Here is a 69,799-nt window from a genome sequence, read left to right as displayed (position 1 = left end):
CCAAGTTTGTCTGTGACTAATCATTTGACATAGGCGGACACCTCCAGACCCTAAGGTGTGAAAGTGCTGGCTTATGCCCTGTCCATATCTCATATGGAGTCTTAATTGCAAACTTACTTGGAAACCTATTTAACAGATAACAGACCGATTCGAGTACATATCCCCAGAAGAATATCGACAAGCTGAAAAAACCCATCATGGATCGGACCATATCTAACAGAGTCCAATTTCTCCTTTCAGACACACCATTATGCTGTGGTGTTCCTGGAGGAGTCCATTGGGAGAGAATCCTATTCTCTTCTAGATATGTGAGAAACTCACTAGAAAGATATTCTCCTCCTCGATCAGATCGAAGAGTTTTAATACTCTTCTCAGTTTGTTTTTCTACTTCACTTCAGAATTGTTTGAACATTTTAAATGAATCTGACTTATGTTTCATCAGATAGACATATCCATATCTGGATAGATCATCCGTGAAAGTTATGAAGTAGAAATATCCACCTCTAGCACTTGTGCTCATGGGCCTGCATACATTAGTATGTACTAGGCCTAAGAGCTCAATAGATCTCTCACCTTTTTCAATAAAAGGTGACTTGGTCATTTTACTAAGAAGACAGGACTCACAGGTTGGAAGTGATTCACAATCACTGACTTCGAGGATTTCCTCTTGAGTCAACCTGTTTATTCTGTTCTTGTTTATATGACCTAGCCTACAGTGCCATAAGTAGATATCTGACACACTATCTAATCTAGGGTGCTTGACAGTAGAATAGACTCTTATCGGGCTTGATCTTTCTGGTCTGGCCCTACACTGATGTCCCAGCCTGAACTTGCACCTTCTTCACTTTTTTCTTCTTGTTCTTCTTCCTTTCTCAAAGGATCGAGAACCAGAAGATGAACCTCCCACTAAGTTCATCGACTCCTTGTGGAGTTGGTGATCCTTTTCAAAGTTCTGAAGCAACCCCAATAACCCGTGGTAGTTTACTTCAGGCTTTGTCATTCTATAATGAGTGAGGAATGGGAGATAAGACTTGGGCAGCGAGTTCAGTATTGCATCTTTCCTAAGCTGCTCATGCAAGAAAAAGTCGAGCTTGCTCAATCGTTCCATCAGTTCGATCATGTACAATACATGATCAGTGACAGAGGCACCATCTGTATTTTGGCATTGAAGATGGCACAACTAATCTTGTACCTCTCCACGTCATCGGGTGTGCCAAAGGTATCCTCCAACACTTGAAGCATATCCTTTGATTGAGCCATCTCGAATATGTGATCGAACTCGTCGCTCATGGCAGCCAGCATGATATAGCGCACCGTGGTTCGATCACTGAGCCACTTCTGGTAAATATCTCTGACTGTTCCACGTGCATTGATAGTTGGCTCCTTAGGTGCAGGATCCATTATCACATATAAGATCTGTTCATGCTCCAAAACTATCTTCAACTTTCGGTACCAGCTACCGAAGTTGGGTCCCACCCACTTATCATTATCCAACAATGATCAGAGTGATAGAGAAGTGGCCATATCTGCACAAAAAAAATCATAATCTAATTAGTAATTGATTCATTAAACCTAAAGAATTAGACTTTAATCAAAAGGTTTCTTCCACTATTTTATTCGAATTGGTAGTCTCTACCTCCAATTTGAAAAATTATCCTAATTCCTTAGTGGGTACTAGAATCCACTTAGACTGCACACAAGCCCAACTTTGGTTGGCCAACCCATGTACATCTAAGGGTAGGTTCATAACCAATTATTTCTCTAAACAGTTTTTAGTAATTTTAATTTTGCCCCAGAAACCTAATCAGTAGGCTTTGGCCTCCACTGTAAGGATCCGGTTAGGTCCAACCATTAACATGACCATACTTGGTGCATCTAACCAATGAATGATTAAGCCCAACTTTGGTTGGCTCACCTAACCATCATTAGAGAGACACTTCCAAGTCGTCATATGATGAGTGGTAATTCCATTAGTCAACAAGCACCAGGCCTTTGGGTCTGCAATAATTATTGAGTTAATGGACTCATTATCAAATACCTTAATGGGAGGCTATGACTCAGTTATCTCCATAATTTTATCATTTTAAGGACCTACAAATTTTAGAAGATTTAAATGATTTAGAGGATGAGATCAGATGAACCAGCTTATCATGATCCTCCCACTGGCTTCACCAAGTCAGCTTAAGGGAGACCATTAAAAGGGCTGGTCTAGGAGCACCTAAATCAGTCACATTGATTTACCTGACTGACATGGGTCAGCTCGAATAGTCAAGTGATCCGATCAAAACATAATTTCACTAAGAGGTCAGGTAAGTTCTATCAGTAGGAGGGTCAGCCAAAGCTTGCCTTAGACATCATCAAAAATGGCCAGGTATGCGGGCTCCCAATTAAAAACTACTGATCTGATTTATCTTAGACACCAACTGATTTAATTAGTTTCGATTAGATCAACCTAACAGTTCATGCTAGACCGCTTAGTCAAGAATCAAGTCCATTAGGTTCTCGTTAAAGACATGGACTTGACCAACTACAACTATTGTAATTGATTTAGATAATCTTTGACCTAATCTAAGACAACAATTGATTAGATTTAGTCAATTCTCTAATTAAGTCCATCTTTAATCTAACCATAGGTCTAACCCAATTAATGGATCTAATTTCCACTAGCCCATTAACCCAATGTGTTATGGTTTGTGTTTAGATTCTTCAATTCACAATCCTAGAACCTAATCAAACAACTTCTTAATTCTTAATTAAATTTTGGGCTGAGGGTTGGATTTGACTTTTTGAAAATAATTTTTATATTTATAAAATAATTTTACAATATGGTTCTACCAACCATATTGCATGTTTGATTCATAATCAAGATATAAGTGAAATAAACATGAAACTACTTTAAATCTAATCTAAACAGGTTCATGTAATTGAAATAATTTTAATTTTAAATAATTTTTTGTACAAAAATTATTAACAAAGAGATTTTATTTTAGATTTAAATATCTTTTAAATCTAATAAATCATAAATTTAATCTAGATCATATCTAACAAATTTATGATTAAAGATAGATCTACACGAACTAGGACAACCTTTGCACTGTAAGGATAAACCTTACAGCAGGACAACCTTGCAGTTCATGATTGATCTAAAATTTTAATTTTAAATTTAATAATTAGATTATAAATTAAATCTAATCTAAGAGATAATCTAAGCATGTATAAATAATCATGTAATAAACAACCTAGGCTCTGATACCAATTGTAGGAACCGGATCTAGGTTTTCAGGGTTAGATTTTGAAACCTTTTCAAGATCAGACAGTGGAAGACTAAAATAAATCAAAATTTATTTTTTAAAATTAGAGAATATCTAGATCTAAGATTCTATTACATGATTATTAATAGCATTAAATCAAAAATTAAAATATATAGAGCATGAACTATATGTTGATTATATCAACATGTTTCTATACTACATCTAATGTATGTATTAAACAATATATCAGATCTATTACCTTGCAAGTTAGACATTCTAACCTCGCTGATCCGGACTTGAGGATGATGTTGCAAACTGCATATGCATCCATCTTTAGGAGTTGTCCACACGAGCCCACGAATCTCGACCAGAAGTCCTACTTCAGAAAATCAGCACAGTATGCTAGTACTGCGCTAATCCTTCTTCGATGGTTTATCAGGTGCCTCCTTCTTCTTAATTTGAGCTCTTTCGAAAATGAGAAGTAGGAGGAGGAGTTTTAAATCTGAGACGCTCTCAGAAAACTCAAGATGGAGGAAGGAAAAGATGAAACTAACAACCCTAGAAGAAGACCCTCTTCTTCTTCTCTTTTCTCTCTCCTAGACATCCTATCTTGTGTCTATTATATCTCCACGACCCAAATATCTTTCTCTCCAATTTTTGGATGTCCCAAAGATCTCTCAAATCTCTATCTTCTTCAAAAATTTTATGAAGAAACTCATTTTATAGAGAGAGATATGATAGAGTCCTTGTCTAGGTCAAATACCTAGTCAAGGCTTATCCAAACATGGCAAGATAAGGGGTGCCCAATTCTTGGGCACCTCCTCCTTATTTTTGTGCTTGGACCACCAGCAAAGGGTGCACAATGTGTGCCCTAAAAGTCATGAAAATCTTAAAAAAAATCTGGATAAATTCAGTGTAAAAAGAAAGAATTTTGGATTTCTAAAACTCTATCTCATAGAATTTGAAATCCAAACTTATTTCTACTTTGATTTAATCCACAATCACTTTCTATGTATGAAAGAAGAGAGAAAACCTTTTGGATGTGGGAAAGACCTGAGAGATGGCTTTTGTCGCACAAAATAAGAGGAGATTGGCATAGAATAAGAGAGAGGGCGTGGGGGGGCTTATGTGGTGCAAGGTGGAATCCTAGTCTTACTAGGATTCTATCTTATGACTTGTTTTAATTTGGTTTCTCAAACCAAATCAAACCAAAATTAGATCAACCCAATTAAAATAAGTCTTAACCCAATTAAGAATCTAATTTAATCAGATTAAATTAGATTTAAATTTAATTTAATTTTTTAATCAAATTAGAAATTAGGTTGATCCAAGTCCTAATTGAACTAGGACTAGTTTTTTTCTTGCACTTAGCTTATCCAATAAACCAATTGGACTAGATCCAATCAAGCTCAAACTAAATCTAATTAAATCATATTCAATTAGACTTAATCTTAACTCATTGGCTTAATCAAATAAAATCAATTAGCAATCGAATTGCTAATCGATCCTCCTGCAACATTTGCACTAGTTTAAATATTAATCGTATTGATCATTTAACCCTAAAACGATTATTAATCATTGATCAACCATCCGATCGAATCATGAACTCTAATGTATGTGACCTCATAGGTTCGAATCTAAGTCGCTAGCACAGAAATAAATTTCTGTACCAATCGAAGTGACCATCTAGCAATAGTACCCGACGACCGGATAGGTCGAATGTGTAGAACAACATCCTTAGAACCCATGCGGATATAGTTTTCATATAGTTCATCTCCTTGATCAAAATGATCATAGGACACCTCAGAGTTCAACTGTCAACTCTGATCAGGTTGTCCACATTGTATTTTAAAATATCAAATCCATCTGATGGATTACCCTAGCCAAGGTTTTGCTAAATTGAAATACAGTGACTTATTTTTCTCCAACTCTTAGAGTGGTCAATCCCATCTCGATCACACTCTGACATCGTAAGTACTTGACTATGCCCAGAAAGCTTCCATCACTGAATTAAAATTAACTAATCCAGTACCAAAGCACAGTGAGTTGCTTGCAAGTCACTGAGGTGATCTCAGGTCTAAGGATACTTATACCTATATCCCATTAGAGACATTCTCGACAGCAGAATGCTTTGGAGTTGGTCACGTTCAATGATGATATACCCTTACATCTCACCTGTATGCTATACCAGTGTCTCCACACTCCTTGGTTAAGAGGACAACCAACCCATATGGCCTACAGCGACTATGCTCTATAGAAGCTATCGTCCTTATTAACACCTATCATTTGGTCGTAAACAGTTTTAAGACTAATCGATAAATCCTCTCTTTATCAATCTAAAAGTCCTAAGGACTTTATCATAACAACGGAGTTCATTAGAAGATGAAAGCTTATGATGAAAATACCAAATATATTTTATTTATTAACAAATCAATTACCATACTTGGTTGCTCAATCGTCAACAGCTTGATGATTGACTTTTGAGACATATTTTTTAACATTAAAATATCTAAGAGATCGAAGAATATTTTTAGATTAACCATCCGGAGGGATCTGCAAGAAGCTAGCACTTCGAGCGGATCTTCGTTCAACGAACCTCCGATTTTATTGCAGCCTCGTGTGGATTACCTGTAGAGGTCGGATACGTGTGCAGCTCCAAAGACAACAAAAAAAATCAACCGCAGAGTTCTCGACCCACACTAAGGTAAGAGATCTGATCTCTTCTCTTATCTAGATGTGATCTAGGTTTTAGATCTAAAACTATTTTAGATCTAGGATATTGATTTGATCAATACCAAAGCTTTTATTTTTTGATTTATAAATGTAATATGACATGTTGTAGGTCCTAATTGTAGGATTTAGTAATCTGATTACATGCATTTGTATATTAAATTATTTAATTTACATATTTGCTGCGTTATATTTCAAAATTATTTTGAAATTCATGCATGAAATTCTGCACTTTTTCTAACACGTGCTACCATGGGGTGTCATCCACAATAACATAAAGCCCAAAAGATAATTTGTATGAGAGATTATATAATAATGAGCATGATACAAAATTTATTTCCATTTATTAAGCAAATAGGTGTAGGTACAGAGCATCTAAAATAAATCTTCCAAGCTAGAATCTCATTATTTCATAGTCATAAACTATTTATTAACATGCTATTTATTTTATAACTTATTATCTTGAACTTGCTTAACATATCTCTTCCCACTCCTAGTTGTCTCATTCATTAGAAAAAAAATAAAGAGGGAGATGAGCTACAAAGCTCAGTAAGTAACTATACACGATCTTACTAGATCATACATAAATTTTACATTATTTGATGCATCATTTAGAAGATAACTTTTACTATAAAATAAAGCATTGCTTAGTCAGAATAAGATGACAAACTATACTATAACAATCCAATCATGTATGCATCGATCATGCAGGTCGAAAATGAATTCAAAGAGCAATATAAAAACAATCATAGTCATCAAACACTTGTCATTTGACATATCATCTTTTTAATAATGCTCACAGATTTCTCATGATATGATTACTATAACCTATGATAGGGCTATTTTCATGATTGACAAGATTTCATGGCTCATTTTCATTACCAATATTAACCCACTGGTAGAGGATCATTTTTGTTAGATGCTAGCTCCAAGATATCAATTAACCCTAATAAGGGTGATCATAGCTATTCGAGAGCTAGTGATCTTATTTGTTAAATCACATTTCTTGAAGTTAAATTTCTTAAAACATAATTTCTTAAGTCATACATAAATAAAATATTAAATAAATTTATAGATTTTGTAATTCATAAATAATCTTTATAAATAAGGCTAACATAAATTTATTTAGAGCAATTCAACTATTTTCACAAAATTCATATTTTATAATTGGATCTCATATATATCCCTTTCATAGCAAAATATACCTTTTGCAATTTATGAGTTATTCACACATGAGTATCCCTGAGATAATTCTATAAAAACATAAATTATTTGACATTCATATGCTTGATCACAAATTTTCTAGAAAATACAAACCAATAATGCCAATAAAATTTAAATATATGCTTCTTCTTTTTATCAAAATTGACTAGTAATTGCAAAATCAATAAACTTCATGTTAAGAACACTTGCCTCGATTTGTCCGAATATCACTAGGTTAAGTAAGCAAATCAGCTGTATCTATCTAAAATCATTTTTAAAGATAAATTAATTTGTATGCACTATATAAAAATCTAATTATGAAATAAAAAGTTCTAGGGGATCCAAAATAGATTTGATTTGGTTTGATATCCAAATCAGAAAAAAGAGAAGGCAAAGACCGATCTAAGCAGTCTCCATAGCACTAGTCCAGGATCCCCAATCAGATCCACCTGGATGCTGGTCTAGGATCCTCAATCGGATCCACTCGGTGGATATACAGAAGAATAAGATGCTCAGGATCCTCAATCAGATCCACCTAGTGGATACACAAAGAAGAATAAGATTCTTAAACAAGGAGGGAAAGATCAACTAGTGAATGAGATTTTTTTCTCCCTCTTTTTTTATCATTTTTATTTTCTCTTTCTTTTTTTTTTCTTTTCTATTGATGAAATAGGGGCATGAGAATGCCCCTTCAAGAAATAGGGGAGGGGGGAAGGGTGTGATGGCTTAGTGGTGGTCGCATCCGATGAGGGTGTTGGTCATGGAAGCTCGACAATGAGAAAATGACCACCAAAAGAGATGTCAAAGGATGAAGAAAAGAAAAGGGCATTTGAAAGGTTTCGTGGCTTTTTTCTTGATGATCCATTGCCGAATTCCGACCATTACATGTGGAGTTAATTGAGAAGTGGTAGAATAAGGGAGGAAATAAGAGACCTTATCTTAGCTTCGATGAGCAAGGCAACCACAAATCTAACAGCCAAAAGTAGAGCATAGCGAACCTGAGCAAAGAAGTGGAGAATCTCCTTCCCATCATGATGGTAGCAAATTGTTCCACAACCAAAAATTGCTCGCAGGGCGGTGGGTTGGGAGGAGAAAATCATGCAGTGGTCCATGGGGTCGTCACTCGATTTTCCTTCCCTCTCTTCTCCATCTTCATCGTAATCGAGCATTCCTTCTTTGCCTAATCAAAAATAGCCAGGAGGGGAGAAGGAAATCGCAATGGTCCATGGGACCATCGCTCGACTTTCGCCTCTTTTTTTTTTTCCTATTTGATTAGTCATAACGAATATAATGGGTTGTAATAATGGATTGTAACAATAGATTGTAATATAATAGATTATATTATATATTTATAATATATAATAAGATTAATTTATTATTATATTATATTTATAAGATAATAATATAATATGATATGATATAAGATGTAATTATAAGATTTTTTTGTGGGTATTTTGATCATTAAAAAAATTTATTTACATCAAAATAATTTTTCAATGTTAGTTAGAAAGCACTTTTAGAGAAAAACTTCAAAATAGAGTATTTTCCAAATAAATCTTTTTAGCTTTATACAAAATCGAAACAACTTTCTAATATTTTACTAAACACTATTATACCATCGAAAAATATTTTTGGAGTCAAAAAATGCTTTCTGGTATTCTAAAAATTTTGCCAACTAGGGCCGAAGATGCTCTTGCTTGTTTTATCTCTCATATTTCTCTCTTCTTTCTATCTAAGCCGACTTAGGTATCCCAATTCAATGTCCTATCTTCCTGTTCTATATATTCGAGTTGACCAGAAAAAGATCTTAAACTATCCTAGTGCCTCAACAGTCTGTCGAACCAATCATCCGATCAATAATTTCTTTTCTTATTATTTAATTTTATTAAATTTATCAAATAAAAATTAATTATATTTTTAATAATTTAAAATAGGACTAGTAGATTCATTTAGTGAACTTTAATATTCTGTTTGATGCAAAAGATGGATGGAAGAAGGATGAGTGGAGAGAGAGGATAGATAGATCTTTCATCCATCCTTTCATATATTTGATGAAACATGAGAAGATTGATAGAAATATTTTTTTCTTCTATTTGGTGTAGGAGGAATGAAAGAAAGCATGGATGACATTTATATAACATTTTTACTAGACTACGTTTTGATAAAAATATTACTATTATCAATTTATAATATTTATTTATATAAACAATAAGTAATATATAAATTTATATCATTACAATCTATAATTATATAAAAAATTATATAAATATTTAATTTAATTTAATAAAAAATTTATAAATTAAATATTAATTAATTAATTATATAAATAGATAATTAATTAATAATTTAATTAAAATAGTTAATTAATATTATACAAATAATTAATTAAAAATAGTAAATAAAAATAGAGAAATAGAAGATAATTCTAATTATTTTAATTATAATTATCAAAATTATGTATTAAAATTAAAATAATTTATAATAAAATTTAATAGTATATGATTAATAGTATATATAAAAATATATATAAATAATATGAATGAAAATATGAAAAAATATTATATTTTTATTAAAAAATTAATGAAGAATAATTTTATCAATTCAAAAATCTATCCATCAATGACCATCCATCTTTCTTTGTATCCTTCCAATTTGAAAGGATGCAAATTGATGAACTAGGATGAATAGACAATCCCTCCTTTTTCATCCATCATTTTTATAATTTTTTAAATTAAATAATAAATAAAGACCATCCATCTTTCCAACCTTATCCATCCAACCTCTTATGATCCCAATCACATACAAGATAACGGTCTAAAGCAAATAAGGTAGGTAGATCTTACATTCTTACTCCTTGGTAATTTTTGTACTGCATTGAGATCTTATATTTCTTGTTAATATTTAAATTATCATTTTTTTATGAATTATTATTAATAAAATCATAAGGATCACTATATATGATATAAAAATTATGTTTTATTAAGAATAATTGTTTCATAAATGTTTTTAATGAAAAAGGCAGGTTTGCGAAGCATGAATCTTTTCATGCCATTTAGTATTTTTCCATCTACTAATATATATATTTTAAAAAAAGATAAAAATATTTTTAAGGCTTGCAGAATGCTATGAACCCTCTAGAATTAGGGAAGATCAACATCCAAGCTAGCATCTATATGAAACACAATCTTGCAAGCAGGTATAAAATTGACAATACAGAATATAAACTCTATCGATTATAAATGCAAACCCTATCACAAATATAAAGTGACTATAATACGAATATCTATGAGCAATATTTTAAATTATAATATAAATATATGACAAAAAATAATTTATATATTTATTTATAATCATATTTATAAAATATTTATGATTTATACATGCATGACTATAAAATACATAATTTTATAATATTTATTATTTTTTTAAATGATTCATTGTTGATACAAAAAATTTATGGTTAATTATGTAAGATAATGAAATTTCGTATTGGACAGAACCATCCAATACACCACGTGCAGTACCATACCGATATGCTATTGGTATGCCAAACCACCACGTACTCACATAAGTATTCCATGCTATACTGCATACCGATATTACAGTAAAATTTCATCAATATGAGATTCGATACCAAAACAGCGAACCTTAGATAAGATACTATAAATTTTACTCACCAAACTATAGCTTACATCTCTTTATTTTTCTTTTTTCTTTTCAGATGAATAAATTTAAGAATGAAAAATAATCTAAATTTGAAATCCATGAATACAAGCTTAATGATTTTGTAGAAAAATTTTAATTGTTTTGATTGATTGTGAATTTATAATTAGCAAGATTATAAATTTGAAATTATAAATTTTGATATTTAAATTTAGATTTAATCACTTTATATCAATATTTATTTAATTATTTCAAGGACAATGAATTTGGATCCTTATGTGATGAATTTATATACAAATTATGAATGTTAGCTTCGTATTATTGCAAACGATTCTCTTAATAGCATGATCATGTTATGTCTTAATTTTGGAGCATCACAAAGAGTGCATGACTTCCTTCTTAAATTAGAGCACAACACTCATTAACACATTAAATATCAGGAAATTGAAAGAGTGAAAAAAGAGGCAGCAACATCTTAAAATTTTGATCAGAAACCTGATCAGAAAAACTGAACACCACACATGATTTTATGAGCTGGCCGTGCCTTATCACCAACAAAAGCACCTTTCCGAAGAAAAGCAGAGCTACATGTAGACAAAATAAAGTTTAAAGTTCCGCTTTGTCCATTCAATTCTGCAGCAAAACCTGGGAAAGTACATACAACAGAAAACAATTCAATTCCCAATGATGACTTATTTCAAAGTTTTCAGTTGATGATAGCCCACTTCTCTATCAATTCCAATGGACACTTTTGACAGCATGGAAACATGAAATGCTGATCCCAAGGAACTGAAGATGGCCGGGCTACTTGCAGCCTGGGATCATGAGCGAAGAAAGGGTTCCCAAGGAAACCTGCATCATCCAAGCTATACAGACCCTGACCATATATTACATCTGACAAAACAAAAAGACAACACGTCTGACAATTCTGTATGGAGAAAATGAGGAAACAGCTGAATAACCCAGTTGTTCATTGTCAAACTCGAACCATCTGCACAAATTTGCAAACATAAGAAGGTTCAGTTTTCAAAATTATAAATTCCAAATTGGTTGTCTAAATTTTTTGAAAAAGTCACTTATGCAGCATGGTGGACTTAGGATGCGAAATTAGTAACACAAAAACTCTTGCAAAAGACTGACTTGACACCTTAACGGTCCATTGGTTGTTGCGGGTCCAAACTTCGACTAGTTTATAGGGAATTCAGTACATGATTATTGTATATGTGTTCATGTTTCTGGCAGCTTCAGATGCACTGCCTTTGAAAGAGGAATGCCCCTTTTAACCTATCCTATTTAACCAAGCTACTGTCTATCGCATGGTGTGGTGAAGTCAAACAAGTATGGAAGTAATATGTCAGAGAATATATATGCTCCATACAATATCTTCCACAAGTATGAGGCATTATAACAATATGCTTATAAAATGCGGATTTAAAAATTAAAAAAGGTACCAAACCTCTTGTCTCATAATTGATGAAAATGAGTGCCTTGGAATTTCCCTTGTCATCTTGAATACTGGCCATTGATAAGATCATTAACACTAGATCTTCATTTCACTACACTACGGGTACTATACTACCATCCAAATGCATGATCTGCCTTCAACTTCCTCAAAGTGCTCAGAAGTGAGTGATGATGATAATGAAAATATACAGCATCCTCAAACCACATTACAAGAAACTCTGTCCTGACCATCTGATCAAGATGCATTGACTTTATGACTTCCACTCAACTACATTGGAGGATACCAAGTCAAGTTCTCATGCAGAGTGGACTCTTGGACTGCCTTCTGCTAAATGCAGGCACGAGACCATAAGAGGTCAATATGATTTCCATTCACCTATATGTAGAGTAACCTTTGCATATTTGTAGTATCATGAGTAAAATGATGGATCAAATCACAGCATAGACAGCTTCAATATATAACACTAATCGGTTTCTACTCTACCAAAAAATCATTTCGCAGTATGAACCCAAAAGAAGTACATGAATGAGCTTTTGTGACTTCTTGATGGATTGCGAATTAAACTACTGATGAGGTCCTGTGGTCCATAGTATATATCACCGAGTTTGCAGGTTTTAAACTCTAATATCTGAAAGTTCCATGGATGCTGCATTATGATTGACCATTGATCCATCCAATATTTGAAGCCTGAGAAGTGCAACCATAAATCCTTTCATTGACTTCAGGTGGATCATCAATCAGACTAGTAGCAATGGTAACACAGCTCTGCACACCGGCACAACGTCCTTCATAAGTTAGAATATAGACCATATTGACATGAGGTTATAATCACTATTCTATGATCTAGTGATGGAATCATTTGAAATGTTAAATCCAAATAATCCTCATGAGTTTACTTCTGTGGACCTCATTCCGTTCATCAACTTCACCTGCAATGAATGGTTGTCTGTCAGACTCTGCTTATTAGCTGATCCCAGATTGTAATGGACAAAGTTGATTGACCTCTGAGTCATTAGTAACCATTGAATGACCTTAAATTTGAATGCAAAAGATTTCCATGAATCTTTGTGGATTATATTCATCAAAATACTAATCATATAGCCAACAACGGTTCAACAAGTCCATCCTTCAGCATAATCCCAAATTTATGAAATCTCAGGCTTCACAAATCTGAGCTCTGAAAGGACTCCTGTTAACAAAAAAATTTAGGATAAACCATAACGATAACCATCCAGCCTTATCCCAATTATTCAAGGTCAGCTTTATGAATCCTCATTTGCTAGACATTGCTAACCACTAACGTTATTTCAAGGTTTTCTATATCTTTTTCAGAACCTCCATTAATGTTCATTAGGGTGTTTGGATGCTGCATAGCCAACGACCCCCTGAATAGTTTTAGTCATGTGTATCCACCTGGTAACCAGCTCCCATTGTTGATGGGTTTAAGTCGTGGAAAAGTGAAAAAGAATGGGAGAGAGAGCTTTAGGTAGTTAGCTTTATTTCACCTTCCCCCCTAAAATAAAGTTACACAGGTTAAGTACCTTTCTGATCCTTCAACCAAACAAAGTCATCCACCACTTGTTGGGCACTATTTGGCTGGTTCAACAAATAACATCCCCTTGCCCACCAGTTAACCAGCATCCAACATATCCTAGATCTTCCCTCCTTTTCCTGAATCCTATACCACAGGCTATTAGAGAAGCCCCTATGGATCTTCATCGTACATGTCTATACTATCACAATCCAAGTTTCCATCACTTTGTACTTATTTTGCTGAACTCCTATAGCTCCTCTAATGGTTGTCAAAGGTGGGCCTAAGAAACAAGGCACAACAAGGCACCACCTTAGTGCCTGGCCTGCCCTGAGGCGAGGCCGCTTCACCTAGGTCCGGAAAGTGTTGTCTGTGCTTTTAAGTGAAGCCCATGCATAAAAAAAGCATGTCTGTTATTTTTGATCTCGGTCATCCATCTTTTTGATATGATTAGGATTGCGATGCTTGATTGGCCAAAAAAGAGAAGGGTCAATCAACTAAAGCATCAAAATACTGGCTGCAAAACCAAAATATGTTTCTGTGTAGAGAGAGAAATAGACACGAAAGCATTACCATTTTAGCTGCATTTCGGTTTTTCAGCGTCAACATAGCTGCCTCAGCAAAAGCTTTTGCTGCTTCTGCATCAGCTTCTGCAGCCTCTGCCTCTCTGGCTGCTTCTTCAGCTTCTTTAATGGCCGCCTCTGCCTCCGAAACTGCCTTAGCAGCAACAGCTGCAGCCTCCTCTGCAGTCATATTTCTCATGCGTGCCAATTCAGCATCGACTTGAGCTTTTGTGAGGATCTTGATATCATCCCTTTCTAGCTTGGAAGGCCCCATTTTCCTTCCCTCAAGAAGCAATGTCTTTGAGTTTCTTCTTTCTGAAAAAGGTGAAATCGGTGCTATCCTATACTTGCGTTTCACCTGCATTGGTAATAACAAGACTGCTGAAGATTCTTTTTTTGTTTTCATAGGAAAGCTATTAGTACAACCATAATGTTCTCTTTCCACCACACCACCTAAATATCTGGTTACCATTATTAGCAAGTCAATGGGAACTCTCCCGTTCACCCACTCACTATAGCAAAATTTAAACCAAACTGCAGCTTCATCGGCCTCTCTAAATAAGTCCATCAAATATTTCAAGCTGACCTATGCAGCATAAGGATAATTAATGAAATAAACATGAAATATAGCACAATCTTTTTCCTTAAATATAACTGGACTGAAGGGAAGAGATGGTGACCATCTTTCCTTTGTCTGATTAAATGGAAGATCATGATAATGCTGCAGGTAAAAAGCTTTTTAATTTGCCAACAACCAGTCTGAAACAACTATAATAGGGTATAATACTAAGTCTATACAATACCAGATGAGTATCTATATCAATTCTACCAAAGCTTAGACAGCTTGAGATGAGCCAATAATAAGTCAATTTCAAGGCACGATACTTCCATTATTATTGAGAAAATGAACCAATCCAAAGCCCCAGAATTAGAGCTCCATACTGTTGCAATGTATCTTACAATGTTTGCCATGATTCAATCTACTTTTTGCATTTTTCATGAGAAGGTAGATTACCTTGATCAATTTTCTGCTCACAGTCAATGCCTTCAGTTTTGCAGACAACAACTGTTTGAAATCTGGAGGAAGCCAGTATTGTTCCTGCATGTATCAGATTTATTGATAAAACCATGAACCATGACCAGAGGAAAAGGAAAACAAAAGAAAAGTTCCATTGGCAACACCTCCATTTTAGTAAAAGGATTCCCATAATCTGACTCAAATGCAAGATTACTTGCTCTGAACTATGAAAAGATGATAAATTTTCTTAATAATTATTATGCGTAAATACATCATAGCATGCCATTGTTCCATCTAAGATTTTAAATCCCATAGGACAGGACTGTCCCATTTGTCCCATGGAACCGGATGCATCGCCTAAGGGTGTGCACGGGTCGGTTCGGATCAAATTGAGCTCAATCTTTAAACCAGACTGACTTAAATCGGTTTTCTAAAATCGAAACCAAAACCGAACCATCAACATGGAAAAACCAGTTCAAACCAACCCAAAAAAATCAGTTTGGTTCAGTTCAGCTCGGTTCATGGGATTGTGGGCTATTAGGCTTTTGCCAAATGGGCAACTTATGAAATGGGTTAAATGGATTGCTATCCATGCTGGCAGCTTATAGAATGGGTTAGACGGGCTAGATGTCTTAAATGGGTTAAATGGGCAATTTAGGGCCTATTTGGATTCATGGACCCAAAATTTTATAGGACTCATGGTTTAGGCCTATACAATTAGAAAAAATGAGCTTAGGTTAGGCCTATATTCAGAAATACCTAGGAGCCTGTGGAGTGGGCCAGCCCAAATCCCATAATATATAAAAAAAATGACCTATTAGATATTTCTGAATACAAGCCTAACCCAAGCTCATTATTCATAATTGTATAGGTCTAAACCATGAATCCTATGCGATTTGGGCCCACGAATCCAAACGTGCCCTTACTAGGGATACGAACAGTGATCTCGTGTGGTGGACTAGTAGAGCCAGAACAAGTAGAGCCAGAGTGGGAAGAGAAGGGTCCAAGGGAAGGCACAAGCCAGAGCTGGAGCAGGAGGAGAGGAGAGCCACAAATCAAAGATGAAGCATGAGGAAAGGGGAAGAACAAACACAATGGGGAATTTGGGGATGTGTACACACACACACACACACACACACACACATATATATATATATATATATGTACATTCATATGTGTGTGTGTGTGTGTGTGTGTGTGTGTATGTGTGTGTGTGTGCATTCATATGTGTGTGTGTGTATATATATATATATATATATGTACATACATGTATGTACATATATATAGATATATATATATATATATATATATATATATATAATGTATGTATGTATGTAATGTACGTATGCATGTATGTATGTAATGTATGTATGTATGTAATGTAATGTATGTATGTATGTAATGTGTGTATGTATGTATGTAATGTATGTAATGTATGTATGTATGTATGTATGTATGTACGTATGTATGTATGATAGATAAATAGATACATACATACATAGATACATACATACATACATATACACACACACACACATATGTATGCATATATATGTATGTATGTATGTATGTATATATGTATATACGTTTATATATGTATCTATATGTATATGTAAATGTATATGTATGGATATATGCATATGTATGGATGCATGTATATCTACACACACACATATATATCTATATATATACATATATATGGGGGTTGGTTTGATTTAAATCAGTTTTTTTTAAAAAACTTAAATCGAAACTACACTGAATCTAAAAAAATCCGACCAAAACCAAACCAAAATTAGCATGTCGAATTTGTTTTGGGGTTTGACCGTATCCCTACACTAGGGATAGGGGATGTCTCAAGGCATGCCGATGGGGATGCTGAGACGATAGTAGGATGGCCCTATCCTAATCAAGATTTTAAATCCTATGAGACGAAGGTGTCTCGCTATCTCCATGGAACATGACGTCTCGCTGTCTCGTCCCGTCCCAACAGCTGTCCCGATCATGCATTCCATTAGATATCCTTCTTTTCTCTCCCCTTCTTCTTTCATTTCATTTCTTTTTCTTTTCTTTCATTTCTTTATTTTTTTTATCTTTCTTTCTTTTCTTTTCTTTTTGTTTCACTTTCTTATCCCTTCCTTTCTTTTTTCCTTTTTCTTATTCTTTCTCTTTCCTTTCTTCTTTCTTTTCTTTCTTTTCTTCTTCATTTTTCTTCTTTTTCTTCTTTCCTTTCACTTTTTTCTTTCTTCATCTTCCTTTCTTTCCTCTCTCTTTTTTCTTCTCTCCCTATGTGGATGGATTTCAGAGTTCCGACCCCATCTCCGTCTCCGTCCCCGTCCAATTTTCTCATAGAAACAGGATGGGATGGCCAGGATGCCCCCCGTCCCGTCAAGACGTAAAATCTTGATCCTAATGCATAGGATGGTACCCCATTCTGGTGTCCTACGGAATGTCCCGTCAGGACTTGAATCCTTAGTTCCATCCAAGCTAGGCCCTGCTTGAACTCACACATGCACGTGTCCCATAAAGTGAACATGCTAAAGCTAAGCACATCATTTTTTTCTATGTGGGATCATGCTCGAACTTACACAATTGCACATGTCCCATGAAGTGAACATGCTAAAAGCTAAGCAAATCATTTTTGCTCGACCCCATCCCTTTCTTTTCTTTCTCACAGAAATAAATAGGAGAAACTATTTGTTCTCCATTAAAAGAGATGTACAATGTTGATGCTTTCCATGCACATTGCTTTATTTTAGGAAAATCAAAGCTGGAAATTCAAATTAAGCATGTGGATGCATGCTCATTGAACGTAACCTCTGTTCAGATAATACATCAGGTATTACAAAATTGAAGAAAAGAGGGAAATGATTTCCAAAACAAGTTTTCCAAAGGCTGACAAAATGGGGGATTAAAGTACATAAAAACTCAAAATCAAGCCACCATGTAAGGCAGTATGGCACATCTATACAGTGATCATATGCACAAACCATATAGCCATTATAGATAATTGAAAACATTAGAAAGTGTTTATATTTTCTTAGCAATGATCAAACAAATCAAATGAGTATCTGAAGTTAGCTTCTAATGTCAACAGTAACAGAATAAATAACTATAACAGAATATTTTGCCGCCACTCATCCAGGGAACTGCAGTTAAACAATAAAAAAATATTGACAATAACATTCTTCTAAGCAAAATAAACAAAAATAGCTCGGCCAAAGGTTGGAAATGTACCTCTATAAACATGGCAATAGCCGTCTTGTTAGACCCAGTGGGCTCCTTTAAATTAGTAATAGCTTCCATTATAAGATCATCCAGCCTATACATAGGAGAGAAATCAAACAAAACAACTAGAAATTAATAGCGATCAACAATAGGCCCACAAAGTGGCAAAAAAACCAAGTCAGACGAAAATTCAACATAGAATAAACAGCCTAGGTATTGAAAAAATTGGCTAAGCTAAAGAAAGATGTCTAGATAATTATAGGAATGCATTATGTGAAAGACTCTAACTAATTATACCTAAAACAATAGCATGGTATCACAGTTGTTGTCATTATGTGGAACAGAGAAATTTGTTGAAAAAGAGGAGACTAAAGACGTTTGATATCATTATAGTGTTGCAAACTTGTGCCTTTCTGTTTTGCTACCCCTGCATCCCTAATTATGAGATGGAGCTATTTGCAGCTCTTACTCATTCTCTTCTTGTACTACAAGCTAATAAATAATTGTACAAATAGTATTGCAAAAAGGGACCAAAATCCTACTTTACTATGATGCAAGCAACATGTGTGCAGTAAATGCCACCACCACTAGTGACATCTCTTATCAATCAAATTTGATCAGGTTATTCTGCCTTCAACAATGTTTTAACAACTGCTGCAAGAAACAAAAGGAGCCATTTAGCATCTAGGCCCTATAGAGATGCCCTATGATCAAAGCAGCCAAATAAAAATATAATTTCAAAAAGATTTAGAAAAAAAAACATAACAGAAGTATGTAAAAAATAGTTAACAGCCAAAAAATAGAACATGGAATATTGGATTTGACGGACTAAATCAACCAAAAACTGTCAGCTTGGCAGCATTTCAATACTAATTCACACACAGATCTCATCCTCCTCCATAATCAAACATGAAGCAAACACTACAAAGCAAACCATGTAAACCTAATCAAAGTTATCTATTCATCTAATATGATGCCACCTTTAAACTTTCACCATTTGTGCCCATGAAGAGCTGCAATGAGATTAACATAGTTCAATCGAACATCTGATAATTTCTTACAACTATTGGTAAGCTGTATGTTGGACATCAGGTTATAAGGCAAAACCCCATATATCAACTCAATTTTGAAGACCAACACCAACATTGCTAAGCCAAAGAATTGCCAAAATATTCTGCTTTGAAATTGGTTTCTTTTACATTATTTGCTACATTAAGGAGATTGTATTGATAAACGACTAGAAATACAACTCACCTTTCTAGAAATCAAAATTACAAAATTCCAATACATACATTTGCACTTCCTCCAAATAGTCATAAAAATTCCATTCCTAAACAAAGAAAAAAAGAGTTATCTAAATAAATGAAAATCTGCTCCCACATCGAAACAATATTTGTGCTATCTAATATTCATTACACCTTAAGATTAGTGATTGCTAAAATAAAAAAATTAATTAATTATGACAGAAACAAAAGAGACTTCTAAAGCATCCAAGTCAGAGGCCATCTGCATCGCAGAGTTATTGGAAAGCATTGCAAGATTACTACATATTTCTATTGCATCAAATCAAGAACAATGCACTCCTGAAAGTTAAATAGCAGAAAAAGCATCAAATTTAAGCTATTTAATTTTGAACTTAACCTCCTTATTAATACTATATTCAATAATATAAAAAAATGAATTACAAAAGGAGAAAAATTTCTTTCAGGCAGTCAAAAGATCAGCTAAAATTGTTCTCCACCAAATGGGTTGCACAAAAAATTCCAATGTCATAAGAAATGCCCTAAAAAAGAGAATGTTGTCGGTCCTAGTTAAGTAGGCATAGTTTCTACCTCAATGATCCCTCAGCAAATGCCAATAATATTTGAATCTCTACCTATCTTATGAAAACAAGCCCCGATGCTTCTCCAATTTCAGTAATCTATTTCCACAGTGAAGTCAATGCTCAATAACACACATAATGGCCAAGGGACAGTTAGCTAGCAGTCCTTCAACAAGTATTAAAAAACAAAAAAAGAAGAAGAAGACAAGGAGTAACTCTATCAGAGTTCCTCCAAGAGAGTTAAAAGGAGAAGAAGGCGCAGTTCTTTCAGAGTTCCTCTCAGAAAGTTAAAACTAGGAGGACATTTACATTCATGGAAGAGTACGTGAATATAATAATGAGAAGAAGAAGGAGAAGCAGCCTCTCAGATGGTTCGAATTAGGAAAACATTTATTCTCATAGTAAAGGCCCATCATTAACATAATAATCAGAGTTCCTTTCAGAAACTTTCTAGGACAACATTTATTTTGATGGAAAAGATACATGGTCAATATTATAACATTTTAGTAGAAATCACTCACCATGAATTCAAGCATCAAATTTAATTCTGTCATGTTGGAAAACATCATGACTGGAAAGTCATCATGTTTGTCAGATGTCTCCAAGAGACAATGAAAAGTCATTATTTAGCATAAGCATTACACAAGAAGGCTTCCATTCCTTATGACCTATGAGACTGCTAATGCGACCTATAAGATAACTGCCTAAGACATCGCCAATTTTATATGCAATTGATAAACCTGACAAAAACTTGAACGTTAGACCCTCTTTTCTCAGGAATAAAGTTATCCTAGGAAAGTCAAAAAGAAAAAATAACTTGGAGAGAAAATGGAGTAATTGAGGAATTCACCAAATATCCAGAACTTAACCCAGCTTTGGAGGACTGCATGAGTATAAAGATTTTTTTTTTTGGGGGGGGGGAGGGGACTCAGAACTGCCCCTTCAACTCCCCATTCGGGGATGAGATTTTGGTGTTTGGAAAGAAAAAATAGAATAAATAGAAAAAGATGGCTTTGTTCCACTTTATTCAACTTTCTCCCACAACCAACGAGGGCCTTAGCAATGAAAGGACTGTCACAATATTTTTAATGTTTGCGAAAAATATCTTGATTTCTGTTTATGCAAATGCATTCATTGTAATTGAAGAAGTTCAACAGCATGCATAGTATCACTGTTTATCAAAAATCAAGCCTTGTTGCAACTATCTAGGTCAAGTGGTCAACCTTGTAGATCCTTGACCACTGATCATATCTAATGCTCATCCTTCCTGCTAAGGGTCATATTGGGATTACCACAAACCCTTCCGTATCCTTTCTCACAGCTTTCATCCATTTTAACTTAGTATTTTAGACTCCTCATTCTTGACCATTCAACACAGATTTAAGCATCTCTCTTACAAGATTGTTTTTAAATTTTGATCCAGATGGCTATGCTGTCTCAATGAGTTTATTGTTCCTTTGCCATCAATTTGCGCAACTTATTCCTCTAGCTATTCTTCATAGTATAACCAATATCCATCATCACATTCTTGATTCCACTGCACTCGTCTAATTTGCTTGGACATTCTTCACCGCCCAACATAAAATTTGTCATTTTTGCAATTTTTCATCACATCACCAAAGCATGTCTCAGACAAAAACAGCATGTTTCAGATAAAAACATCCTAAAAGCACCATGTCAGGTTACCCACCCAGCTCTCATTCTAGTACCCAAGTTTACATCAATTTCCTTATTTCGGTATCATAGATCTAAAAAGTAACAAAATTCTTCAGACTAGCATTGTCTTTGACTTACCAGGATCACCTCAGCTATCGACACTCGACAGTGAGTTAGACCAATTCAAGCAACATCGATGAGCATAAGATTCAAGACAAGCAACACTTAATCGTATTTTAGAAGACTAGGCAAGGTGCAATATTCAATACTTCTAAGGGCATAAGCTACATGTACAAGTCTCTATTTCCATGTTCCGAGTGTCCAAACAACAAGCTTGATTGGTCAGATTTCAATGCTTGGAGCTCCATTGAACCACAGGTTGAATTCACTGGCTATGTCAAACAATGTTCACCTATAGAGTTTGATCAGTTTGTATCTTACTGACTGAAAGTTTTACACTCCAAAAGGCAGAATGAACATAGATGATGCCATCTTGATGGACCTTTGTTCAATTTCCCTCAAACAATAATTTAGTGTAACCAAAGCAATCCCTTTGACCTATACAGCATCCAGAATATAAGGGCCAAAGCTCATTTGCACGGAATAAGGGGAATAATAACCTTATTTGGACAATTTCAGAGGTTTCACAAAAGCAAGAATTCATACTAATTTCTTCAGACAAGTTCATTGTTCTGTCTCTCCAAGCTGATATATATATATATATATATATATATATATATTATTATTATTTTTTTTTCAAGAGCGAACTGAAGGAAGAAATTCCTTTATAATGCTTGCTTGGCAAGAGAGACAAATGGCATTACTTCCTAAAATCTTAATGGTTCACCTTTGTGAGCCAAGACTCATGAGAAATGGAAGTCATCGGAAATTTTTTCGTTGCACCTCTCATCAAGAGGATGTATAGCTGGTCAAGTTGCAAAATTGTCAATACACGTATTACAAAATGCCGTCTGCCTCTCCAACCAAATAATTCAAGGCCATCAGCTTCAATTGAGGCCTTATTTTCATTTTTAATTCAACATCCATTGCAACTACATTCCATATGCTTGAACTTATACAATTGGTTTTTACGACCTTGTCCAAAAAAATAAGAAAGAACCTCTTTACAGACTTGAAAGATAACTGGCGAAAAATAGAAAATTCCATGTATGCAGTGCTTCTATACAATAAAGAAGTGTGTTTATGAATAAGGGTCAAGATCTTAAAAAGAGAATCAAAGATAGAGAAGAGGACAAGTGAGGAATGGAAGTCAGGATTGGTAGTTTAGATTTCTATGTTGTGTAGATGTGTTAAATCATGTGCACCTAATATGTATTCACATTGTATCCATAGTATCTAATAAATAATAACTCCTCTGTCCTTCTAATGTTTAAATCTAACTTTCATATAAATAATTCTTATTGAAATGTCTAATGTTTATGTTATATGATGCCTATAAAAATGATACGTATCGTTTATATCTCACCTGAGGTCTTGACCAAGCATACATGTGAAGCAGACAAATGACCTTGCACACACATGCATATTTACAAGCACATACACATGCACATTCTTGCACATGCTCCCTTTTAATATATCATCCAATACAACATATTGATTGTTAGTCCAAACTGGTCATCCACAAAAATCACCATGATATTGGATTATAAAGTATTTGATGATACAGTCTATCAACACTTCACCTTGATCAACATCTACACTGCACTAAAAGGAGAGAGTTCTATTTCAGAAATATTCCACAGAAATCCTGCCTGTCAATTTTCACTCCCAAAATACACCATCACAGTTCAGGACTGCCAATTTCTGTTATATATAATCCCCACCCCCCCCACCCCTCTTTAAAAACAAAAACAAAAACAAGAAAAAGAAAAACACATACTCACCTCATCTCTCCATGAATCTAATCAAATCTATATCTAGAAGTCTTTCCAAATTTTTTTCCTAAGAAAACTGGACCTAAATTGTTTGAGTTATCAAGTAGTCTCTTTAACACAGAATCTCTTTCATATGTCTTAACCAATTAGGCAACCAACTTATTTCTTTCCTGAAGAACCAGAATCTAAAGGACCCCCATTCAAAATCTGTCCCTCATGCACCTCTTTCTCAATGAGATTCTCTCTCAATAGGCTTTCTTCAAAATGTTAACATCTTCCTTCCCTAACAAAACTGGACTTCATTTTTTTCATTTTAATGCAACTCTATCCCTCTTTATTTCTCAATTATTGTGCCACCATCCTTCCATCTCGCATCCCTTCTTTCATGTTTTTGCCCTCTTCATTCTCTTGCTCTCTTAGAAGAGAAGAAAGGTATGTAAATCAAAGTATGAGTCTATTCAACGATCCAGATAAATAAGAAATAAATAAATGATAATGAAAACATTAGCCAATGGCATCCTACGAAGAATGGATATGGATACCAGATATGGATATGACAGGATACGATTATGTTAATATGGGAGGTCTGAAACAAACAAGATATTATACATCTAGGATATGATAATAAAATATTTGTTTACATATTGCTTAAAAAATTCAACAATAACAACAAAAATTTCAATAAATGACATAATAATAACACAACCAGCAAACATTTAAAAGTTAGCAGACACAGATGAATCAATCTAATATTCTGTTCTACCGGGATGCATTCACAGCTGCAAGCCATCAACAGAATAAAAAAAGATGCAAGAACAATAAAAAAAATGCAGCAAAATACAAAACTTAACAAGAGCAAAGTTTGAAAAAATGAACAATCAAGCAGCAAATTAAACACAGCAAAATAAGAACCAATTAAAAGCAAATCAACACGCAAGCAATATGATACAGATTCTGTTGTTCTAAAATTAAATGCAATACGAAAAAAATGAATGCTACATTTTCCTCTCAATCAGCAAACCATCCACTCCTCTTCCCCTCTCTCTCAATTGGGATTTAAGGCAGAAAATAGGGCATGTGAGAAAACGGTTGCCATCCCATACTTAGTTTAAGTTACTGGACTCGGATGCAAATCCAGGTTCAAAACCCACATGAACCAAACCCAATAACCCACCACTAACTCTAAAAGTATCCTAGAAGTATCGCAGGAGTATCGGAGAAGTATGTGGACATTCCTAGAAGTATCTGAGCACATGTATTAGGCTGTATCAGACTTGTATCCATATCTGATATGTAACTAGATACTGCCATAACACCTCTTTCAAAGTATCGGTGCTTCCCTAGATAGCATAACAACCATCGATCCAATTTTCTCCCCAGATTCTATGTTTTAATTGTATATTTGTTTTTCTATTATATTTATTTCATGTTTCTATATTTGTTCTCTTTGACAATGGAACTTTTGTTCTATTCTCACTTTATTTTATATTTTTCTAATCTTCCCTACTCACCCTTTTGTATCTCACAAGCCAGCCAATCACTAGCTACTAGATGAATGTAAGGTCAGTTTTCATCTATTTACTTACATCTCTCATGATTAATATTCTCTTTCCTTCCATGACAATCTCATACAATGCACCTCACATCTCTCTTTCCTTGGATACATGAGTGACACTTCTCTTCCCCTTTCAAACTTGACCATGCACCGCGATTTAAGTGCTCTCAAATGTGCTGACATGGCAATACATAAGTGATTTATCTACATCCTTCAAATCGTTGGTTGCTGCATCAGCATGTGATGGATTGTGTAAAAGATATTATGCATGCATATATGCTAGGGAGCATGTAAAAGATACTACGCAGAGACCTCAAATGATAATTTTCAATCTCCCTCCTGCCTTTAAGTGTTGTCATGGTTGGTTCCTTTTGTAAAATAACTTATTGTGCTTAAAATCCAGTCTACTCACAAGATCACTAGACTGAATACGCTCATATACTGCCCTTTCCTATAAGTGTGCCCCCATCTTCCTTATCTTCAGTCCAACTCGAAAATCTTAGCTAATGTAACTCCTTAGAAAGCACAATTCTCTCTAACATGCACATTGGCTCCTTCATTTACCTTTGTAATAATAAAAAGAAAGGAACTTTTTCTAATTATATTCACCGCTCTCTCTCTCTCTCTCGCTCTACACTCTCTTTAGTTCATGCCCCAAGTGCCAAAACCACTCCCATCTCCCTACATCACATGCCTCCTTTGCTGATATGATATCCTAGTTTGTTGATTTATTGGCCCTTGAATAAAATTGATGGGCATCTCTAAATATCTGGAGGGAATCAAAGTGTGCAAAGTGCACACTGCACATCTACAAAAATGCAACAACTGATACTTCCTTTAAAATTTAATTATATCTTCAATTTTGCTTTAATAATGTATTTTGAATTTCAGTATATTTCAACAACTTTACTTCTACTAACATAAGATCAGGTACTTCAAGTGTTCTAAGTTATTTATTTATACCATATATATTGCTTTATTCTACTTGTATTAAATTTGATAAGCTCATGATTACCCACTGAATATAATACCTCTAACATACTAAGCAGCAAATCTACCATTTACTCTAGGCATTCATCTTGAGATGTCTTTAACTCCTCTATCACAAATTATGAAGCTCCCATCTGTATACATTTACATGGAATAGTGCAATGGAAACATATCTGTCTTAAGGAACCAAAGGAGTATAAAATGATGCATTTCTTCATATTTTCTTAAACTTAATGCATTATCATATTTTTTTCAAGGTTACAATCAGAGTATTATTGGATTAAACTAATTATGATCATAAATGTTAATTGCATAAATCGTTTGTTAATATATATAATATATTTTATTTAATTCATGCTTTGTTTCCATACTTTGCATTGCATGTCATGTAGTTTTAGAGCTAAAAATGGACATAATAACAATATGGCAGATATTATTACCAGTATGGACATAATTGCATATATAAATCTGATGAACTATGAGGTAGAATATTATCCAACTATGTTTTATTAACTCAAAGTAAGTATACAAGTCTCCCAGCTTTCTTTACTATTTTTCTACAGCAAACAAATGATCAAACAAGAAACAACAAAAATCACATGATTCTTTTACTAGATCCTAGTAGTTCTATTAAATTACACACTTTGCTTCAAAGGCTGACGATTAATGATGCAATTCACTAAGTGTGTCAATTATAAAGAGAATATCAAATTGAAAAATATGTCAATGTTGTCACTTATTACCTTTGTAGTTCATGAGAACTGTATGAGATTGAATAGGGTTGAAAACTGATTTATATATTTTTGGGACATGAGTCAGAATTTGTGTATCCATATTCGTAATAGCTTTTATTTAACAGACACAACTACTTTTTACAATTACAAATATTAGGTGGATGCTAAAATCAATGCCCATATGCAGATAGACTCGACTATGGAAATGGATTAGATGGATGATAGTAACAAGCTTTTCAAAACCTAGAGAACTTGACTATATTAGTGGGTAGCCAATACCAAGATGGACCAAGTTCTCAGTCTATCTCGCAGGAGAAGGGAACTTGGGCAAGATCTCAAACAATACTTTAGGAACTGAGATATTGGACTCTTGGCACATATGGCAAATCCAAGATTAACTGCAATTTAAGACATCAATTCGAATATTTAATAAATGAGAATTAAGTTAACATGGTAAAAAAAAAGATTAGGAAATCCTTGTTAATATCTTGATATATCAAATTATATTGGGCAACATATTAAGGGCTGATATATCGATTATATCATATCAATGAGTATTTGATATCGATATAAATGAATATCTTCTTTTAAAAAATTGTCTAGTAAAGAGTATAAAAGAAAAAGGAGTAACTGCCCAATTTTTCAAACCATATTTTTTTTTATATGTTAGCAGGTACTTGCCTTTAAAAAGATGAAGGAATGAGATAAAAGAAAAGATAAATGTTCTATTGAATAAAAATTTGAAAGGACTGCTTAGTACACCTTACAAGAATTTGATCATGTCTTAACAAAAGGTGGACACAAAATAGAAACACATGACCAAATTGGAAAGGAGCATTTATTTTCTGCTGCGACTGAAAGGGAGAGACAGAGACAGCAAGGATTCTATGTGCTTGTGTCAGCTATGACCTCTGTAACTAGGAAAATGATTGGAAGTTTGAAATGGGAGGGAGAGGAAAAATGGTTGGGACACCATCCTAATCTCCATCAATAAAAACTTGAATGTTAGTTTCTAGCAAGAAAAGTTTGAGACCAATTGAATATGTAGTAAAAACAATATAAGTAATGACTTCCCCACTTGATCATACTAAGCAAAGATTCCTTATTTGAGAAGAATTCTTCAACTTAATAAGCCTATAAGATGTGCATTGAGAGAAACAAAGCTATCAAAGGGGTTATAACTGATCATCCTTTTGAATTTGAGAAATATTGTTTCGTATAAAACATGTAATATTTTACGGGTTGCTAGGAGCCATGCTAAATTTGAAAGGATTATGCTGGATTTATGTCCATATTATAACAGAAATCCTGAACTGCTCAGCCACCTTGTCTTCCCCCTCATCCAAATCTACCAATGTTTCTCATCTCATTGATTAATCATATATATATTTATGTGTATATATATGTACATGTGTTTGTATATATATGTACATATGTATACATATATATGTATATGAGCAGAGCTAATATGTGGGCGCAACATCCCAAATAAGGTTAGTCCTAATTGGATGACGAGGGCCCAACACAAATGATTCGAGCCATTGAATATGATCTATCGTCTTTGATCCGCTTCCTTTTAAAAGATCATGTGACTTGGAGATTCCTAGCCAATACATGCAGTGGTCAAAAATATTCATCATTCATGTCATTTAAACTATCCATTTTTTTTACCATTGGATGCATAAATCACATGATTTTTTGACAGCAAGCAAATTAGAGATGGTTAATCGTATCCAACGGCTTGTGTCATCATTGTTGGGCCCTCAATCGTCTGATCAGGAGCAATCTTATTTAGGTTGTTAAGTGGGTGCCTACATATTAGCTCTACTCATACACACACATGCTCAGAAAGAGAGAGAGAGAGAGAGAGAGGATACTTCACTTTACACTTGCTATGGCTCCTAATAACAATCATACGACCTTAGTGTCCCATCTTCATATAAGCCTACTGACTAAAATTTACATATAATGCAAGGTCTAAATATGGCACTACCATTGCTACATGCATGCATACATGCATGCATATATACATACATATATATTATGATTGGAAACGAACAAGGGGTTACACGTCTATGTCTTCAACCAAATAGACAAAATGGAAAGCTTCATTTTCATTTGATAAATCCCTTTGGTTCCACTCCCCTTAATGCGCAAATGGCTTAAAAAGTATCCTTCATTCATCATCCCAAGAAGAAAGAATCTCTTTATTTCCGTACATATATACGTATGTATACACGGACACACACACACAGAGGATGCTTCACTTTATGCTTGCTATGACTCCTGCAACGATATATGATCTTGGAGTAACATCTTCATGTAGGCCTACTGATTAAAATTTACTTAAAAAGCAAGATCTAAATATGACAGTCATTGCCCCTGCATGTCCCAGGAATTGTGATACATTGTTTATTCCCTATGCTCATACCTTGTCATATGCTCTTTTAAGATAGGAAAATCCATGTGCATTTTCTATTATCCCTTCTAATCTTTTCATCCATGCCTAAATAACATAATATCCTATATCACTATATTCCCATGCATAGATCTAAATTTGCTATATAGAATAACTTTCATTTTTCTTATATCTTTATTCCATCACTCTCTCCCATAGTATGTGGCTCATAAGTTCAAACCCACAAATATTCCCATTCAATAGTTGACACTTCCATGCCTTAAGGCTCATATGGTATCCCATTCAAGAGCTCTACATCTCCGAACTACTAACAAGTGCAGGCGTTGACACAAGAACGGATATCCTACACCAACACACATCTAACATAAGGAATTGATCACATGGAATTCATATGAGATGAAGGTTGTTATTTTCCATCTGACTAAAAGTATCAACTGTCACTTAATGAATACAATCCAACTTTGTGGGGTGCATTTTGATTCTTTATCTCCCGTAGAGAAAGCTGTATTTATTAAATGATACAGTTATAGAAATAAGGAGAATACCATGGAGATTTGTGCTTGGCACCCTCAAATTTATATTGAAATATTAATGATTGCTGGTAGCACATTAATGGCCTCACAGGCAACATAGACAAATACCTCAAAGTAGTTTGTAGCTTGTGTTATAACAATAGAGGTATATGCCCTCTAAAGGCAGAGCAAATACAATTACCTCAAATTACTAAGTCAGAGTCCAAATTACATCTAAGATAGCAAAATGCCAGTAAATCAAAATTTGAACAGCCCGATGCAAATCTGCATGTCTATAACTTTAAACCAACAATTAATGATGCAATTATACACTAACCTTGAGATAGATCTTTTAGAACCACTAATTTTTAAACTCTCACTAGACATTGAAAGAGGCTTGGAGTCAACAATTTCATCATCGATATCCTGAACTTCTGTACTGAGAACCTTTGGGATATCATCATACTTGGAAATCTGCCGGCTCTTCTTCAAGGCTATCCTGGCTTCTCTCGAGATCCCCATCCATTTGCAGTCACACTCATGTTCCGCCATTTGTCCTGTCCAATTTAAGAAAGAATACAAAGAAAACAAACCAAACATTTTTTAGATTGATATTTGGAAGCAAGTATTAGAATTCCTCATTCAATTATTTCAAAAGCTGTCATGTAGTAACACTTCAACTATCAATAATTTTTTTTACTTATAAAGTTTGACAATTTATTTTACAATAACCAAATTTAAATAATCAATTAAATAAAAGGCTCACCTTAAGATCAACATTTGACCGCAAACATAAGACGCCACTAAATTCGGGATCTTTCAATATTGTTCGCCATTTTCCAGCCCCATGTTTAACAACACCAGCTCTGAGAGCAGCCTCTTCCTCTGCTGTCCATTTCTGCTTGGGAGCACCCATAGAGAAAAGCCCCAAAACCCTCCTAAAGGGAGCTAATGATGAAAGTCTACTAACCTGTCTCCACACATTAATCCATGAGCAGATGAATAAATCACAAATCATAAGTCACTAACTGAAAGCTTCTACAAAACCTACAGGACCAACAACAAACGCAACCCTACCCAACGCAAATTGATTTCAAAACTTAATTTTGATCATAAACCAGAATCCAAATCATAGGAAACAGTTCAGAGATTAAAATTCCCTGTAAACAGAACCAAAGAATCAGCTAAATCCAAAAGAAAAGAAGAAATTGAGACGAAAGTTGTCATCTTTAAAAAACTCTGAAAACAAGTTAGACGAGAAAACACTAATTCAGTAAAGAAAGCGACCAAATTTCTACGAATAGAAACCAACAAAACCCGATCTCGCATTAAACACCACAAATCAGCCAACCATTCGCGCAACAAACCAGGAGAAAGGCCTCAATTTAAAAAGACATACAGAAACAATCCATATTCGTATCCGTAACACCTAACCTCTTCCAAAACAAATAAAACAAAATAAAATTCCGGAGAATCGAACAACGATGCCATTTGGGTACCCCAAAAAATTCGACAAATTTTTAGGGGAACAATAAAAAGAATTCGCCAAAGCAGTTCAAAAATTCATAAAAACAAAGAAAATCGCAGGAATCGAAAGAAATTGAGAAAGAATAACGGCGGGATTAAAAGAGGAGAACAGAAAAGGGAGGAGATAGAGATATAAACGGAGAAAAAAAAATATATAACCTTGGACAATAGCAGCGGCGAGCCCTTGGGAACGGGATATTGGCGAGAGGGGAAGGTGGCGAGAGAGTTCTTCAGGTAGACGCCATTTCCGACCGCAGCCCACAGGTTTATAAACTCGAAACACAGTGGACGATCGGATGTAAGAACTGCGGGTACGAAATTTTGTGAGGAAGAAAAATGAAAAATGAATTTTTCACCGGAAAATGATTAATTGCCACGTGGCAGGCGGAAGGGTTGTGCTCTTACCACAACTCCAACGTGGACTGCATGGTCCCCGTGAAGATCATAACGTGCGGCTGATATGTTTCCTTTTTAGAGTTCTGAACAAAAAAAAATTCTTTATTGATTTTGAAAGAAATGGTTGGAATTATTTTTGGTCTCCAGAGCTTGGTAAAATATGGTTAATACACATTTAAGAAACAAATGATTCACATTTTCAAAATAAGTGATATACTAGTGCATAGCCTGTGCGCTTCTTCATGGTGGATTTAATTACAACTAAAGATAAGCTTCCAAATATTTTATCAATATAAATTTTTTATATAATATAATATATAATATTTTTATTATTTTAATAAACTTACATCCATACTAATTTTCATTTTTTTATTTAAATTAAAAATATAAATATCAAAAAAAATTATTAAAATACTATTGAATTGAGAAAGTTTCCTAACAAAATATAAATCAAAGTGATTAAAAAATAAACTATAATATTTGAAATAAATTACTTCCAGTGAAATAAAAAAGAAAAGATAAAAAGCTAATAATTAAAATATGTTATCGGAATGTATTAGATGATTTTTAAAAAAATATTTATTAAAAAATTCAGTATAAATTTATTTTTTCAAGAGTTGAAATAATAAATTTTTGTTAAATCTTAGATAAAAAAGATTCGAAACTAATTTTTTTATAAATTATCAAGTCGATATTTATTTTCTAAAATATGTTAATAACCTTCAAATTACACGTACTATCATTGGAACTTTGTAAACTAAATATAATTTAAAATATGTAAATGTGATAGATGATATTTTTGATAACAACTAGTGGACTAAATTTGCCATATTTTGTATCTATTGCAAGATTAAGTACTAAAATATTAATTAGTTGCTGAGCTGATTTGATCCGATCCAAATGAGATCGATTTTATCTGGTTTGATTGAAATCCAAAGTGGATATGGATTTTAGAAAAAATATCTGAAATAGGTTTAGATTGGATATGGATAATGGTATGTCCCAATCCAAATCTAATGCGATGCAATATTAATATATATCCTCTTTCAAAATTATAATAGTACTATATTATTTATATGTATCTGATCTCATCCAATCTAATTAATTTTTTTTATCTATTCGATCCGATCCAACCTGACCTGCAACTCTATTTCGCTCGATCTAAGATAGGTATGGGACAATTATGGGTATGACATTTTTACTTGTGGAGTGGGTACGGATATGGATTGATCCAACCCATATTTGACCCATTGCCATCCTACATATAGCATTCAAATGCTTGAAAGTGGAGAGGTTGAGTTAAAATTCACCTTTCAAAAGAGTTAACTTTGAAAATTGTGCTATACATTCCATCCATGAGAGAATTTAATATCAAGTTTTCTTCTCAATAAAATTAGTTTCGAGCAAACTATGGATCTGATTATTATGTTATCACAAAAAAAGTCATCTTTGTTGGCAAAAGTTATGCATGTGATTGAATATTTAAATTGAATATTGAGAATAAAAAATCATATACTGATTTTGTTTATTTTTTTTCTTCTATTAATTTTTTGCAATTGTGTCGTATAAATAGTAAATATATGGGGTTTAGGACTAATCTCGGTGGTGAAAAAAGATTTTGAAAAATATAAAATATGGAGTAAATCAAAAATTACAAAAAAGCCTCACAAAAATGTTGAAAAAATACTGAATTGTTAGAATTGATTTACATTGATATTTGTGAACATGAACATATTTTAAATTATGAAAGGAATAGATATTTTGTCATTTTTATTGATGATTTTTCTAAATATACTAATGTATATTTGTTTAAAAATAAAAATGATGCACTTAAAAAATTCAAGAAATTTCTCCATAAAGTATAGAATCAATTTAGTATAAATATTAAAATATTTAGAAATGATAGAGGTTGTGATTATGAATCTTTTGGGTTCAACTTATTTATTCAAGTATTAGGAATAATTCATGAAACTATTCCTCCCTACTCTCTACCTGCAATGGTGTGACTAAAAGAAAAAATAGAATTTTGATAGAGCTAACAAATGTCATACTTATTGAATTAGGTACTCCCACTAACCTTTGGGTGAAGCAGTTTTAATTTTTCATTATGTTTTGAATAAGATACCACGTAAAAAGACTAAAATTGCACCATTTGAACAGTAAAAGGGATATAAGCCAAATTTAGGATAGTTTAGAATTTGGGGCTGTTTAACTTATACAAGACTAATAGATCCAAAATATCAAAGTTGGGCGTAAGAGTTGCCACTTGTGTTTTTCTTAGTTATGTAGTTATAGTACAGCCTATAGATTTTTAAACATTGAAAATAATGTTATACTTGAATCACATGATGCTATTTTCATAAAAAAAATTCTTTTAAATTTAAAAATAGTGAGGCCAAGTAATTACATAAAATATTTTATCTATATCTAGCTCTTCTACACCATCTTTACAAAAAAATGGTAAATTTTGGGTTTAAACCAAGGAGTGAAAAAGCTAGAGTGTTGCTAAAAGATTTAGCCTAGACTTTTATGTTCATAACATAAAAGAAACTTCTTTTTCTTTGCAGGAAGCTTTGTCATCATTTGATACTATTTTTGAGAAGAGACTGCAAATAATGAAATAGAATCACTAATTTCTGATAAAATTGAAAAATTAGTTGATTTACCACGGTATTATAAAAACATAGGGTGCAAGTGGGTCCTTAAAAAGAAGTTTAAATCAGATTGCACTATTGATAAATATAGAGCTAAGATTGTTGCTATTTTTTTTAAAAAAAAAAAACTAGACTTTTATTATACATTCTCTTTAATTACTAGAGTGACATCTATTAGGTTGCTAATTATAGTGGCTGTGATTTATGATTTGAAAATTTACTGAATGAATATCAAAATAGCTTTTTTAAATGAGGACCTAGATGAAAAAATCTATATGGACCAACATAAAGGCTTTATAGAGCCTAGCCAAAAATGCAAAGTGTGCAAATTGACTAAATCTCTTTATGACTTAAGACAAACCCTTAAGCAATGACATAAAAAATTTGATTCTTGCATGATTAATAATGGCTATAAGTCAAATAAGTGTGACAAGTGCATCTATCTTAAACCTTGGAAAAACTCATATATTTTTGTTTGCCTCTATGTTGATGGTTTATTAATTTTAGCTCTAATTTGCATGTTATCAAAGAAACCAAAAATATGCTTCACAGCCATTTTAACATGAAAGATCTTGGTGACGCAAATTTTATATTGGATATAAAAATTAACAAAACATGCGATGGTATTTTTCTTTACGAGTTGCATTACATTAAGAAAATTTTGAAAAGATATAACTATATTGATTACAAGCATGTAGCTACTCCTTTTGATTCAAGTATTCATTTATTTCCTATTAAAAATGGAAATGATGTTATAAATCCAAACGAATATGCTAATTTGATTGATAGCTTGTATTATGCAACCGATTGTATTAGACCTGACATCACATATGTGGTTGGAGTACTTAGCAAGTTTATTGGCAAGCCAAGTAAAGAACATTGGCATGCCATTGAAAAAGTAATGAAATATTTAGTTGATACCAAACTTATGGCTTGTTTTATAAAAAAATTCCTACAATACTTGAAGGTTCTAGTGATGTCAATTAGAATGTATTTTTGAGTGATGCTTTCGAATAGTTATATTTTACTTTGGGTGATGGTACTATCTATTGAAAATCAAAAAAGTAAACTATTTTTGCTAATTCAACTATGGAAGTTGAGCTTATGACTTTGGCTTCAGCAAATGAGGAAGCAAGTTGGTTAAGAGATTTATTATTCGAAATCTCACTTTAGGACAAACCAGTTCCATCTACTTTAATTTATAGTGATAGCACTATTGCAATTGGTAAATTGTGAAACCATTATTATGATGGTAAACGCAGACCCATAAGAAGAAAGCACAATATTGTAAGATCATATTTTACTAATAGCATCATTATCGTGGATTATATTAAATTTTGTGATAATCTTGTAGATCCATTATCTAAGGCCTTGGCAAGAGAAAGTGTTTACAGCTTATCCAAGGAATGGAATTAAAGCCCATAGAATTATAAGCCATATATGAGGACATCCAACCAAAGGGCCAGAGATCCTATAACCAGGATCAATAGGAAGAATGAATTGTATGGTGGTCTTAAGAAATGGCACTATTTATTATATGCTAAACAATTTATTTATTTATTTTTTGAATCCATTCCTATGGTGTGAGTGCATTTATCTTATAATATTTTGGAGGTTAAGTTTTCTAAAACTCTTAGTGAAAATCTATAGCTCTAACAAGTGGGGTGTTAGAGTTATAGGTGCATCCTTAACAAATTTCACCCATATGAATATGGGAGTGGGGCCACTCTCAATGAGAATTAGGCTTATTCTCAAGTATGCTCATAAAAAATTAGGATAAGCATAAGGCTGCAACGTGTTGGCTAATAAAGCTTATGTCAACACCTAGATTGCTATATGTGATAGTGATACTTTATTTTTTCTAAGCAGTCATAATTCAAGTTAGAGCCTACTAGTGAATTTAGAGTAGAAGTTGCTGTTTCACTAAATGAAGGTTCAATGTAGAGCACACCTTCATAACACATAACAATTCCTCTTTAGCTGGTAAACTCTCTTCTTTTATTTTAATATTAAAATGAGTGGAGGAATGTTGGTGCAATTTACTATTAAAATAAAAATAATTTTTTAATAAAGTTTGAAATGATGGGAATATAAACAGTTGGTTGATTTCTTTTTAACACTATATTACTCGTTGCATGAGAGTTTCATGTATTAACTCCATTATTTATGTGCTAATAAAGTCATTATTCCCATTATCTTTTGTAACGGAATGTTTGCTTTTCTACTAAAGGCCTAATTATTCTTATATTTTGTAACATAAAAATCTATCACCCACACACACTCTCTAGCCCATTACTTTGGCCAATATAGACCATATTAACTTGGATGGCCTTCATGAGCCTATAGAAATACTTCTCACCATTGGCCTCTAACACATAACACAACAAATCATAGAAGTTGTCCTTATTCCACTTAAAAGCATGACTTTGAGAGTTTTCTAGCCAAAGAAAGGTATTCTTTGGTAGAACTTTAGGCTCAACCTCTTATACAAGATTGATCTTAAGCCATATGACAATCTAGTTAGGTTGTTGTATCCTAGAAAAAACAAGCCAAAGAGATCTGTTACACAGTCCATAAACTTTTCCAACCACAGAGAGCTTGAATCTTCTTAAAGAGAGTATGATTTCTATGACACAGCCTGATTAATATCATTATCAAAAAAAAATTCTTAATTTTCTATTATCTAATTATTATTATACTTTGCTCCAACATTATAAATTCTATATTCATGGAAACTAGTAACTTTAGCGAGCTAATTTTTAAAAATTAGGACACAAATAGTGTATCAAAATCTAAAATTTATTATACATATTATTTACAAATAATACATCAGAAACTACAAATTATGAGCATATATCATGTTATCAAAAGAAACATAGGAACCAAGAAGATTTTCTTTTTTGCTATTTTTTGATCTTGGGCTGCTCTAAATTTCATGGAGTGTTCTAGAAAGTTTGTTCATGCAAATGCATTTTTAGTGTAAATCTTAAGATACTTAGCTTCTTAAAATCTTTATAAACCATGGGCTAACAAGAAAATAATAGTAGTCCTCTTTTTGTTCCTCTTAATGCATTTTGCATCTAAAGCTCAAAGAAAGCCACTATAGTTGATGATATATAAAAGTAACAACAAACAAATAAAAAGAAAAGGAGAAAAAATTGTTTTGCTATAGTCTATTAGAAGTCTGTATATGAATCATCATGACGGCTTAGTCAGAGATAGACAACAACTCTGTTTATCAAACAATATAATTATCATTAAGCCAAATAACTTTTTATAGTGTCAAACCAAAACAGCGAAGGATCCATGGCCGTAACTTCTATCATTCTCTTATTCCACATTATTAGTATAATTTCATGCTATAAGTTCTTTGCTCTCTCTCTTTCAACATAAGTACCCTTGCATTTAACCTTTATGTACCATATATAGGCTTAGTGAAGCACTACCTCTAGGGCACAACCTTTGCTTCACACTATGGTCTTAGGAATGGCAGCAAATAGGGTACCCACAAAATTTGCCCTACCCATACTCGAATCTATCCAAAATCTGATTAAAAGTTTTCCAAAAATTTCAAATCTCCCCCACCAAAAAATGATAAATCCATCGAGTGATCAATCTTTATTCAAATAAGATTATTTTGGTTGTGTTGGGTATTGACCCAAAGTTACAAAAAAAAAAAAAGAGAGGAATAACATCAACTAAAAATAAGTATAAATAATTTGGCAACCAATCCAAAATATAAATAAGTTTTGTAGCTTTATGGTAAAAGTTAGAGATTAGACTTGATCAAGGTTTAAGAATCAAATTCTCTCATAATATATTTGTTTTTATAAAATTTTATAAAAAAATATATTATGTATAATCGGGTTCTGATAGCGAGTTCTGATAGCAAATATCCAAGGGAAAAATCTTAAACTCATCCTAAATCCTAATAAGATTTTAATTTTAAATTCTAAACATGTTTCAAATTTTGTAGGATTTTGCTAAACAAATCCTATTAGGATTCAAGATGGATTGGATATCCAAAAAAAATCCACTCAACTACTATCCCTATATAGTCAACTAACCACAACAAGTTCTGATAGTGGATATCCAAGGGGCAAATTTCAAACTCATCCCAAATCCTAACAAGATTTTAACTTTAAATCCTAAACATATTCCAAATTTTGTAGGATTTTGCTAAATAGATCCTATTAGGATTCAGAATAGATCAGATACCCAAAAAATCCTTTCGGCTACCATCCCTATATTGTCCATTAACCACCTCTTCTAAGCTATTACAAATCAAAATCCAAAAATAGGAGGGTGGTATAGGATGGAAGAAAGAAAAAATAGAGGGAGGTAGAGGGAAGACCAATGAAGGATTGGGTAGTGAAGTAGAGTGTTTCAGCATATCCAAGAAAGTAGAACTTTGGAGGATGGGGAGGTTGGTGGAAGATCATGATATTGACAAAAGAGATGGCTTCAAAATCATGAAAGGGGAAGGATGTGAAAAATGACGAAGAGCTAAATAGTTGATAGGTGATACCCCACCCTTGTTTGAACAATAGATATGAATTTGCCTAATATTTTTGTTATATCAAACCCAAGCTCTCCTCGGGATGAAGCCGAGTATCCCTTAATAACCCGACAAGGCTAGATCACCTCTCAAGATAGGATGGCGCTACGAGATCAGTCTCCACTCGACTTCCACCTCGATCATTTATAGAGCTTAGGATCGGAACTTGCTCGATGACACCCCATGACTCATGTGAGTGGTCCCAGATGGAACCTTACCCTAGGTTCCTGCCTACTCGACCGTCCGAATAATCTCTGTGATTCTCCAATAACCTTCAGATCATGCGCATAACCCACGACTGATACCCATGCTAACAATCTAGATCATGAGGTATCCCAATAGTTTGTTAGGTAGTGGCCTCCTAGTGTAACAACATACAACACTCTCTCAATATAGAAGAGGTAAGTAGGGGACCCTCAGGTAAGGCCCAGACTTCTGATGGAAAAAGTTGGGTGCTATCACTCTTACGCTTCTTTCTTCTTCCTCCTTCAAACCATTTCTTAAGCTTCAACTGACTTACACATTGGAGGATCCCCAACTGGACATACTTCAGTGAGCGAACTTTCTTAGTAGGTCCCCCAAACATAGTGGGTAGCTCGCATCCCCCGAGGTGCACCCGACTAACCTCCCAATGCGGCACCACTAGAGCTCAGCGGCAACAGATTGAGTGTCAGGAAGGGGAGAACAAACAACAATCGACTTTGAAAGAGGAAATAGTGAGAATGAGAGTGTGGATGCTTTAGCCAACTCTGGTCAGTGTTCCTCACAATAGGAGTGTCCTACATGACAAGTGGAACCTTCGTCTTCCGACCTGATCATGGTGGTGGAACAACAACAGTTTGCCATGCTACCATGACAAGTCTAGACCTTGACAATAGTTATCCAAGCCTTTGGCAGGCAGCGAAGCAACAGCCATAGTCTAAGGAGCAAGGTCTTCCTACTACTCCATCCCACTGCAATCAATGATCTTAGCCTACTCGACAATCTTATCACCGCATCCTCTGACTTGGCAAGCTTCTCCTCAGCATAAAGTTTGAAGTGGGAGAAGTGCACTACAAGAAAATGAAGTAATAGTGATAACTTTTAGCGACAGCAAATGCGCCATTGCTAATACTAAGCTTTATCGACCGAACGTTGTGACGAAAATTTTTTTCATTGCTAAAAGATCAGCAAATTATTACGATGGCTTAAATACTTTACTATCACTATAAATTTAAATTTTAAAAATATCTATTAGCAATGACTTTAATTACGAAGCTAGTTATCACTAATAGTGTGTCCTAAAAACACCCCCTAGGTCCCCGACTGCCTCCCCTCTTCCCCCCACCTCCCCTCTTTCCGCCCACCTCCGGTCTCTCTTCTCCCCCATCACATCGTCAGAGCCCTCGACCTCCTCCCCCCAGCCCCTACGCCCCCATCCCCACCTCGATCCGATGTTCCCTCATCAGATCGCGTGTTCTCGAGCCTCCCCTTATTGAATCGCCCTTCGCCTCCCCTCTTCCCCCTTCCTTCGATCCCCCTTCTCCCCCACCACGTCGTCGAAGCCCCCGACCTCCTCCCTCCAGCCCCCATGCTGCTGTCCCCACCTCTGATTTGGTGTCCCCTCATCGGATCATGTGTTCCCAAGCCCTTCCCTTGTTGGATCACCCTTCTCTTGTCGGATCGGGGCCACTGCCACCTCCCCCTTCATCGGATTGCCCCTCTCCTTATCAGATAGGCCCCCCATCGCCTCCCCCTTCTCCCCTTGCCTCTTCCCTTTCTGGACCGAACCTGCAGCCACCTCCCCCTTCTCCCCCGCCCCTCCCCCCTTCAAACACCCAGCCATCGAAGCACCGTACTGTCGACCCACTGTTGGACCCACCACCGACCCATGCTGCCACTAGAGCTGCTAGGTGATTTTTAGTGACGGTGATGGCAATGGCTTCGTCGTCGTCGCCATAATCCATTTCCACTTTTTTAAATATTAAATATTTAAATTTAAATTTATCTGATTAATTTTAAAATAATAATATTTGAATTTAAATATTATTAATTTAAGTATTATAATATTTAAATTAATAATATTATTAATTTAAATAATAATATTAATAATAATATTAATAATATTATTTAAATTAATATTATTCTTGAAAGGTGAAACTACTTTGAGAAGCTCTCGACGAGAGTAGCTTTACTACCTTAATGGTCGGACTTCGAGATCAGATCACCGTCAGACTGGTTCTAGCATGCTTATCTACTCCAGTGGCGATCGAAGTAGCTCGACGATTAAACTCTAGGCCCTAGGCCAACCCCAAGTTCGAAAAAATTTTCAGATTGGACTCAAGGAGGGGTATGGCCTAGCCCACCCCGATCTGTTTCCAACCCTATTTGTTATCCCACTCAGTATTTTGGAACCTTCAGGATGGGATTTGTCTAGATGCCATACTGGTGTGCTCGCATGGCCAATCGTTGGCATGCTCCAAGTTTATATGCGTGGGACTTGCATCTCAACCATCTCCATTTGTAATGATGTCTTTTACTTAAAAATTCAGTATTTTAAAAATTTTAAAAGTATTGCATTGCATATAATGATAGACCTATCTTTTGATTAATTTCATATTCTATGGCATTCATACATTTATATATTTTTATATGGATTGGAGAATTATATATATTAGTCAATTGACTATCTGATTTGGATAGTTTGAGGATTACAATTAATTCTATATATGTTAAAGGCTTGAGAGAAAATTTGGACAATATTTTTTTTAGTTCTCCTCATACATCTTCAGCTGTATGGGGAGAACTAAGGAGAGATGCTGTCAAAATTTTTTTTCAACTTCTATTGCATATCATTTGATTACTGTAATTGACCTATAGAATTAATACAATTTCTGATTAGGATAGAACCTTCAATACCTATTAGTTGATGATAGGATGTATTTATTATGTAAGTCATTTTAAATAATAAAATATTTGATAAGTATTTTATCTTATATTTGTATATATAGAATCTTTAGATAGTTTGCCATGAACTGTAGTTGGATGGACTATGAGTAGTTGATGGGGTGATTTTTGCTGAATATAAGGAGGGTGTCAAATACTTCTATGATTATTTTGGAAATGCTGAACTCTTAGTTTAAGGATGGGCTTGTTGTCCTTTTAAGAGATGTGTCAATAGAGAAATACTTGATAGGGATGCAATAATTATCTATTTATATAGGAGCAGATTTATGCCAAACTATAAGTATTGGTACCTGCATAAAGAGACATGGGAGATAATTGCAAAGGTTAGAAGTCCTCAGCAGGACAAAGATACAGATAGAATGGTAGATATGATTATGAATGTGGCTGGTCCTAAATTTGATTGAGATATGAAAGATGATCCAGAAGCTGACAGTGATAATTTCTATCATATGCTGAAAGATGCTTATCAACCACTATGGTCAGAATATGAAAAACATACTATATTATCAGTTGAATCAAAATTGTTGAACTTGAAGGTTGAGTTTAATATGATGGTCAATTGTTGTGATTGGATGGTAGCAATAATAAAGAAAATACTATCAAAGGATGAGAAGTTTGTTGGAAGCTTCTATGTTCAAAAAAAATGATAAAAGGGTTAGGCATAGGATACAAGAAGATAGATGCATGCCATAATGATTGCATATTTTTCTACAAGGAGGACCAACTGAAGAGTACATGTGACGTATGTGGTGAAAGACAATTTAAGCCAAGACAAGAGGGTAGAAATCAAAAGGATATATCATATAAAGTTCTTCGATACCTTCCCCTCACTCTCAGGCTTCTCAGGCTCTACTTGTCTAAGAATACTGCTGGACAGATGAGATGGTACAAAGAAAAAATTTGCAAGCATATTGATATGATGAGTCATCCATCGGACAGTGAGGTATGGAAAAAATTTGATACTTGCCACCCTTTATTTACTCAAAAATTACATAATGTCTGACTGGATTTGTCTGCAAATGGATTTACATCATTCAATCATGCAGTGGCCCCTTATTCATATTGGTCAATTTTTATTACTCCATACAATCTACCTTCTGGAATGTACATAAAAGAATATAACATCTTTTTTATATTAGTTATTTCTGGACCATGATACCCTAGTAGAAGTATTGATGTATATCTAAGGCCTCTTATTGATGGGCTAAAATTATTATGGTCCGATGTTATATATATATTTGATGCATCGAAGAAGCAAAATTTTGTAATAAAGGCTACATTAATGTAGATCATTAGTGATTTTATTGCTTATGGGATGCTGTCAAGATGGAGCACTCATGAGAAAGCTAGCATGTCCTATTGCATGGAGAATATAAAATCATTTCAACTTGAGCATGGTCGTAAGTCCTGCTGGTTCAATTGTCATCGTCAATTTCTCCCCCAGTATTATCCTTTTCAAAAGCAGTGGGACAGTTTCAGGAGGAATAAGATAGAAAAAGACCATACGCCTCTGCATCTCAGTGGTATGGAAGTGTTTCAGAGGATATCCCAAATAGATGAAGTCAGTTTGATATACTATTTGGCAAATAGAAACCTTGGAGGTTCGATAGAACTCATAATTGGGTGAAGTGCAGCATCTTCTGAGAATTACTATACTGATCGACTAATTTGATCCATCATAATTTTGACATCATGCACATTGAAAAAAATATGTTCAATAATATCTTCTACATTGTTATGAATGTCAAGGGCAAGATGAAGGACAATCCCAAAGCTCGAGCAGATATAAAGAACGTATGCAAGCATTCTTTATTAGAGCTGATTGAGGTGTCACCTGAAAATTTTTAAAATCGAAAGCATCTACACCTTAACAAGAGAGCAATTAAAGGATGTATGTGAATGGTGTAAAAATCTTAAATTTTGGATGATTATACAAGTAATCTAGCTTGATGCATCAATATCAAAGATTGTAGGTTCTATGGGCTAAAGAGCCATGATTGTTATGTCTTCACGCAACGATTACTCCCATTAGCTTGGCATGATTTCTTCCCAACTTCATATGGAGTTCTTTGATCGAGCTTAGTCTTTTTTTTAAAGATATTTGTACTATCGAACTATCTGCCGACCACATCTCCAATCTTGAGGCTAGCAATGTAAAGACTATACAAATTGGAAAAATATTTCCTCCTAGTTTCTTTGACTCTCTGGAGCATTTGGTGATTCATTGGTATATGAAGCTAGGATGGAGGGATTAGTATAGTACAGATGGATATATTCATTTGAAAGATACATACATGTCTCAAGAAAAAAGTAAAAAATAAGGTCAGAGTTGAAGGTTCTTTTGTGGAAGCTTACATAATTGAAGAAATTTTTAATTTTAGCCGACACTACTTTAACCCTAGTATACAGACAAAGCTGACTCAAATAGGTTGAAATGATGATAGTGGTGAAGATCAGAGGTAGAGATCTCAATATTTACCTATCCCACTCATGAATTTGGACATGAGGTTCATCAGATATAATTGATACTAAAATTTGACAAATAGAGATATATATTTTGCTAAATTGTATGGAGGTTAACCCATATATTGAATAAGTATTCATCACAATCTCGACTCTTTAATCATTTATCATCCTGTACTTATCTTATGCATATATAAGTAATATAATGAGATGTTGAGATGAGACAATCCGATGATAAGCAAGGAAGAAATTATTAGATGTGTGTCCTAGATGCCAGATTGGCTGACACATTCCTATACAAATCTAAGGGCAAATTTATAATTTTGACTATAAATCAATAAATGGGTTATTCTTCTATCACATTGTGTACATTGTGTCTGTGATAATCCTTTGAGTTAGTAGGAATGTCAATTCATATTTTCAAGAGTTAAAAATTTAAGGCATGAATTTACATAACTAACTCATAAACAGCTCCTGACCATAGGATCATCATGAGGATGGTGATCGATCCGGAAGGTTGATGTACGATCACTTCTTAGGTCGATGTGTCTTGAGTCTACGGTGTGGAGACATCGGAGTGAGAGTATAGGTATTCATTGAGAATGAGAGTACTGAGCGTGACCACCTCGAGCAGTCATAAGAAAGTCTACCTTCTCGTCGATGACTAGCTCGATGCTGCAGTTGTGTATCTAGTTCTTTGACCTGAGGTGCATCGACAGTTCACCCTGTGTGTGTTATAGTTTGACTACACCATAACTTGATCTTCTAGCCATTCGGAACCCTGAGGTGTATGTTGGCTGTAGCATATTCATTGTAGGAACTAGGTCGCACCAAGATGGGATCTATCAACCTCGATAGATGAGAGAAGTAGTCCTATGGTGATCGAAAGATCGAGTCCTTAAGCCATGGCCATGGCAAAGTGAAATAATGAAAAAAATTTTTTATTAGAGTTTCACATCGGACTCGGATCGATCGATTGATTCATATGACTGATGTTGGATTTGACGAGTTCACCTTAATCCTAATTCAGTCGGGACTCATGATAGAGGAACTCAATCACACAGGTAGCTACTTCGAGAGGTTCATCTTTAGTTCTGATGGATTGCCACTACATACTGCTAGATGTCACTGTTAGATTTTGAAAGCAATTAGAATGATCTTGATGATCGATCATTCTATTGTCTGAATCAGAAGAGTTCTGATCCATCGAAAGGAGTTTCAATGATGTCAATGATGAGATCATGACATGTCTCATTACCATATGAAATTAAACCTAACTGGGTCACACAATAAGGGTTAGGGTCTGGATGTCATCAATTGGGCTAACCCAATTGATTTGGATAAGATCCAATTAGGTTCAAGAAATCGTGCTAGCACACGATTGAGCCTAACTTTCTCCTCGTCTAATCTTTTCTGTCTTATTGAGCCAAATATGATTTGACTCATCCAGAGAATCTTGAAAAAGTTTCTTTCAGTTAAATGAAGCTTGTCTAACTTAGAAAAAGCTTGTCTTAATTCATGAGATGAATTTAAGACAAGCACCTGCTAATTCCTGTCACCTACCAATTTCATTTTAAGACATTTGTCAAAAGTTGACATATGGGTCTTAAATTGAAGGCCACTTTGCAAGAGCTTATTGGAGGATTTTTGTGGAGCCAAACTACATCAAATTGGGTGTCATAATCAGATTATGGCACAGCCCAATTGGATTAAGTGGGCGCCCCAAGTGGATAAGGTTGGAGAGTCTTGATAAGATTGGCTCTTTGGCGCCAACCTCTCTTTGTCCTTATCCAGTGTTGGTGCCAACTTTGAGATAGAGACTTGGGTTCTTATCTGATGTGATCAGATGACATCAAGCAACTAATCAAATTTTTTTCAAAATTTATTAGAATTTTTTGATTGGTTGAATGATGTGGCACTGCGCAGCATACAGGGTCTATATAAACCCTTCTGTGCCTAGGGTTTGAAGATGAAGTTGTTTTATGCACCAAACCCAATAGCTGCCACCCCCTCCCTTCTTCTCTACATCCTCCCTACTCTCCTATCTCCTCTCTTCACATCCAAAGAGTTGGATTTCATCTGGTGCAAGGAAAAGGCATGGTGATGCTGAAACAGGAAGGCTGCAGGACATCTTCGACAGGCTGCTGCTCCAACTTCAGAAGGAGTTCTGAAGCACTTTCAAATCAGATAGAGATCTAATTTTTGGAGCATAGATTCATGAGGAGAAGATATTCTAGGTCCTGCTGAGTGGATACTAGTAGAGGTCAGGCACTTGTGGCTACATCAGAACCTCGGGCTGTACTGAGATCATCTACAGAGTAATCAGATTACCCTTGAGGTATGTCTATACTTCTCATACTTTTAGATTTAATTTTAGATTTTAAATATAGATAATAAAATTAGATCTAATAGATATTAGATCTAAAATAGCGTAGGATAAAATTTTTAAATTATTTCACCTCAGATTTGATGAAATCTGGAAGATCGTATAAAGGAAAAAGAAGTTTTCCCTTCAACTGGTATCAGAGCCAGATTTTTGGCTCTATTTCAGATCTAATTTAGATCTATTTTTTTTATATTTATTTATTTAATATTTAAAAATTTTAGATATCACATCAGATATGATAAGATCTAAAATTAAAATATTTAAAATTAAATCTAAGAAGATCTAACATGCATGAGATGCATGACTAGACTAGGATTAGTTGAATCCATGAACAGTCTTAAATTTTATATTTTAATGAGATTAAAATATAAATTAAATCTAATTTATTCTCTATTTTTTTGATATTATAAGTATTATAATCAGATCAGAAAATAGAAAATAAAATTTTAATTTTTTCATAAAATTGATCTGTTGCATGCCTAGACTAGTTGTAGAATTGTTCCAGTAACTTATCTAGAATAAATTTAATTTTGAATAGTTCAATTTAAATCTTATTTTTTAGATATTACATGTGATGTATCAGATCTGAAAGCATGTTAATTAGATCAATTTTTGATACATGAGATGTATGCAAAACATGTATTAGTTAGATCTTAAATTGTATATGAGATATGTAAATTTAGATCTAACTAGTTTTGTAGTTAAATTTATATTTCTGATTAAGGTTTTCTCATGGCCGTCCGGTCATAAAATGAAGTAAAGTTTTAAGACCCTCTCTTTCCATTCAGTGGGATGTTCCTATGATGTGTAGGGGTGCCGCGCATTCATCCTTAATCAGAAATCAAAACTTATTTTTCTACAAAATCCTAGATCCTGAAATCCTAGGATTTATTTTACATATTTTGTTTATGAATCCAAACTTAATTAATGAATTAAGTTTATGAAATCAATTTAGTCTAAAATTAAAATTTTAGATCTAAAATATTTTCATAAAATTGGGTTCGGGCTTGGGTAGCTCAATTAGGTCTAACGGTTGATCAAATCGAATCAAAAGTTGGTTAGGTGGGATCATGAAAGCTAATAATTGACCAACCTAATAGGATTAAGTCTGGGTCATGGTCGAATCACATTTAGATGTGACTCGATCAAGTTAAGACCTATTTGGCTCAGTGGTTAGAGTTTGGATTGTAGGCTAACCCAATTGGTTCTGGTTTGATAATTTGGTGTCTAAGGTAAGTTGGGCAGATGTGATCGATTGATTTTTAATTGGGAGCTACTCGACTCGAATGCATTCTTATTGAGTTAATGGCATATCTCTTCCATCGGTCTCACTTATCTGGCCATATGTGTCAACCCAGTTCTGATTTGAGGAAGCTAACAATTCGAGCTGACCCATGCCACTAGGTTAGTCATAATTGTTATGACTATGTCAAGTCAAGTTTAATAAGACCTAAATCAAATCTTTCTAAGAAAATATTAAGTCTAGATCTTTCACCATTGTGGATGTGCGGGCCCTTCCCGAGATTGATTGTTCTCGACTGGTTACAGTGGCTCAGTTGCACCGAAAAAATACAATCATGTCCATTAGGCATTGGATGCTACGAATTAGAGGATGGGTTGGACTCAATATTCTAGATACGGTGAGGGACCCAATCAGAAATCTAGTTCGTGCAAATGGTGGGTCTGACTTAACTAAGGATTGGAGCAATATTCGGACACGGTGAGCTTCATGAATTAGAGACCAAGTTTTGGGTGCACCATGATTAGAGAATCATTGGACAAGAGTTGTCCACTCATCATTGATCCATCACCAATAACTGTTAGGTGAGGTGATGAGCTAGTTGATGAGACCGCACCACCTACTAGAAATCACTGATTACGGAGATTTTCACATCTCTACCAAGGGAGTGTAGGGATCTGAGAAAATAGTGAGTCTAATTTGTTTAAAAATGAAACTCCTAAACAAATTGGTTAAGTCTGATTACAAAATCTAACTAGAAACTTTCGACTCTCTATAGGAAACATGTCTACCTCCAACCCCCTGACCAAAATACTAGACACCCACAGATTGACTGGATCCAATTTCAAAGATGGTTGAGGAACTATAGAATTATTCTGGATTTTAAAAAATTGACTCATGTCTTGGACCAGGACCCACCTACCATGCCAGCACGTCCGACTGCTGAACAGAGAGCGTCTCTGAAAAAGTGGACGGATGATGATAACAAAGCAAGGTACTACATGTTGGGTGCAATGTCTGATGACTTGCAGCACCAGCATGAGAACATTTTGACTACCCGTCAAATATTGGCTCACCTGTAAGAGTTGTTTGGTGAACAGAGTCGCACGACCAAGTATCAAGTCTGTCAAAGACTTTTTAAGGCCAAGATGCGTGATGGGCAGTCAGTCCAAGATCATTGTTTGATAATGATCAAGGACCTTGAGGAGCTTGAAAAACTCGATATCATCTTAGACAAGGATTTTCAGATTGATGTGATCCTTCAGTCCTTATCCGATGCATATGGTCAGTTCATCATGAACTTCCATATGCATAAGATGCAGTGTACTTTGGCCGAATTAATGAACATGCTAGTTACGGCTGAGCTTTCTATGAAGGGTTCAAAAGGCTCAGTTCTTACTGTGGAGCGGACTTCTTCCAAGAGAAAATCTTTTGGAAAGAAAAAGAAGTCTGTGAAGAAGCAGAAGGTGGATGGCAAGAAGAAGAAGATAGAACGAAGAAGAAGGCTGTTGATAAGGAAAAATGTTTCCACTACCAATCAGACGGCCATTGGAAGCAAAACTGTCCTCAGTACCTGGCCACCCTAAAAAACAAGAAGGATGGTCCTTCTGGAGGTATGCTCATTTTAGAATCTAACTTTACGATTTCTTCTGCATCCAGTTGGGTGCTTGACTCTGGCTCTAGTGCTCATTTGTACACTTCTATGCAGGGTCTTGAGGAGAGCAGGAGACTGAGGGATGGGGAGATGATCCTACGCATCGGGAACGGAGCAAGAGTTGCTGCTGTGACGTGGGAACCTACCCTCTGCAATTACCGTTAGGATTAGATTTAGTTTTAAGAGACTGTTATTATGTGCCTGCAGCAAGCAGAAATTTGATTTCTGTTTCATGTTTAGCACAAGAAGGCTATGTGATTAGCTTTCATAAGGACCATTGTAACATTTTTTTTGAAAATCATAAAGTTGCAAATGATTTTGTCATTAACGATCTCTATCAGTTACATGTTGATGTATCTGTATTTAATATCGAGCAAAATGTAATGCGATAGGAATTAAAAGGCCTAGAGATAGTCTAAATAATAGGTATCTGTGGCACCTAAGACTAGGTCATATAGCGGAAGACAGAGTTAACAAATTAGAGAAATCTGGACTATTGAGTCTGTTGACTTTTGAGTCATATCCAGTTTGTGAATCATGCCTTCAAGGCAAAATGATCAAGCTTCCTTTTGTGGGACATGGGGAAAGGGCCACAGACCTACTTGTCCTAGTACATACGGATGTGTGCGGCCCATTTGATGTGCCGGCTAGAAGCAACTACGTCTACTTTATTACCTTTACCGATGATATATCTAGGTACGGATATGTGTTTCTAATGAAACACAAGTCTGAAGCCTTTGAAAGGTTCAAAGAATTCAGACATGAAGTAGAAAAATAAATAGAAAAGTCCATTAAGGTTCTTCGATCAGATCAAGGAGGTGAATACCTTAGTTGGGAGTTCCTAGATTATCTTAAGGACAATGGTATAGTCTCTCAATGGGCTCCACCTGGAACGTCTCAACTCAACGGGGTTTCAGAACGAAGAAATCAGACCCTATTAGATATGGTCTGTTCCATGATGAGCTTCACGGACCTCTTTGAATTTTTTTGGGACATTGTCTCATGACAACAATTTATGTATTGAATAGGATTTTCTCTAAAATCGTTTCTACCACACCATATGAGATATGGCATGGTAAGAAGAAATCAGACTCTATTAGATATGGTCCATTCCATGATGAGCTTCACGGACCTCCCTGAATTTCTTTGGGGACATTGTCTCATGACAGCAATTTATGTATTGAATATGATTCTCTCTAAAATCGTTCCTACCACACCATATGAGATATGATATGGTAAGAAGCCAAGTCTGAATCATCTGAGAATTTAGGGTTGTCCGGCTCATGTCAAGAGACAGTAGGCGGACAAGTTAGAGTTCAGGTCTTTTAGAGCTCGATTCATAAGATATCCTAAAGAGTCATTAGGATACTATTTCTATATTTCGAAAAACCACAATGTGATTGTGAGTCAAAATATTATTTTTCTTGAAAAATAGTTAATTCAAGATAGTGGCATTGGAAGAATAGTTAAGCTCAAGGAGAATATCTTCCAAGAGCAACGAGCTAAAGAACCTGAGGAACCAAATCAATCAGAACCAGTCCTAACACAACCTCTTCCACCTTGTAGATTGACTAAGATTTTTCGTCCTCCTGAAAGGTACTTAGGTACCATACAAGAGGATGTAGAGAAAATATTCCTCACGGGAAATGGGGTTCATGGTGATGATCCCAAGACCTATGACGAGGTGATATCAGATATCAGATATCGGCAATAGGGAGCCTCATGCATGCCATGCTATGTACACGACCTGATATAGCCCATGCCGTGAGTGTCACAGGCAGATATCAGTCGAATCCAGGCGAAGAGCACTGGACTTCTATGAAATGTATCCTTAAGTACTTGAAAAGGACTAAGGATATGTTTCTAGTCTTTGGGAATAAAGAACTCCAGATTCAGGGGTATACAGACTCAGACTTTATGTCTGATATAGATGATCAAAAGTCGACATCTGAGAGTCTATTCATTTGCAATGATGGTGCAGTCAGCTGGAAGAGTTTCAAACAGACGGTGATTGCTGATTCCACCATAGAGGCAGAGTACATTGCTGCATCAAAAGCTACAAAGGAGGCATTCTGGTACAAGAAATTTGCCGTAGAGCTTGGAGTGATGTCATCGAATGCCATACCTCTTTACTGCGATAATAATGACGTCATAGTCCTAGCTAAGGAGTCAAGGTCTCACCAGAAGTCCAAGCACATCGAGTGACGATTCTATTTGATCCGTGATTACGTCGAAAAGGATTATGTCGTGGTCAAGAGAGTCAACTCCACAGACAATGTGGCAGACCCACTGATAAAGCCATTAGGTCAGCAAAAGATCGAAGCCCACCTTGAGAAGATGGAACTTAGATATGTAGCCAATTGGCATTAGATCAAGTGGGAGTTTGTTAGATGTATGCCCTAGATGTCAGATTGGCTGACACATTTCCATACAAATCTAAGGGCAAATTTATAATTTTGACTATAAATCAATAAATGGGTTATTCTTCTATCACATTGTGTACATTGTGTCTGTGATACATCCTTTGAGTTAGTAGGAATGTCAGTTCATATTTTTAAGAGTTGAAAATTTAAGGCATGAATTTACATAACTAACTCATAAACAGCTCCTGACCATAAGATCATCATGAGGATGGTGATCGATTCGAAAGGTTGGTGTACGATCGCTTCTTTAGGGTAGATGTGTCTTGAGTCTACGGTGTGGAGACACCAGAGCGAGAGTACAGATATTCATTGAGAATGAGAGTACTGAGCGTGACCACCTCGAGCAGTCATAAGGAAGTCTACCTTCTCATCGATGACTAGCTCGATGCTGTAGTTGTGTGTCTAGTTCTTTGACCTGAGGTGCATCGACAGTTCACTTTGTATGTGTTATAGTTTGACTACACCATAACTTAATCTCCTAGTCATTTGAAATCCTGAGGTGTATGTTGGCTGTAGCATATTCATTATAGGAACTAGGTCGCATCAAGATGGGATCTATCAACCTCGATAGATGAGAGGAGTAGTCCTATGGTGATCGAAAGATCGAGTCCTTAAGCCCATGGCTATGGCAGAGTGAAATAATGGAAAAGAATTTTTATTGGAGTTTCACATCAGACTCGGATCGATCGATTGATTCATATGACTGATGTTGGGTTTGACGAGTTCACCTTAACCCTAATTCAGTCAGGACTCATGATAGAGGAACTCAATCACACAGGTAGCTGCACCAAGAGGTTCATCTTCAGTTCTGATGGGTTGCCACCACATACTGCTAGGTGTCACTGATGGATTTTGAGAGCAATTAGAATGATCTTGATGATCGATCATTCTAATTATCTGAATCAGAAGAGTTCTGGTCCATCGAAAGGAGTTTCGATGATGTCGATGATGAGATCATGACATATCTCATTACCATACGAAATTGAACCTAACTGGATCACACAAATAAGGGTAAGGGTTTGGATGTCATCAATTGGGCTAACCTAATTGATTTGGATAAGATCCAATTAGGTTCAAAGAAATCGTACTAGCACACGATTAAGCCTAACTTTCTCCTCATGTAATCTTTTCTGTCTCTACTGAGCCAAATGTGATTTGACTAATCCAGAGAACCTTGAAAAGATTTCTCTCAGTCTAAATAAAGCTTGTCCAGCTCAGAAAAGGCTTGTCTTAATTCATGAGATGAATTTAAGATAAGCACCTGCTAATTTCTGTCACCTGCCAATTTTATTTTAGGACATTTGTCAAAAGTTAACATATGGGTCTTAAATTGAAGGCCACTTGGCAAGAGCTTATTGGAGGATTTTTGTGGAGCCAAACCACATCAAATTGGGTGCCATAATCAAATTATGGTGCGAGCTCAATTGGATTAAGTGGGCGCCCCAAGTGGATAAGGTTGGAGAGTCTTGATAAGATTGGACTCTTTGGCGCCAACCTCTCTTTGTCCTTATCCAGTGTTGGCGTCAACTTTGAGATAGAGGCTTGAGTTTTTATCTGATGTGATCAGATGACATCAAGCAACCAATCAAAATTTTTTCAAAATTTATTAGAATTTTTTGATTGGTTGAATGATGTGGCACTGCACAGCATACAGGGTCTATATAAATTTTTCTGCATCTAGGGTTTGAAGATGAAATTATTTTATGCACCAAACCCAATAGCTGCCACTCCCTCCCTTCTTCTCCACATCCTCCCTACTCTCCTATCTTTTCTCTTCATGTCCAAGGAGTTGGACGTTCATCTGGTGCAAGGAAAAGGCGTGGTGACGCCTGGAATAGAAAGGCTGCAGGATATCTTCGACAGGCTGCTGCTCCAACTTCAGAAGGAGTTCTGAAGCACTTCCAAATCAGATAGAGATCTAATTTTTGGAGTATAGATTTGTGAGGATAAGTCATTCCAGGTCCTGCCTGAGTGGATACCGATAGAGGCCAGACACTTGCGTGGCTACATCAGAACCTCGGGCTGTGCTGAGATCATCTACAGGGTAATCAGATTATCCTTGAGGTATGTCTATACTTCTTATACTTTTAGATTTAATTTTAGATTTTAAATATCAGAAAATAAAATTAGATCTAACAGACATTAGATCTAAAATAGCGTAAGATAAAATTGTTAAATTATTCTATCCTAGATTTGATGAAATCTGAAAGATCCTACAAAGAAAAAAGACAGTTTTTCCTTCAGAAATCTCCATTCAGTGCTCACAAAATTTTGCAAATTGGTTCCATCAACTGGTAAGTGACCATTATAATTTTTTTATTTTAATTTTTTTAATTTATTTTTTTATAATATGCAGGTCATGCAAGAGGGCGAATCCATACCTGAAAAGCTAAGATCATTAGATTACAGCTAATAAAGTACATAACATGTTATAATGGCTGTAACATAAATGGTTTCAAATTTCACATGCAGCAATATGGATATCATAAGAGTACAATGAACAACAGTGTGTGTATAAAGGATAGCTGGTGGATGGCGGTGGAGAGTGACTACTATGAAATCCTCGAAGAAGTGATCAAGTTGACTTATCCTGGAGGTAATAGTGTCATTTTATTTAAGTGCTGATAGTTTGATACTGACAATTGTATAAAGGTTTATCCACGGCATGAGCTTATTGAAATCAAACATGAATTAAAAGCATATATCAGTGATCTCTTGGTGCTAGTCCAACAAGTTGTTCAAGTGTATTATACTCTATTCCATCAAGGGAGAGAGGAAGAAAAGAATGGTGGGTTGTATACAAAATTAAGTCTCGGACCATGTATGACACACTTGAAGAAAAAAAGAGCCCTATTTATTAGAATGCTTTCAAGAGGATGAAACATTTGGAGTTCATTAGTCTTTCAGAGATGCAGAGTTGGATACTCCAGGTTTTCTCCTACGTGATGGCCAACATGAGGAGATAGATAATTCTGAGTTTATTTTAAAGGATAATCCTATCCAAAAAGAGGAAGAAGAGGAAGAAGATGAAGAAGTGGAAGAAGAGAAAAAATCAGACGAAGAATCCAAAAGATACCAAACATCTGAAGAGATCGATAAGTAGTGCTTCTCACTTGCGATGAACTTTTTTACCTCTGACTAATTTTAAATACTTGTATCGCCACCCATCTGAAGGATACCAAACATCCGAAAGGTACCAAGAAGCTAGACCCACCAATCGATGTCGATCCTCTATCAGAGAGATCAGACTCTACATAATACCAAGCATGAAAAGCAGCCAAATATGCATAATATGCTAGGGGAATTGCTCAAGAAAAGATGTTAGGTAAGATTGTTAGTTAGCATCTGCAATGTATCAGCAAAAAAATGATTCTCATCGAGTAGTATATGATAATGTATTAGTTTACTGATACAAAGATATCATGATATACAGTTAAATAAATATAATACATAGTTATTTTATTCTTGTACATAGTTAATCCAATATGATACATAGTTATTTTTATTTTCAGAGATTAAAGATCATGTCTTTTCGAGGTCAGAGCCATCGCAGTCGAGGAGGGAGCTCTTATGCCGCTAGCTCGCATGCTTCTGCACTATACATACCTTACGGTAAACTCTAATATTTTAAATATTCTTCTTTTTATTATTTTATCCTTTATTATCTAATATAACATTCTTTATGATGTCTTGATCTCTTAAGTTTGGATGATGTGGGGTCATTAGTGACCCCACAGTCACATGGAGCCATGTCCGGATCTCAAAGTCAGAGGCATGGTAGAGTACCCCTCGGCTTGCAGCACCTCCGACTCGATCAGAGGATAGAGAGCTCATCCACAAGCCGCACATAAGTACTATATATTTTCACTAAATATATTTAAATTTTAGCCATTTTAGAGTATATTTATAATTTAAAATAAATTTTGTAGCACATTTATAGAGCCTGGGGTGCTTCATATGGTTACCGACATCATCCCATGATTGATGTCGGGATCGATGAATGAGTTCTTCAATTGGCCATCAAGAGCTCGTGATGTAGTTTGAGAGATGTTCCTGATAAGTCGAAGATATTTAATTTTTAAATTCATGATCGATTTATATTTTATTTATTAATACACAGTTGCTTTTACTTGCAGAGGTACTATCGATTTGAGACTCTTCAAGATAAGAAGGTTGGTCATTGGACCTTCGAGGAGGTTGCCACATGGAGGTTCTAAGATGAGCTGTACAGCCTTCAGCAGTCTGTCATAGAGCACTCCAGTTTCGAGTCACCATCAGACTGAAAGTCTTACACAGATCACTGGATGTAGATGGGCATATGGGAGGCCTTCTGTGATCAGTGGAGTACTGAGGACTACTGTGGTAGGCAGCAGAGGGTACGACAGAATCAGTCCACCCAGTAGTAGTCGATCAAGGACACTGACGGCTTATTGGCACACATGTTGTGGCTGACAGATTGATAAAAATTTTATCTTAAATTAATTTCATATCGAATTAATCATATGTATTTTTAATTAATTTAATTTTATTATTTATTTATTATAGATATGATAGCTGGGTCGTGCACCAGGATAGCTACAGATATGGGAGGCCACACACTAATCTAGGATGATCATTACTTAGATCCTCATTTTCAACAGATCGCGATAATAATTTAAAATATTATTTATTAAGTTTTTATATATACTGATATATATGGACTAATGAATTTCTAAACTATATAGACGATTATACAGAGTATCTCGTATCGTAGTACGGTGAGGATCCATCCTCTTAGCCCCTTTTTGACCTCAAGAGATGGCTCAAGACCACCAAGGGGTGAGTAGGAATAGATCATAGGTTTCAGCTACATTTTCATCCTCCACCAGCTGGAGGATCTTCATCAATATCCTCCTCTCAGGGCTTGACGACCCAGATGTGGACTGACACACATGTGGAGGAGGTTGTGTAGAAGTTTTGGAGCCAGTGACCTCAGAGCTTCCAGACATCATCTGCGATACGGTCGTTGAGATTTTAGAATCCACATCTGCACGATCAGCTGGGTTCGTTATCATAGCCATCACAGTAGGTAAGTCTATTAATAATTTTTTTATTTGCTTTAAATTTTTATTTTTAGAAGCTTCATATATTTAGGTTGGAGTCCGAAAAAAGATATAGAAAGTAAAAATTCAATCAAACTATCTAAACGATATGTTGGGGGTGTCTATAGCTCCGTATCATTAAATAAATATGTAAAAATAATCTGTTCGAGAATAAAATAGTATATCGAAATATATATCTCGTATCGATATATATATTTTTGTATTGAAACTTACTAATAATATTTTATTTTTTTATTATAGAATATTGAAACATCCGACTCTCATCCACCAACTGTTGGAGAGGATGTACAAGAGTAGAGGATGAGGAGGACGATAAGGAGAATCATACATGATTTTTTTTTTATATGCATGCAATTTTGATACTTGTAAAGCAGTATCTGTATGTAAAATTATATAATCTATATTTTTAATATAATATAATTAATTTTATATTTATGATTGTATTACATAATTGTTATCTTATTTATAACAATTTTAAAAAATATTATTGCTTATTACTATGATTAAAGTAGATTTTAAACTATTTAATTATAAATTTTTTTAAAAAAATAAAAACTATTAGTGACGGTATTAATAATGCAAACTACCATCACTAATAGTTTTTTAAATTTTAATTAAAAAATAAAAAATTATTTGAAACGATAATAGCGATGAAATCATCATTGCTAATATTTTTTCATAATTAAATTAAAAAAATTAAAATTATTAGTGATAGAATTTTATCGCTAATACCATTGCTAATTATCTTTACTAGCGACGATGATTTACCATCACTAATAATGGTAATTAGCGATGAAGTTATTTTCATCGGATTTTTAGCAATGGCAGTAGTGACGGTAAACTGACTATTAGGATGGCTAATTACCATCGCTGATAGTCTTTTTTCTTGTAGTGGTGCCGCCCATCACGTCTGAGTTATCTGATGGAGACTTGACTCTAGGATATCACAATATCATAGTGATTCTCAAAGACTAGACGACTATGATCGAAAGCTCCAAGAGCACGATTGGCGAATCATGAAGTTGCAAGAGGACCGCAGAGGCCAAATGGATAGCCTCAAGTTCAACACCTATCCTCTTTTCTCTTAGAGAATCATGGAAGAACTGATCCCCCCTCAGTTCAAGATGCCATAATTGGAGCCCTTCAATAGTTCCTTTGATCCATTTGACCTTCTCCAGAGCTATAAAGCTCTCATGATGATTCAATGGGCAACGGATGCCCTCCTCTATCTTGCTTTCCTAATGACTCTAAAGAAGTCCGCTCGGATTTGGTACTCGGTCTATTCCCAAGTATAATTCATTTTTTTGAATAGTTAGGGAAGCAGTTTGTGGTACACTTAAGTAGCAACAGAAGGTAGCCACAGAACTCTGATAGCCTCTTCTCAATCCAATAGTGGGAAGGAGTCCCTAAAGGACTATATGGTGTGCTTCAACATTGTCACCTTAAAAATTCAGAACCTAAATGAAGCAGTAGCCATGTCGGCCATGAAGTGAGGTCTACGAAGGTCCAAGCTAACCTTTTTCCTGGACAAGAGGTTTTTGAGGACCTATGTCGAGCTCTTCACCCAAGCACTAAAATACACTTGGGCAAAGGATGGAGTGACTAACCGATGAGAGGCTGAGAGAAGAAGGTCTCTGAAAAAGAAGCGAGCTCGAGAGGAGCTGAACAAGACCCATGTTGGAAAAGAAGCCCCCCAACAAATGATTAAGACATAGGCTGGAGAGTCCGACCTACAAATTGACAAGTTTGATAGCTATACCCCTTTTTCGGCCCCCCGCATGTAGATCCTCATAGAAATTATGGATGAAAGTCCCTTCAGAGGCCTTGACTGCTGAAGACCCCATCTACAACATATGATCACAAGAAGTACTACCAGTTCCATCAGGATCATGGCAACGACATAGAGAATTGCATTCAGCTAAAGAATGAGATAGAAGCCCTAATAAGGTGCTGCTATCTTGAAAAGTTTGTTCGTGACTGCAAAGCCTATGCAGTGATCGACCAACCAGCTTGGCCTTCGATCGACAAAGGGATAAGCAACCAATGGATGGCTAGCATAATCCACATGATCACAAGAGCTGCAGATCGAAGAGAGCTAAAGAGCCTGGAGCCCGTCCCCAAGAAGCAATGGGGTGATAATATTTTTTTTTTAAGCATGATGTGTGAGGAATTCAAACTCCCCATGATGATATTTTGTCATTTTAATGACAATAGCAAACTATGATTATTCTATAACATGTTCGCTCGAAAGAAATTGCCTATGGATCAACTTAAGAGGGTAAATACTCTCTTGGTAGGGTTCTCTAGTGACTCGACAAAGGTGGAGGGGGAGATGGCACTCTCGGTCACCGTGGGATGAGAACCCCACTAGACAACCATGTGCTTAACTTTCCTCATCATCCCAATGCCTTAGGATTATAATGTGGTATTGGGCCGACTCAAATTGAACACACTACGAGTGATTGTTTTGACTTACCACATACTCATCCATTTCCCAACAAGCAACAGGGTGGGCAACATGCAAGGAATCAACAACTTGCTCAATAGTGCTTCATGATGATGGTTAAAGGAAAAAAGCAATAAAAAACTCTATCGATCGACGGACTAGACATCAGAGATGTAGAAAGCCGAGGTGAGCCCACTAAGCAGTTGGTCTAGATCCCCCTCTAGGGCAAGAATTCCAAAAGAACCGTCCAGATCAGATCACTTCTGGCCCTGAGCTTGTGATCGATTTCTAAGTTTTCTACATAAAAATGTGGATATCTTTACTTAGCCAGCCACAAACATGCCGGAATCCCTATCGAGGTGATCATGCACAGGCTGAATATAGATCCGACCCATAAACTCATTCGATAGAAGAAGAGGGGCTTTATCCTGGAAAGATAACAAGTGATGTGGGATGAAGCTAGTTCTAGAGGATACAAGCAAACAAGATTAATAACAATGCAGCAGATAACCAACAAACAATGATAACGGAAGTGATTATGTTAAAATCAGGAAGAGATTACTATTATGCATGCAAATAGTTCAATCCTCTAGATCTAGAAAAAATCCATGGATGATTGAAAAACTATCCATGATTAGGGTATCAGATCATAATTAAAAAATTCAGATCTAATTAATAAAAAAATATAGGATTAACTTTCTACAATAATAATCTACTCAGAGAATTATTTAGAAGCAAGGGATCTCACAAACACATCGATGAAGACTTCTGGATGAGGGAGGATTCGAACGTTGAATTAGGCCGTAGTTGTTGGCAATTCTTTTCATTGTCAAGAACAAAGGAATTCGATCCAAGCATGTGAAGAATTGCGGCATAAGGAGGAAGCAGCCGTTGGGAAGGAGGGTTGATGTGTTGGGATCCTGCAAGTTGATGCATTGGGATCTACAGATTGGTTGGATACTTCGTTCTTGAGCAAGACTTATGAGAAGAGAAGAAAGAGAGGGAAAGAAAAAAGAAGACAAAGACGGGGAGGAAGAAGAGAACTTGTGAGATGAGGAAATGGATTTTTTTTTTCAATCAATCACGATTACATGACCATTATTTTTCTTTTAAAAGAGGAACCTAACAACCTAAATAGAGTAACATTGAAGAGAGTGTTAGCGATGGAGATGGATCGTGAACTTTGAGGAAGACGTTGAGAAGGGATAATCTGATGGCATGCGATGAGGAGGGCGATGGATTTTTTATGTGAAGAAGCCATGGAAATCTGAAATCTCCGTGAAGAGGGCGTGCACACATGAGAGGGCAGCACTCATTTGGTCATGTGTCTTCAAATGGTATGCCTCCAAGTGGTTGACTATGAGACTCCTCAAATGACTGACTCGAACTAGGACTCAATTATGATGCAAATCTAATTTAAGGACTCAATTATAATCCCATTACAGGACTCAAAATAAAAACTACAGGACTCAAAATAAAAAGATTACAGAAATAAAAAGATTTTATCAATATTCAAACCATAACGAATCACGATGACTGATGTCCATACTAATTCTCCCGGACTGGAGAGAATTTGACTTCTCGAATAAAGGCCGCCTCAACTTTGATAGTGCTCGAGTAGATCAGGATCAATTCTTTGTAGTTTTTCTCGAGTTATCCATGTGTCCTCGGACTCAGGCCAATCTTGCTAACGAACTAGGTACCTTTGATATCCTTTCCTCCTGGTGAAAATTATTTGCTCATCCAGAATTCTTTCAATATGATCATGTTTTACAGAAAATTTTGACTGTGGACACTCGGTTGGGGTTCACTCTCAATAGATGAGTTAGGCTCAAACGGATCACTAGGTATCGTTATTGGTTCTTTATATTTAACTAGATCCGAAACATTAAAAGTAGAGCTGATGCCATAATCAGGCGGTAAATCTATAATATATGTATTTGATCCGATTTTTTTTAAGATCTTAAAGGGGCCTGCTCCATGTGTATGTAATTTTTTGATGATTCTCGAAGGAAACTATTCTGGTCTAACCCAATCATAACATAATCACCTTCAGTAAAATCATGGGCTCGTCGGTGTGAGTCTGCTAATTATTTATAAATTTAATTGCTAACATTAATTTTCTCTATAATTATTTTGGTAGATTCTTAATGTGTTATGCGAATATTCTGTTGTTTCAGATATTCTAGTATGTAAGAGTACAGAAATGAGGTCAACCGATTTTCTAAGGTGATGGCCATACACAACCTCGAAGGGACTCATGCCAATTGTCCTATTAATAAACTATTGTATGAAAATTTGGCTCTAGGTAACAGCAAGTCCCAATTTCTCATATTCTCACCAACTAAACATCGAAGCAAATTTCTAAACTTCTATTTACCACTTCGATTTGACCATTAGTCTGGGGGTGATATGCAGATAAAATTTTAATTTTATTTCCATTAAGTGCCACAAAGTCTTTCAAAAATAGCTAACAAACCTAACATCTCTATCAGACACAATCGAGTCAGGTAATCCATGCAGTCGGACAATTTCATCAAAGTAAAGACGAGCAATTCTAGAGGCATCGGAGGACTTAAAACAGGGAAGAAAATGGGTCATTTTCAAAAATTGATCCACTACCACATAAATAGAGTCATTCTTTTTGGCTGTACGTGGCAATCCTAAAATAAAATCCATGCTCACATCTTTTCATGGACAATCAGGAACAGGTAGTAGGGTGTATAAGCCAGTATTTTGTCTACACTGTTTAGCTACAGTGCAGGTTCGACATTGGGCAATAATTTTGGCTACATCTCTTTTCAAACTCGATCAATAAAACTGATGTTCTATGGCCTCTATAGTTTTGGTCCTATCGAAATGACCGAACAAATCTCCCGCATGCAATTTCCATACTAGAAAATCATGAATAGAGGTACGTGGGATACATAACTTATTGTTTTTGAAAAGATATCTATCTTGGAAGGTATATTCACTAATTTATCTAGATGGTCCTTGTTGGAGTGAAGACATAATTTTTCCAAAGTTCAGACAGTCATGTAATCCTCTTTCAATTTCTCAAAGCCGGTGATCTTAACACTCACTGCCAATAAAAGATCTACTCTTTGATGGAGTGCATTAGCAGTTCAGTCTTTATCAATGACTACTGTCGATAAAATATCGATCTTTCGAGAGAGCGCATCAGCAGCACGGTTATCAACACCGACATGGTGTTTCAATACAAAGGTGTAAGACTGAAGAAACTTAACCCATTTTTCATGTCTAGGATTTAACTTTCTTTGGGAGTTGAGAAACCTAAGAGCTTTATGGTCAGAATATAGGATAAATTCTTGTGGAAGCAAGTAGTGCCTCCAAAATCTAAGAACTTGGACCACTGCATAGAATTTCTTATCATAGGTGGAATACCTACGCTTAATGTCATTTAGCTTTTCACTAAAGAAAGCCACAGGATGATCTTCTTGACTAAGGACTCCACCAATTCCTATCCCGAATGCATCACAGGTAACTTCAAAAATCTTAGAGAAATCTGGCAGGCGTAACACAGGAGCGTTGGTCATACGATCTTTAATTTCATGAAAAGCTTGGTCAGCAGCCTTGATCCATTCAAAGGCTCTTTTTCTTATACAATCCGTAATAGGAGCCATAATCATACTAAACCCCTTAATGAATCTTCGATAAAAAGTTGCAAAATGTGAAAACTTCTGACATCGTGAATATTTCGGGGTACAAGCCATTCTTTAATTACAAGGACCTTTTTAGGATCCATGGACATACCATCGGGGGTTACAACAAAACCTAAAAAAATGATGCGTGTGGTCATAAAATTATATTTCTTGATATTTGCAAATAGACTTTTAGTTCTAAGAGTCTGGAACACTTGACGGAGATACTTTAAGTGGTCTTCCTCAGTCTTGCTATAAATAAGAATATCATCAAAGTACATGACCACAAATGTGCCCATAAATGATCGTAGCACTTGAGTCATGAGTCTCATAAATGTGCTAGGGGTATTAAACGGACCAAATGGCATGACCAACCATTCATAAAGACCATCTTTCATTTTGAAAGCAGTCTTCCACTCATCTCTGGGCCTAATTCTAACCTGATGGTATCCACTCTTTAAGTCAACCTTGGAGAAAATAGTGGATCCAGCTATCATGTCTAGCATATCATCAAGTCGGAGAATCGAAAATCGATACCTTATCATTATCTTGTTAATTGCCCGATTGTCCACACACATTCTCCAAGTTCCATCCTTCTTGGGAGTCAAGAGTGCAGGTACCACACAAGGACTTAGACTTTCTCTAACAAATCCTTCCTAAAGAGTTCTTCTACTTGATATTTCAGCTCAGCATGCTCTGTAGGATTAAGACGATAGTGAGGCAGATTGGGTAAGGTAGCTCCCGAAACAAGATCTATTGCATATTGGATATTCTTCATGGGTGGCAAGTGATCTGGAAGATCCTCAGGAAAGACATCCTTAAAGCTTTCAAGGAGGCTTGCTATCTCCTAAGGGTGATGATTTGTGTTTTTCGTGCTAACTCCCTTAACAGCTAGAATCCAAATAGAAGAGTTTTCTCTTAAATCTTTTTCAAATTCTTTTGCACTAATTAAATGTAAGCTTTTATTCTTCTTCTCTTCTTTGGACTCTAAAGGATCATTCTTCTTTACGCTTCTAGGGGGTGAAGGGTATATCGTAATTTTCTTACCCCTATTCATGAATGTACAAGAGTTGGATCGATCATGGAGCATTGCATCTTGATCGAACAATTAAGGCCTTCCTAGGATTATGCTTTCTACATCTATGGGCATAACATCACACCACACTTTCTCTTGGTAAGACTGAAATTTAATAGGGACTAGACAACGGTGCCTAACTGGGATGGATGATGCATCTATCTAGGCGATCTTGTATGGTTTCAGATGATTAGGGTGTCAGACCAAGTTTTGATACAGCATCAGATGAAATAGCATTGACACAACTACCACTATCAATGATGATCTTACACACTTTACTTTCCTGACCTATAAAGGTGTGAAAAATGATAGTTCTACGCCAGTCTTCACTTTCTTTTGGCTGGGCTAAAATGCATCTTACTATGCCCAATCTCTTTCAGGATCAACTTCTTCCAAAGTACTAGATTCTTCATAAGCTTCGGCTAACTCAGTGTCTGCTATGTATACTTGTTCATCTTCTAAAGAATTTTTAAGGTTCTCTTCTTCAATTTTTTAATGTGTAGAGCTCGAGATGGGCATTGACTAGAGATGTGATCTAACTCATTGCACTTGAAGCATCGGGTTCCCAAATTACTACCTCTTGGATTTTTCACAAAGGCTCCTTTCCCTTTATCATCCTTTCTCAGTGGGGAACCAACTGATAGGGTATGATTGGTTGAGTTCTAACTATAGCTGGGTCTAGGGGTCTGATTAAAGTCGGATCTAGGACTAAGAATACTAAGTTTATGTGACTCAAGTTGTCAGGTTACTGGCAACCTTTGGAATCTCTCATAATCCTGGGCTAATTGATAGGCTTGTTCTAGGCTATAGACCTCACACATAAATAGTTCTCTCTGTATGTCATCCCTTAAACCAGCTCTAAATCATGACAAGGTGATAGATGGATCTTCACTAACACCACATTGCATAAGGTATTCATCGAATTTAACGATGTACTCAGTAACAAATTTGCTATCTTGGGTCAATCTTTGCCATTGATCTAGAAGACGCTGCTGATAGGAGGTAGGAAGATATTTTTTATGAAGTTTATCTTTCATCTCGTCCCAAGTACTTATGGGCTCTTGTCTCCTATGCATGGTTAATTGCTCCACATTTTGCCAATATAATTTGGCTTGATGTAAAAACCTCATTTTAGCAAATCTGATTTTTTTCTCCTCAGACATGTCGTACCATTCAAAATAATGTTCATATCTACTTTCCAGTCAAGGTACTCATTAGGATCCAGACGACCCATAAAGCTTGGGGCTTCAACCTTGACACTCTGAAGTATTCTCTCATCCTGGTCAATATGATTGTGATGGGGTCGGATCACTTGATTGCGACTTTTATCAAAATCAAGATAATCACATCACTCTCTAGGGTAGTCAATTAGGGGAGGGGTATTCCTAACACGTTCTTTCATGCCATTCATTCTTTCTTCTTCTAAGATCCCTACTCTCGCATTCAGATCTTGGACTGAACCACCTATGGCATTAGCCTCTCAGTAATGTCCTTAAAGGCTGCGGCAAAATCAAAATCTATTTTGTGACTTGACTCTAATTTTTTGGATGATATCTAGCTCCAGACCTAGTAGACATGCAGTACAACTAACTCTAGTATAACCAACTCTAGGGGTTTTCTAGATCTAAAAGCTCGAATTATTATGAATTAATCGAAGCACAAGTAGACCAACATTCGAATCCTTGGGTTGGGCAGGTAAGAGGTAGAATTTGTGGGAGGTTCCCCTCACTCTTGCGAGGTCCTAATTAAGTAACCACAATTCACTTAGGCATTTGCCATGTACTTCTAGCCTTAGACACCAGCTTACGGAGTCAACTGTAGATCGAACTCACACTAAGACTCATCGTAGCAACTGAACTTGACTTGTTTTGATCCTAATCTTTTAATGTCTAATTGATTTTAGCTTAGGCTTAGGTCAATGCACATGAGGGTGGTGGTTTTGGGCCAAGAAAAGGTGATGAAATCCTTCCCTTATCCTATGACAGGAGCACCCTCAAAATAGCTTACCGATGCAAACAAAATACAAACATTGATTTTAAAATGAAATAAATAGTAACAACTAAGTTATCAAACTGAGAAATGAAACTAAGTTACGAAAATATGAAATTCAAACAAACATAAAAAATCCTAAGTGCAGAAAAATTTCAGACTTTCAAAATTCTGTTTTTAGATCGCAGAACCCTCTGGTTAAAATTCTGCTATGGGGTTTAGAGGATAGTTTTCATAGTCTTCAAAGCATAATTAAATTCCTTATCGATTAAGGGTTCCAGAAAACTAAGTCTTAGAGTTTTTGGATGTTTCAAGAGGTGTGAGACTCTATTTTTCTTTAGGTTGCGCAAAACAGAACAGGTTACAGAATTTTGTGTGCTCACCTCCACTAACAAATAAATTTGACACCTATCCCAGATCTATTTTTTAGATTTCTACTTGTAAAAATCTTTCTTATCGAATCTAGTTTTCAAATCATCAAATTTCATGAATTTCTAATTCTCCTATAGATGGAAAAGTTTATTTCTTCCAAGGATGCACAAACAGTTTTCAAATGCAGAAATCAGGACGTGTAATAATTTTCAGAAGGATCTTTGAGGATCAATTAGTTTTAGATTTTTATAAAATTTAAAACCCCACTTAACAATCAAACTAAGATCTACATAAAAAATTTGAGAATTTTTTGAGGTCTCTAAAATCAGAAATTGCAATTCCACTGTGGATTACGCAGGATGCCAGTTTGCAAGTTTTGATGCAGAAAACTATCTAAATGTAAAACTTTAGCCCTAATCTAATCATGCTCTAATATCAAACTGATGTGGGATGAGGCTAGTTCTAATATCAAACAAGATTAATAACAATGCAGTAGATAACCAGCAAACAATGATAACGGAGGTGATTATGTTAAAATCAGGAAGAGATTACTGTTCTGCATGCAAATAGTTCAATCCCCTAGATCTAGAAAAAGACCATGGATGATTGAGAAACCATCCATGATTAGGGCATCAAATCATAATTAAAAAATTTAGATCTAATTAATAAAGAAATATAGGATTAACTTTTTACAATAACGATCTACTCAAAGAATTCATTTAGAAGCAAGGAATCTCACAAACATATCATTGAAGACTTCTAGATGAGGGAGGATTCGGACATTAAATCAGTCGCGGTTGTTGGTAATTCTTTTCATTGTCCAAAAACAAAAGGATTCGATCCGAGCATGCGAAGAATTGCAACATAGAGAGGAAGCAGCTGTTGGTAAGGAGATTTGATGTGTTGGGATCCTACAGATTGGTTGGATACTTCATTCTTGAGCAAGACTTATGAGAAGAAAAGAAAGAGAGGGAAAGAAAAAAGAAGATGGAGAGGAGGGAGGAAGAAGAGAACTCGTGAATGAGAAAATAGATTTTTTTTTTTCAATCAATCACCGATTACAAGATCATTATTTTTTCTTTTAAAAGATGAACCTAACAACCTAAACAGAATAATGTTGAGGAGGGTATTAGCGATGGAGATGGATCATGAGTTTTGAGGAAGGTGTTAAGAAGTTGATAATCAGATGGCATGCGATGAGGTAGGCGATGGATTTTCCATGTGAAGAAGCCATGAAAATCTGAAATCACTATGAAGAGGATGTGCATACATGAGAGGGCAGCACTCATTTGGTCATATGTCTTCAAATGGTATGCCTTCAAGTGGTTGACCATGAGACTTCTCAAATGACTAACTCGAACTAGGACTCAATTATGATGCAAATCTAATTTAAGGACTCAATTATAATCCCATTACAAGACTCAAAATAAAAACTACAGGACTTAAAATAAAAAGATTACAGAAATAAAAAGACTTTATCAACATTCAAGCCATAACAATCACGATGACTAGTGTCCACACCAACAAGCCATCAGGTGAAGAGGTGAATAAACTGCTGGCCACTGGCTTCACCCAAAAGGTGGACTACCTAGAGTGGTTGGCCAATGTTGTTATAGTCAAAATGGCTATCGAAAAGTGGAGGATCTATTTCGACTACACCGACTTGAATAATATCTATCCGAAGGACATCTTTTCTTTACTTTGAATCCATCAATTGGTAGATGCGACCTCGGGCCATAAGTTGTCGAGCTTCATGGATGCCTTTTTCGAGTACAATTAGATCTGGATGGTTTTTGAAGATGAAAAAAAGATAGCTTTCATGATCAAGAAATGCTTTCAAACTGACAACACGGGGCCACATACCAGCGGCTTGTCAACAAGATTTTTAATGACCAAATCGATCAAAATATAGAAGTCTACATCAATGACATGTTGGTGAAAAGCAATGAGGTGATCAACATGTTCGTGACATCATGTTAAGACTCCATAGATGAAGTTGAACCCAAGCAAGTGCACATTCGGGGCATCTTAGAAAATTTTTTGGGTTTCATGATTACGAAGCAAGGAATCAAGGTCAATCTAGAAAAGAAACGAGCACTCTTTAACATGAAACATCCTACTTCAAGAAAAGAGATCCCGCATCTAAGTGGGGGCATCGCATCACTTAGTCAATTCATATCAAAATAGGTTGAAAAATGTCTTTCTTTCTTCAAGGTCCTTCGATGAATGAAAGATTTTGCCTGGTTAGACGAATACTGAGAGGCCTTCGAGGAATTGAAGAGGTACCCAGGAACCCCTCCGCTACTGACAAAGCCCCATGAAATGGAGACCCTATACATTTATCTTGCAGCTTCAATAGAGGTCATTAGCTCGATCTTGGTTTGAGAAGACAAGAAGGGAGTGGAGAACCCGATCTACTATGTAAGCCAAGTTTTGCATGATTCTGAGATAAGATATTCTTTGGTGGAGAAGATCGTCTACACTCTCGTCAACTTGGCACAATGACTAAGGCCCTATTTCCAAGCATACTCAATTGTGATCCTAACCGACCAATCACTAAGAATCTTGCTATAGCAGCCTGATACCTCAAGGAGATTGGCAAAGTGGGTGATCAAACTTAGAGAATTCAATGTTCGACCGTCGATAAAGGCTCAGATTTGGGCTGACTTCACCA

At 35.4% G+C, this 69,799-nt stretch overlaps 1 pseudogene; it reads right to left on the bottom strand.

Annotated features, from left to right (window-relative positions):
- Nucleotides 1–11,447: 11,447 nt before the first annotated feature.
- On the bottom strand, nt 11,448–32,074 carry LOC140855593 (single myb histone 6-like; annotated as a pseudogene).
- Nucleotides 32,075–69,799: the final 37,725 nt, after the last annotated feature.

The sequence above is a fragment of the Elaeis guineensis genome, chromosome 2, assembly GCF_000442705.2.
Source record: "Elaeis guineensis isolate ETL-2024a chromosome 2, EG11, whole genome shotgun sequence".
NCBI classification, from domain to species: Eukaryota; Viridiplantae; Streptophyta; class Magnoliopsida; order Arecales; family Arecaceae; genus Elaeis; species Elaeis guineensis.
Note: the sequence above shows the minus strand (reverse complement) of the source record. Positions and strands in the feature narration are given on the sequence as shown.